The following is a 60,948-nucleotide window of genomic DNA, read 5'->3' as shown; positions in this document are numbered from 1 at the left end:
CAGAAGGAAGATACTGTGCCTTAACAAGTCCATTTGATCTGTTATTTAAGTTTTCCCGTTTCAATAACTTGCTGAGATTGACACTGAATAAGCTCCGCCCCCTGTTCTTTCCGGTCCCAGCCACCGCGTTCTCGGCTGAGAACTTCACGAAAACCCGGAGAAGAGGAATTCGAGTGGGACCGGCGCCAACCACAGAGCTGCGCATGCTCCGTCTCCAAGCTTGGGGCGCGAGTTGCCAGGACTGGCGGCTGCGGCTGCGTGGTGCTCGGCTTCAGGGGCCTGCGGGCGGCGGCGGACGGGGCGGCGCAGCCTGCGCAGGTGAGAGCGACGGGACTGCAGGTGGAAAGGTCGGCTTTCTACCCGGCCGGAGAGAGGGGTGGGGGGCTTGTGGGCGCCTCCTCCCCGCTCGGAAAGGTCATTGGTGTCACTGAAGGATATTTGGGGGCGGGGAATAGGAGGAGGCTGGCTCCTTAGAAAGCTGAAGATATACCTTTAAAACGGCTGTTGGCAGTGAATCCTTGCTGCAGGAAGGAATGTAGATGGCGAGGAGGTGTTCCAGTGGTGTAGGTAGAGTTCCAGGTATAGACCCTTCTCTCTCTCCCATCTGCGCGGCCACACCGTAAAGTAGAAGGAAAAGGTGTCCCAGTGAAAGCACCAGTTGCACCTGCGCTGCCACCTGTGTCTGTCTGGGAGGTGAGAGCCACCCTCTGACGTGGAACTGGATGTCAGAACTCTGTACAGCGTGGTAGTACCAACTCTGAAAGCAGAAGCAGGATTCAGGGCTTTGGACGTTCCGCGGATGGAAATCTTTTTGAGAGGGAGACCTCCTGAAGTCATATGCATCTTCCTCCCAAATTGGATCATGCACAAATCCTGTTGCTGTTTCAGAGGCTCTCTGTACCTGCATTTTTTCATTCATTAACGTCATCAATTTATATTCGTATTTGTCACACTGTGCTGAGTTAGCAGATACAGCAGTGACCAAGACAGGCATGGTCCCTGACCACATGGAGCTTATATTCAATGATGGAAGGGGGAACAATAAACAAGCACATTGATAAATGAACAAGATGTTTCCAGATTGTCCTAGATTGGGTTCCCTGGGAAGCAGACTCTTAAGGAGATTTGTGGGCAGGACATTTATTAGGGAGGACTTTTTGGATCTTAACAAGGAAGAAAGGAAGCAGGATTGGGTGGATAGAAAAAGTTGAGCTGTAGTGTAGTCCCAAGGAGGGTCTCCACCAGTCTCACAGGAACTCTGGTGCTGGGTTGGGCCTTCATAGTTGGCCCAAGTTGGATGAACCGCCAGGCCTTTGTACCACTACAGTGACCAGTCATTGGATACCCATTGCCCTGGAAGGAGGGCATAACTTCAACTGTCTTCATCCAGTCAGTCCTGGGACTGACATCTGTCTCAGCACTACCCGGAGCTTTAGTCAATCAGGAATTTCCAGAAGTGTCTGTTTTTATATATGATTTGTATTGAAGATATTGTACGTACAGTAATAATAATCACTACTATGCATTGAATACTTCTCACGTATTAGACACTGGACTTAGGCAATAAATACATAGATATATACTTAGGAATCCTCATTATATAGCCCCATGTTACAGACAATGAAATTGAGGCAGGAAAGAAGTAATTTGCCTAAGATCTTAACTTGTGCGGGAGGTTAGAATTTGATTTCCATCGTTACTCAAAGCTTCATCACACTGGGACTCTCATGTTTAATCACTGGCAACTTTAACTTCATTAACTGTTATCAGAGAAATAAATATGAAACTATCACCCTGTCTTTGCTATTTTGCTCTGTCCTTTAGTTTTCCGGTTTCCTTCATGATTAGCTTTCCTGGCCCTCACTTTAGGAGCCTGACTGTTATCTTTTCTATAACATCCTGCAATCTGATTACAGATCTACCCTACTCTAATCAAAATAGCCCCAAAGACCTCAGAACCTCTTTCTTGAGAATCTGGGGTTTTTATTCACATCTAGACTAACTGAAACTGCCTATAGTTTATGGATCCACTTGCCTTAGTCATTCCAGACCTCTCTTTCTACACTCAAGGTTGACACCAGTAATATTTTTTTTACCTTTTGAAATAATCAAAATAATAGCTAACAGTCACAGAGTCCAGTCTGAGTGCCAGGTATTGTGATAACTGCACAACAGCCTTGTGATGGATGTCAACATTATTCTCATTTTATGGGTGATGGGACTGAGGCATTGTGAGGTTAAGTGACTCATCCAAGGTCACAGCCAGTTGCAAAGTGGTAAGGCAGCGATGGAAAGCCCAGGCAGTAGGATTCCACAACTCATCCCCTTAATCACTACACAACAATACATCCTTACTAAAATAATTTGCTGTGCTTTCCCTTCTGGAACTAGATCCTGGTGGGCTTTTTGTGCTGTACTAAGAAATGTAGGTTTCACCTTTAGTCAAAAATGTCACTGAAGGCTTCTAAGCAAAGCAGAAACATGAATGTATTTGTTGTATTTGTTGTTGTTTTCCCCAAGATGGCTGTGTTAAGAGGGTAGAGAATGGATTAGTGGGCAATAGACTCGAACAGTGGTTCTCAGACTTAAGCTTCAGAATTACCTAAAGAATTTGTTAAAACACAGATTGCTGGATCCCAACCTAGAGTTCTGATTCAGTAGGTCAGGAGCAGCCCAAGATTTTGCATTTCTGATAAATTCCCAGATGATGCTACTGCCTGTGGTGAGGGGACCACACTTTGAGAACCATTGGACTAGAAGCGAGGAGATTGTGAGGTAAGGAGGGTCTGGACTGTAGCTTTGGGGAGAAATTACATAAAAGAAATGTCATGTCAAATGGAGGATTGAGTGACTGACTTTATGGGGAGTATAAGGAACAGGGCAGAGTCCACTACATCCAGATTTTCTAACTGAATGGCATGGTAGATAATGCTTTTTTTATTTTTATTTATTTATTTATTTATTTTATTTATTTATTTTTTTTTGATAATGCCTTTTTTAAAAAACCAAAACAGGAAGCAGAGGAGGAACAGCAGTTTGGGAAGGAAAGAGGATTCGTCTTTATATGAGATGAGTTTAGACACTTGTGGGGAATAACAGTGGGATAAGTGGGTTTAAGCAGGAGATGTAGATGTGGGAGTCATTGGTGGATGTGTTAAAACAGAAGCTTTGGATGTGAATGAGGCCACCCAGGAGACGAACACGGGGGGAAGACGGCCCAGGACAGAGCTTTGAGAAGGGGGAGTAAGTGGATGGAAACCAAGGGGTCATTAAAGGAGACTGAGAAGGATCAGACTAGTCTCAGGTACTTAAAGAGTTTTAAGAACTCATCAGAAGTGGTGCAGAGAGATCACGGAAAGGGAGAGATTGGCGATCTTTATAGTCAGGGCAGTTTCCATGGAGAGTGGGGCAAAAGCAAATTACTTGGGTTTGAAGATGGAAGTGGGCAGTGGCTCTAGAAACATGCGTTATTTGAAAGGAATCAGAGTGTGTAGTACTGGAAGGAAGGCTGGTAAAGGGCAGCTACATTGGGGAATTTGTTTTTGGTTCTTCTCAATGGAGAAAAATGGTCAGGTTTTGCATAGGAGGAAGACCAATTCCAAGTGGGAGGTGGAAGGTAGAAGAGGGGGGTTAATGGAGGTGGAACCGTGAAGACACGGCAGCAGGTGGGACTGGCTGGAGCACAGATGACAGAAGTGCCAGGCCTTCCTCTGAGATGCTGAGGAAGGAGATGAAGATGGGAGCTGAGGTGGACACGTGGGAGCAGGAAGTGGAGGGGCTCATACCCAGTAGCCACAGTTTCCTCTGGCCAGTAGGTTACCTGCAGAAACGAAGGTGGAGAGTAAAATAGAAATCTCAGAAATGATGAAGACAGAAACCAGCCCTTTCGGGATTCAGAGCTGGGAACATAAAGTCATTGCTGCAGTACTAAGGGCCCCATCAGCTGCACACTTAATCTGGAACAGTCTGCTGTCTGCATGGTACCCAGTCCCCTTCCTCCACCAATCTGGGCATCAAATGGCAGCCAGATGTAAAGACAGTGAAAGGGGATGGAAAGATTCTCAGACAACTCTGTAAACTTTATAACAACTCTCCAAACTTTTCTGATAAACCACAGCCTGCCAGTAAGCTGACTGTCTCTTCCTCATTAGTCGCTAATCAGTCACTCACTTTTCACATCTTAGGCTATTGACAGTAAAGCTCCCCTATAAAACTTGTGATGCTTTCAGTATATTATTTATTTATAAATACATTGAATTCACAGTAACAGTGGGGGATAACCGAGATCATAAAATGCTTACACATAACTTGACCTTCACCGTACTCTGTGCCTACTCCTGACCCGCTCCTGGTGAGGCTGTGCTGTCAGCAGCCCAGCTGCTGCCTGTAGGTCAAGGTAGGGGTAGGATTTTGCAGAATGGAAACTTCAGAACTCAGGTGTAGTCCATTCAGTTCATCAAGAATTGACAGTAACGTTTTTGGTACCTGTGTTTTTACAAGACTGGAAAAGCTCAGCAAAGCCGTTATTTTAGGTGATGTAGTTAGAAAAGAAAAAGAAAAAAGGAAGCTATTGTTCTCTTTAGCACGACAGTCAGTTGAATAGGCCTGAAGACAACATGCAGTCCTTTCTAATGTGTACACAAAAACTGCCAAAATGTGAACTGCTGTATTAACAATTGAGGATAAAAAGAACTATTTTCAGGGTTAGTAATTGGAACTCAGGAATGAAGAATTCACAAATCCTTAAAACCAACATTGCCATGCTAAAGGAAAAGGCATTGTACAATTCCAATAAACTTCATCGAATGTTGCAGTCACGAGAGCTGGGTTAATTAATTGTTCAACGTTCTGTTTAGCGTTCTCCATGTTTAAGTTACATTCAGTAGTTTTTTTAAAATTGTTAAACATTACTGTTTTTCCCCAAATACTTTAAGCAGAGCAGCAATGAAGACATAAAGAATTTACCTTACACTGTGTCCAAAAGACCAGCAGATGGCGTCCAGCAAGCCCAGTAGGCAAAATGAGAACCTTCCACAGAGTATTTCCTGCATCCAGGTTGTTGTAGGCCTTATCAGTAGCAAAACGTGGTGGTTTTAATTGACCTGATGCTCCATAGAAAGAGTAATCTGATAGCCAGAGCCAGGTTGTTTAGGATTTTCTAGGGAGCTTAACTGCTTTTTTGCCCTTCTTTGCCCTTCACCTTACTGACCAGTTATAGCACCAAGAAACCTTCCTTTGGCTTGGAATGTAACAAGTTGCAGTAAGCCTGTTAGAGGCCTTAATGGTAGAAATTGAAGAGCTAGTAATCTCTGTAACACAAATTGAGGGGAGGGAAAGTTGCTGTTCTAGACACATTAGTGCCTTAAATTTAAAGAGTATTTGTGGTCTGAAGCATATCTCTCAGTGTTTTCCTTTCTTGGCCTTTATATGCACTCAAAAAGATGATGATATTTTAATGAGGCAGAGATACAGCAAGCTTTTCTCCATTCTGTTCATTAATTTCTCGCTATTCATTCCATACTAAGAACTAAGCTAAAAAAACTGAACTAAAATTAGCCCCACTAATCTCAACCATTAGTAGATCATGGGTGTGTTTTTGGAGGATATAGGCTTTTTTACCCTCTCATTTTGGACCAAGTGGCACCAGACCTGTTAACCTCCAGTGTACCTGACATGAGAAGAAAAACATGCCAGGTGTAATGCACCAGGATACTTGCCTTCAGTGACCCTCACAAGTGTGCACCATGCACCCAGAATGTTCTCGTCCATCATCATGCACTGGAAATTCTGATTGACTCTTATTGCCAAAGCTGGGATACTAATTCTTGACTTTTGAAAATTGCTGTTAAGAATACCAACCACGACTTTTAGGACTCCAAAATCTAAGATGAGTGCCACAATTAACTGACAGTAATTTTGGAATCAATCATTTAGAATTTCCTCATGTATAAAGTGGTCTCATAAAATTGCTATGAAAACAAAACGAGAAAAAATATGAAACCTTTTGAATAATGCAAAGTATACATTTTTGAAAGAAGAGTATAAGAAAGCATAATCTGTGTTGATGGCCTCTAAACATTTTCTAAACAAAAGGCGTTTCAGTGGATAAAACCATAAACATTTACTTTCTGTTTTAATGTAAAATTTACTAATCTCATTTCCTTTCTCTTGGTTTCCTCCATCAAAAGAGTTCCATACCTTCTGGTTTTGTTTATTTGTTTTTTTTAGGAGTGTGTTTAAATAAGATTCAGGAAAGATAAGGGCTGTGGCAGGTAGACTAAAGGAGGGTAAGGAGAGGGAAGAAGTCTTCCTGCTGTTATTTCTGTTGCTGCTTTACTCCAAGCAAACTTGAAAGACTCAGTGAATGAACAACAAGCACTAACTTATTTTAGAAACCATCCTCTTATTGCCCAACAAATCTGATCATGTTGAGCATATTCTTGAGAAATTTTTGTTTCAGACTCAGGAATCTCTCGAGTCCATAAAATAGTTCCATACCACTTGGAATAACTTGTTGCCAAATGTTTTGGGCTCAGGACCATTTTAAGATAAGCTGTATCTAACTTCGTTTTCCATCCCCCAAGTTGGAGCTCCCTTTCTCCCTGCTGCTCAGCACTGTGAACCTTTGTAAAAGTCAAGGTTTTAAAAACCTTCGTGTGAGTTCATTTGAAAAGTGAGTTAATTGTTAGGAATTCTAGTAAGACTTTGTATCATCCTGAGAAGCAGCATGTAGCAGCTATGAGCATGGGCTCTGGAGAATTTACAAGAATACTTATTATTCTTAGCATGTTTAGCAATAAAGCACTGAAAAAAATCTCAAATTTCTATCAATCAGCGATCTGTCAAATTAGGGTATTGCCATAAATCAAAAGCTATACAGCCACTGAAAATCATAATGAAGATTTGTATTCTTGCGTGAAGAAAAGATTACAAAACAGTATGTATATTCTAATCACATTTTTGTTAAAACCAAAATGATTACAGATATTTTAGCTTTCTTTTTCTTATATCTGTATTTTCTAACTTAAAAAAGTAAGACAATATTATATATTTTAGAAAAGGGCAGTAATGCTGATTTTCATTTCGGAAAAAAACCCACAAAAAGACTTTAGAAGGAAAAAAATGGGTTAAATCAAAATTTTATCCCCAAAATATATGGATTGTATTTAAAAGCTCCACAAGAAGATATGAAGAAAATAAGGAATGCATCATTTCACTGACTACTTTGTTGTCTTCTTCTTACAACTAACAATGAGCCTTATTTAGTGAAGTCTAACTTGTCTGGCCCTAGAATATGGGTTATTTAAGCAACAGAATACATGTAAAATGCTGGAAAGCTATTAAGTGAAATGAAGCAGGTGAAGGTTACTGTGCCATTTAAAAATAGTCCATTTTGCTTGGTGGAGATGGACTATCATGCAGATGGTGTGATACTCAGTGTTTTTATGTGGATTTAAATGTGAAGACTGTAAAAGTACTTTGTAAAGTAAAAAGCCCTGTCTTCCTGATCCTAATCATTTTCCAGGCCTCTCAAAGGACAACAGGATAATCATCAGAAAATAGTTACCTGGTCTCTCACCCCCATTAGCCAAATCAATGTGTGAGATATGGAGAATTTGAGGAAATGGGGGCATGTAGGTGTTGAGCACATATTACAGCAATTAATCATTAAATCAGTCCCCATCAGTTACTAACCAGGAAGTGCTGTTACTGGGCCTCAGTGGTAATTTGGCAAATATGAGTTTTCAGCCAAAATAGATACTAATTCCCAGGTTTAAACCAAAAAGATGCATAGATCCTTAAGTTATTCTAGTGGAAAAGAATAATAGTCTGTTAAACACAACGTAAATAAAATGGAGTGCCCTCCTTTGTCCTTAACCCAGGGATGACCCAAAGATGTATTGAGTACAGGGAGCTAACTTGATCCTAATCTGAGGAAGGTTCTCAGTACATCACATTTCATCCTGTGACCTACATGGAGAGAATAGTACCACACTTTCCAGACATTGCTGTTATAGCTTGTACTTTAATCTGTTCTGAATTTTAATTATTGAGTTATTTATGTCAACTTTATTATTATATCCTTTTATCCAAATGACTCTTTTCTGTAAGCTGTTTTCCTAAAAGTTTGCAACTCAGGAAAAAGTAACAAATAATGAGTGATGATATGTTAGTGATCGTGAGAAGTAAACAGTGAAGAGCAGAGATGCCATCTGTGAAAAGTACTGTGACTTGATAAGCTCATGTTGAGAGGGACAGAGTTGGAGGTGTTAAAGTCACCTTAGGTATTGAGACTGGATGTGAAGGACAATATCTTCTAAACCTTTAATTCAAGGTATTTTGTGGACAAAAATGCCACCTATCAGTCAACACAAGCCAGTTGACTTTGGTTCACCCTCAGTCCCTCCTTCCATCTAGGGAGTAACCCTTACTGTAGTTCTTCCCTCATTACTTACTCAGAATCACCCGGTGCCTCCCCCAGTGGTTTTATTGTTTCCTCAAATCTCAAATGTCCCAAAGGCTTTTGCACAGTGGGCTTCACAAGGAAATGTAATCATGATACACTTATTTGTGATTGACTTTTTCCGAAGATAGAACATGAGTATGTCAATAAAAGGTATGGTCTCTAAAGGCTGCAAGAAGTGTATAGGATGCCAAAGCACTTTAGAAAAGAAAAAGGCATAAAATACTTGGAGTTACAAAGTAGGCCATGTTTTTTCCATCTAGTAATTTGTTTAAGCTTAGCAACAAAGTCCTTATTAAATGTGAATTTGGACCTCAAGGAGAAATGGTTTCTAATGCTGGGAGTAATATATGTACATAGGCATAACTCTAAGCTTTCTGTTTTTCTAATATGTATATACAGAACACAGAGACAATTTAGGTATTTAGCTCATTAGTCATGAATATTAATCTTGATTTAAAAGAGAAGGAATAAGTGAAAATTCTGTTCAGGCATTTTTCTGAAGGCATTCACACAAAATTACTGTAAGAAATTTTATGATACTGAAACTCATATACATGCAGTTGAACCTAATTCTTAGTATATCCCGTAGATGAAGGAGCAGTCGTTATTGTCCTGTGCCAGAAAGGAACTCGGAGAGCAGGTCCATTCATAGCATCACAAGTCTATAAGCTAATCACTAAAGCCTAGTGAGTGCCCTTAAGTGAAAAAGTATAAGGAGTCCAGTTGTACGGACTCAAGTTCCCAAACGCAGCGGATCATCAGAAACAGACTTCCTGGGCTACACTCCATGCTTTCCAAATCAAAGATAGAGCAAAAAAGACTGTTCTCAATACTACTGAGCTTTGAAACTCCAGGCAAGTTACTGGCCCCAATTTCTTCATGTAAACTGGATTGACAGTAACCCCTGCAGGGTATAGTTATTAGCGATAAGGGTAAACACTCTAAAATGCAGTGGTTCAGCACATAAATGTGGAAGTGGCATTAATTCATAGAGTCCAAACCAAAAGTCTTTTGCTACAACTGGAATCCATGCACGGCTCAGTCTCAGTTGAGACATTATCACTCACATCCTGTCAGAATGCAGAATCTGAATTCTTACTGCATATTTAAGGATTGCCATTTGATTCTTCTGTTAAAATTGTGACTAAATATATATATTTTTAAATCTAACTTCATTGTGGTTCAGAGAAAGTTAATTAATTATATAAAGAAAACCAAGGATCCCCAACCCCCGGGTCATGGACCAGTACTGGTTCCGGGCCTGTTAGGAGCCGGGCCGCCCAGCAGGAGGTGAACAGCAGGCGAGGGAGCGAAGCTTCATCTGCCCGCTCCCCGTCGCTCGCACTACCTCCTGAACCATCTACCCCCCACCCCACCCCCATCCGTGGAAAAATTGTCCTCCATGAAACCGGTCCCTGGTGCCAAGAAGGTTGGGGACCACTGAAGAAAACGATTTTGATGCATGAGTGTTTCCAAAGATTCCAATGGCTTTCCCAGCAGGTAATGTTGCTCCTTTACAGTTGCTGGCTAAATGTTTAGTATTGCTCTGTAAGTTTCCCAAGCCTGATTTCCTGCCATCCCTTTAAGTCTACAACGTCTCTTTTTGTTAATTAACATTGCAATGTATTGTAACTAAAAACTTTTAACAGGCAGCGTCTATTAGAGTGCAATATTCTGCTTGTGGTGGTATATAGATGTAATTTGAGGGATTTTTTGTTTGTTTGTTTCTTTTAACTGTTGGCCTTTTCTTAGGTGCACTAAGGCTGAAGCACTATGAGCTTTCAGAAGTTCTGGAGAGACTACAAAGTTCTGATTGTTATGATACCTCTAGTTGGGCTCATACATTTGGGGTGGCACAGGATCAAAAGCAGCCCTGTCTTCCAAATTCCTAATAAGGATGACCTTCCTGAGCCAGACAGTCTGGCACCCACAAGTCCTGAGAAGAACCACATCCCAGAGAAATAGCAGACTTGAGAGCTTCAGGTGAGTTTGATTTAATGTGGTCAACCAAATGGCATGTTCCAACAATGGGAAACATAATCTTTAAGAAAGTATAGGGCTCTGGCAATAAAAGCCTAAGTTGGTGAGTTAACCTGTTGTTTTTGTTATGAGCCACTGGCAAAATATTATCCTACAGTTGCTTCTAGAAAAGTTGGTTCCACAGAAAGCTTTGACACTTGCCTGAAAGGACAGTCAGTCCATTACTTGTCCTGCCCTTTTCACTAGCAGTGTCACCAGGATCATAACTGTGTCCAAAGGAGCAGTTTTTCCCCTGCCATAAATCCATGCCACACTTACAAATCTGTAACTTGCAAAAGGTTCCTTTCTTTATTATTGTTCTCTGATTTTTCCAAGATAAATAAAACTAATTGTATTTATTCCTTAATATCTACAGTCAGCCCTCCGTACCCATAGGTTCCAAATCCACAGATTCAGTGAACCACGGACCAAAAATATTTTTTAAAATAATTCCAGAAAGTTCCAAAAAGCAACTACTTACATAGCATTTACATTGTATTAGGTATTATAAGTATTTTAGAGATGATTTAAAGTATCTGGGAGGATATGCCTATGTTACATGCAAATACCTCCCCATTTTATATAAGGGACTTGAGCATCTGCAGATTTTGGTATCCGAGGGGGGGGTCCTGGAACGAATCCCCCATGGCTACCAAAGAATGACTAATATTTTAGCTTCAAAGTAATTTGTTACTTTTCAGAGTCACTGAAATAAGAGCATATAGTAATATAATTCAGGTCTATAGACCCCTATCAATAATTCCCAAATCCAGAAAGTTCTAAAATCTAAAAGGTTTTGTCATAACTCCTTAGCTAGTTGATCTTAACTGACATGAGGCATTAATCTTTATTCCACTTAATATGAATATTTAGTTTCACTGCAGAAATATTGTTGTATTTGATTATGAGTGTTATACTATATTATGATTATATTGATTCCGGGTGTTAAACACCATATTATTTTGATTTTGGGTCTTATACACTATATTGTATTTCTAAAATCCAAGAAATAATGAATTATGAAACTCATTTGGCCCCAGATGGAGAGCTGTGACCCTACAATTGTGGAACATTTTCTATTTTAATATACCATTTTGACCTTCAGGTGAGTAATAATGTCCTAGTGGTTGAAGTACGTCAAAAGAATGTGCTGTATCTGTCCGTTATTTTAAAAAATTTTAACTTTTATTATGGAAAGTTGCAAACAAACCCCAAATAGAGAGAGAATAGTATATTCAACTCTATAGTATCCATCCCCCAACTTTAACAAACTATTAACATTTTACCAATCTCTTTTTATCTATCCCCTCCCTTTTTATTGCTGGAATATTTTTAAGCAAGTCTCAGGTTTTGGTATGTATCTTTAACAGTGAGGATAAACACATACAACCACAAGTGTATTATGACACTGAAAAAATTAATGGTAACTCTTACTATTTAACTTTCAGTTCTAGCACAAAAGCATTCATACACAATACATGAGGGTGAGCCAATAAACTATTTACAAAATAGGCAGTGGGCTGGATATGGTCCATGGGCTATAATTTGCCAACCACTATGATGGTGTAGTCCATTACTTCATTAGGTGTTGCAAAATTATGCTGCTGAAATGCTATCATTTCTTCTCCATTTATTAGCTGGACCAACTTTGCCTCAACTATTCAGTTACCACTCAAAATGCATTTATACAGGAAAAGCAAGATATATGGTTTATTTCCCTTTATCAGTTTTTATAATAAATTTGAATTATCTCAGTCTATTACTGTCAGTATTCTTTTTAATGCTTAAATTGTCCCATCTGAGATTCCCTCCAAGTTGACTCCTGTGTCGTTTTTTTTTTTCCTGTGCCCTTTGATATGATCCAAGTGATCTTTAATAACATTATTACTTTTTGGCAGAGAAAAGTCCCCAGCTCATCTAGTTTATTTCTTGCCTCAGACCTAGAATCAGCCACTTCTCCAAAGAGCCCTGATTCCTTTTAGGAAAAAAATTTATGTGTTTATATTTCTTTAAATCATATTTTATAGCTCTGAATTTAGAATATAGTCATGTAGGTTTTAGTATTATTTAATTGTTATCCATCACTGCAAAAAGCCCATCTGCCAGGCCAGTGCATCCAGGAATAGTCAGGGCCATTCATGTGATGGTAACTTTTGGAATAATGGGTCACATTGTTAGGAAGAAAGAAATAGCTGAACTGACACTTCCAAACCTATGCTATAAGCCAGCCCTGTGTTACGTTTCTTTTTTTTTCAATTGTACCTTATTTTGTCTAGATCTAGACATAGGACCAGAAGTCAGCAAGTTTTGACATCCTAAAAATGATTTGGGAGTCACCAACACTCTTCCTTTCTCATTTTATAGAGATATTAGCCAAAAGATGTGGTTACTGGTCTCACTACCACAAGACTGTTAGAGGTGCCAATTTGGCATTCTACTTTTGAAAAGTCGCATGTCACTATTATGTATTGAAAAGTAACTAGAGAAATCACTTTATTAATCACAGTCCCTGTTATGATTTGTGGTTTGTGTGTGTGTGTGTGTTGTAACGTGCAAATTTATGTATGGAAGTCACTAAGCTTTCATTTAAATGTATTTCACAGATTTTGCCAAATCTAAAATAACCTTTGAAATAATATTTAAGTAACTTTGTTGTTCCTTGCATAAGATGAACAGAAACTTTTTTTCCTCCTCGTGCTATAAAAAGAGATGACTATAGCTTTATCATTGCAGGGAGAAAGCTGGCCATCATTGCTTTCACTTTATTTGGGCCCAGTTGCCGTGGTTACAGCCCTTTAACTAAATTGGGAGGAGTGGTAACCAAAAGAACACTTTGCATAGCATTCCCTTGTTCTCTTCACATCTTCTTTGCACATCTTCAAATCACCTTTTTGGTCTGTATCGTATTGTGCCATAGACAGCTCTGGGTAGTACTGTAGTCTGAGTAGTTCAATTAGTTTTATTTGTGCTAAACACTGTCCAGTGGTTAGCGTGGTTAGCATATTCCTGAAAATAACTAATAATTGGCTGAACCTTTACCTTCAAAGCACCAAGCCTCAACAGATAAGGTCTATGACCTGAGATTTTTATCCTTTCCACATATTATTATAGTATCAGAATTTTATGCCTCAGGCACGCTTCTTCCAACCTCATTAAGGAAACTAGTACAAGCGCTAGCACACTTGGTAAATGATAGCATTTTATATTATTTACACTCTCTGAGATCACATTGCAAATCAGATCCTATTTATCTCCTTGTCATACAGCACACTCCCTGGCTTTTGTATTTATTGTCATTAGCCAAAATTTGGGGGACGGTTAGATATAGGACATCAAAACTGAAAATCATTGATTGATTGGGTAAAACTACAGAAAACTGCTCTGAATTTAGCCAAATATTTAAAATTAAGACATGGTTTATTCTTTGGTAAATGTGTTGTGTAGATTTGTCTAGCTAGATGTAGACTGTACATTAGAGAGTGTCTGTATTAGGAATCCTAACAGTTATCTCATTTTCATAATTATTTATAAACAGGATTTGATATAAATGCACTTGTATTCACACCTAAGATTTCCAAGCAAATGAAAGTTAGTGAAGAAACAACACTAGATCTTGATGTAAGAGAATAAAAACATTTGGGACTCAGAGACCAAATTCTATGAGTTTCACATGGCATTTGTCTTTTAGAAGCATATCATATTTGAATAACTGTACTGTAAGCTTTCTAGCTGTGTTACTGTGCATTCCAAAATTATTAAAATATCAGTACTTTTTCTTGTAGGGATTCATTGAAGAATAAAGAAATGAATGTTTAGTCTCAGTTGATTTACGTTTCTCATTTTTGGGGGTTTGCGCCAGTGGGTAGTTCCTTTTTCTAAAGAAGGAGCAGAGCATTAAAAGTAATTGCTAAACTACAATCTATTAAATGTTTTGGAATTATTTCTCTAAAATGTTTTATTTTTATTTCTTATAGAAAGAAGCAGCTTTGAGTCTGAGCTTGAGTTTGAAAGAAGAAATGAAGAATAGCAATTGGATCAGAAAGAACCGGCTTCTTGTAGCTGGGATTTCCTTCACAGGCATCCATCTCGGAACATACCTTATACAGAGAGCTGCAAAACAATCTGTAAAGTCTCAGTCTGAAGGCAAACAAAAGAGTTTGAATAATGAACTAAAATAAATATTTGGAATTACTAATATGTCATTACACCATTACGTGCCGATTAGTATCGTAAGCATGGAGCTAAGTATTTCATTTTATAGCCACAACGCTGTATATTCGGACTTTCCTTCCTGAAGGATAATCTTGTTAACTGTTGAAACCCACCACAATACAATAAATAGAAAACTCTGGTTAACAAAATAAAAGCTGTCTTCACAAATTACCACCTGAAGTAAGATGTCTCGTTTAGAAGCTAAAAAGCCCTCATTCTGTAGAAGTGAACCACTGACAAGCGAACGAGTGAGGGCCACCCTCTCTGTCTTGAAAGACGTCGTCACATCGTGCTATGGCCCGGCAGGCAGGCTGAAGCAGCTGCACAACGGCCTGGGGGGCTCTGTGTGCACAACCTCCCAGTCGGCAGCCCTCCTCGCCAACCTGCCAGTCACGCATCCCATTTTAAAGATACTGACAACTTCTGTGCAGAATCACGTGTCCTGCTTCAGTGACGGCGGCTTATTCACAGCCATTCTTTGCTGCAACTTAGTTGAAAATGTTCAGAGAATAGGTTTGACACCCACCACTGTCATTAAGTTAAATAAGCAGCTTTTGAGCCTCTGCACCAGTTACCTAAAATCCGAGGCCTGTGGTTGTCGAATCCCAGTCAACTTCAGTAGCACTCAGATCCTCCTCTGTTTGGTGCGCAGTATATTAACAAGTAAACCTGCCTGTATGCTCACCACAAAGGAAATCGACCATATCAGTACTTTGATTCTGAGAGCCTTTCTGCTTATAATTCCAGAAAATGCCCAAGACCACATCATCTTAGGAAAGAGTATAATTGTCCCTTTAAAACGTCAAAGAGTTATAGATTCTACTGTGTTACCTGGAATACTTATTGAAATATCAGAAGTTCAACTGATGAAGATATTACCTATCAAAAAATCAGATTCCTTCAAGGTGGCACTCTTTTGTGTGTCTTTATCCGGAGACCTTTCTGATACTGGAGAAGGAAATGTGGTGGTGAGTTACGGAGTTTCTCTTGAAAATGCAGTCCTGGACCAGTTGCTTAACCTAGGAAGGCAGCTAGTTAGTGATCACGTAGATCTTGTCTTGTGCCAAAAAGTTATACACCCATCTTTGAAGCAGTTTCTCAGAATGCATCATGTTATTGCTGTAGACAGAGTTGGAGTGGCTGTGATGGAACCCCTGAGTAAAGTGACAGGTAAAAAGCACTCTCAGCTTTTGCCCCTTATGGTTAATAAATCACACTTCTTTTGAGCAAAGATATTCTTGGTGTGTGTCACTGTTAACATCTTGAACAATTTGAGAAGCCGCCAACCTCACTGTGTATCATTTCTGGCAGCAAAGGTTGTTTCTGAAAAAGATCCTGCATTGTTCACTTATTAAAAATTGAGTGATGATGACTATTTTCTAGGTATTTTCCAGCCCCAAAATGTACTGCAGAGTCTGTCATAATCTAAAACTATTAACCCCCAAACATTTTACAGATTATTGAGAAATCTAACATTTTCATAATCACATGAAGTCTTTCATACTTTAAACAAAATTCTTCTATTTGAGTTTTACAAACTCTTAAGTCACATTGTATTCAGAAGGTAGTTTTGCAACTAGAATATTCACTTTTATCTAACTCCAACAAAAAACTGTACTTCTGCCTAAATGGTGGTTCCTAATTAGGGGGTGGTGGTGTGTGTGTGTGTGTGCCCGCAGGCTAGCTTTAAATATCCCAATATCCCAAATATTTCCAGCTAGGCTCCTTGAGAGTTGGGATCATCTTTTACTTTCAGTGCTTACAACAAGCCTGGTCCACAGTAGGGGTTCTAAAATGTTTGTTGAATTAACAATAATATGTTTATTAACATAGAGAATTATAACAGGCAAGAAATTCACCGTATTTCACAAACTCAGCAAAAAGAAGCAAATAGAAGGTTGGTAGTCACCTGCTAGAGCCAAAGAGAAATGACAGGCTGAAAAGTTCCTGATTTGAGTCACTTTTCACTATCTCTTTAACTGCATTGACAACCTATCAGAAAGACAATCATTTCATTCGGATCAATTTCAATTCGTAAGTTATTAGACTTAAAGGTTTAAGTCTAATAAATTTTGTTAAAACTGTTAAAGTTGACTATTTTTAGTCTTATTATAAATCATCGAAAAGGAGAAGGATGAGTGCCAGTACTGAATCCCTAAGATCTCTGGGCTATTGCCCTGCCTCTGTAAGACTGTCAAATGATCGTTAGAGTGGAAATTGTTAAGAAATAACAGAAATCATTCTTTGGAACTCATTGGTAATATTGTGGGTCAGACCCATATCCTTAAATATTTACTGGCTTTTCATGAGTCAGGTGATTACCAGTTGGGAATATTGAGTATTACAGATTATGTAGTCAGTTTTTAAACTGAAGCATTTTTCCATAGAAACAATATTATAAGTGGGCACTGGGTTTCCACACCAGCCCACAATTGATATTTGTCCCACTTGTAACTAGAACATGGTAGAACATGAACTGACCTATTTTGTTTGAAAATGGATATGAAAAGTTATGTGTTTTCCAAGTATTTGCAGTTGATTCTTTGGAGTGTTATCAAGTGTTATCAAGGAGTGTTATCAAGGAGTGTTATCAAGAGATTGCAGAGCTGCCAGTGGGATTGGGGAGAGTGCAAATGTTTTTTATAGACATGCCCTGCCCTGCTTCCCCAAATTATGTGTGTAACATTACGCAAAGCCAGGGCTGCAGTCTTGGATCTCGGGAGCAGAAACTTTTTGAGACACAAGGGAAAAGGGGGGAAAAAACTATACCAGGCCGATGGTTCCGGTAAACTAATAACAGGTGAAGTATCTTTGGGACCTAATCCATCTTCTCTGGTGTATCTAGGTTAACATTACCTCCTTTCTCCCCCTTCAAACAAAATTCCTCTTTACTGATGATCTAGGTTAAGTAATGGGGTTATTGTGCCTGGTTGACTGGTGGGTATGAAGCTTGTCATAGCTTACAGAGCATTTTTAACATTTGGTTTGATTTATTTGTGAAATAGACATGATTATCCCCATTTTACTCTCCTGTGGGAAAGCCCACCCAGAAGAGTTAAATGACTTGCTCCACATCAGAGGATAATCAGTAGGAAAGGGGATCCTCTCCTTACAAATTCTGTTGGTTCCACCCTTGAAATTATACAAGATGTAGAGTTTTGGTTTTTTTCCCTTAAATTTTAGATCCCTCAAGTATTCCTTATTCTTTGAGACTTCAGAAGTAGAGAAGAAAGGGTATTCAAAGAAGTGAAATTGTTCATGATTGTTTTCTTGGTTTTTACAAAATTTTTGAGCTGCAAGTATTTTTAGACATAATTATTTTAATCCCATTAGTTTCAAAGAGGAAACTGGCCCAAGAAGGTACATTGCTAAGAGTTACAGTTTTAATCTTAAGACTTTAGTATTGTTACTCCTTATAGAAGGTTTGTGCCGTTTCTTACATAACTACTACATTTAGAGATTTTTAGAAACCTTCAAGTCATCCTAACTTCTCATTTATTCATATTTTTATTAATTTATGTTTTGTAAAATTTTACTATTTTACCTGTACAGGAAGGAGGGCAAATATAATCAAAGAATAACAAAATGAAATAAGAATGTCACATACTTTATTTTGGCATAATTTAGGTAGTTGTTTACATGCAAACAGTTGTTAGGCAAAAAGAAAAAAAAAAAATTCCTGTATGTTCACTAAATGGAGCCCCAAAAGAATTCAACTACACAGCTATTTGCATAGCTTAATTTGTGTGTTTTAAGGTAAAAATCATAACACCTTTAAAAAATGGCCTGTCTCCTCACTTCATCCTCATTCCAGATTAGTGGGGTTGTTAATTTGGGGTCTCTGATCCCTGCACGGGCTTCCAGGGTTCCTGGACTTCCTGAAAATGTATGCAAAATTGTGTGCGTCTTTTTCTGGAGAGTACAAAATAGCTTCTCACATGTTCAAAGAAGTCTGTAAACCAAAAGAACCTCTGCTTTATTTGCATATGATTTTAATGACAGAATACTACTTATTTCGTAGGTTTAAGAAGATGCATCTTATTTATCCTATATTTCATATCTTAAATGATATGCTTGTGGGACTTTTATATTGGCTAGGAATAAATATTATAATTGTAAATGATTGTATGCTCCATCTTTACTCATCCATTTTGTGTTTTCTAAACTTTTTTTAAAAAATAGGAACAAGGCCTATTGGTTCCTTGGACTCAATCTCTCCCAGTAGTTATGGAAGTGTGAAAGATTTGTGCACTGCAAAATTTGGCTTCAAACATTTTTTTCATATTATTCCTAATGAAGCAACTGTCTGCAGCTTGCTTCTCTGCAACAGAAATGACACAGCCTGGGATGAACTGAAGGTAAGTAATAAACTTTGAATTCCACGTCTAGGGGCTGAGGCAGGGATTAAATAATCACTCAGACAGTGCTATAATTTTTTTTCACATCGGTGAGCTATGCTTTTTTTTTCTTCATAACTTCCCTAGGTTGTATAGAAAGCAAAAACAACAAAAATGTGAGAATTAAAATGACAAGTAAGCTGATTGAATTGCCTGTGATACTACAGAAACTTGGCATGTTGCCTCTTATTATTTCTAGTATTTTACAAGCAATCTGAAAGTCCTTGATGGGGACTTTTCTTAAGAAATTAACTTGAATTGTGTACTTGTTGATGCTAATGTGTATGAATAATTCACTTAGCAATAGGTTCCCCAGTTATACCCATCATCCACCTCTTAACAGCATGTTGTCCAGGAACAGCAATAACACATGCAGCTTTTATACAATGGAAGCGATGCCCTACGGCATTGGTCACAGACTTGAAGAATGCATGCTCAAGGATCTATCCTTGGTGAATATTCAAGGTCTGTGTGTTTTTATTACTGCTTGGTTGGATCATTTCCATAGCAACTTGAAATAAATTCTGTAGCATTTATACAGCTAAGTTATTTAGACTGAAATATTTTTTTGGTAGAAATATTTGCATACCTTGCTGATCCAGTTATTGTGTTTGTGAATCTCAATTTGAAGAGCTAAATGTATATGAAAGAGGATATTAATCCAGACCATGAAAACAAACATCTGGCTAAAGTATTTTCTTTCATCTCTTTATTATTTCATCTTTATTATTCCAAAATGTATTCATCACATGACAACCTTAGTGACACCAGTTTTGTTCTTCTGCAATTAAAATCAGGCTCTTTGAGACCACTCTCTAAGTTGCCTTGAAAATGTGGTTATATTTCTTTGTGTTTCTGATGTCAATGTCAGATACTGGTGATTCGTTTCTTTTTTAGCTCACATGTCAAACAGCACTGCATGCTTTGCAGTTAACAATCAAGGAACCATGTGTTTTATTAGGAGGTGGCTGTACTGAAACTCATTTGGCGGCATATATCAGACACAAGGTAGGTTAGACAGTCCTTAAATTATCTGAATTCTCAGCAACATTCATTTTATGAGATAATAAGCTAAATCATAATACTCTGGAGCCTTTAATGCTTAATTTCTCAGTAGTCTTGAAATCAAATATTGTATTTGAAAACACTTGAGGAAAATAACACTTGCAAATATAAGGTAATATCTTTATCACAGTGATTATTAATCCAGCCTTTTAGCAGGTGATCACATTCTTTGAGTATTGTCTCTACTGCCTGTTGAAATGAGCATTCTGTGAATGGGAGCTGTCATCTTAGAGAGCTCAACTGCTGTGGTACAGTAATAATTGATATTCATGATGAAAGTGTTGAGATTCTATAGAATACTTCAGTACCTTCTGGATCTTCAAGAAAAAAACTTAATTTCATTTATTAAAGTGTGCTAATTATTAGACTCTATTATAATTTTTAAATTGGTATTCATTTATGATATATTGATTCTATTAAATAGAATTGTTTTATTAATCTATGAAACTCCATTTCCTGACAGTAAATTTAGTGCATTGTAGTTCTTATTAATTATTTCATTAACACTGATCTACTCTATTTGAAAATGGATACAAAAATGTATGTGTTTTCCAAGTATTTGCAGTTGGCTCTTCGGTTAGTCAGGAGTGCAGAGCTCCCAGGGATGCCTGGGATTGGGTGTAAACGTTTTTCATAGACATGCCTTGCCCTGCTTCCCCAAATAATTTAAAATCTGTTTCAGGATAAAGCCCATTCATGAAAAGTTATTGGAATTTACATTATGAAAAACAAAACCATTGCCAATCTATTGATGCTGAATGGACAATAACATGGTCTGCAAATGGGACTGAGTAAACTAGAATAAGTCTTTTGGAGAAGGAAGGTGTTTTGAGTAGGATTTTAAAGAAACAGTGTAGCACTGAAAATATGGGGAAAGAATATGCCATAGAGATGATCTCATCTGGTTCCAACCTCCTGGGCAAAAGAAAAAAGTGGTCACTGTTTTTAAGTAGTTAGGATATGGGTTTTTAACTATCATTCAAGTATGAGTTTGCTAATATATTACTTTTTCTATCATGAAATTTCTAGGATAAACTTTTTAGAATGGTGGAAAAGAAGCAGTTCAAAGTTGTATAACCATGTCATTAATTTAAAGAGAAGAATAGTTATTTTTTAAACATCAATGTGAAAATGACACATGCTTAAATGGTTTTTGTCTTAATAATGATACATGTATTCGCATTTTAAACAAATCTCAAACATTTGCCAAGCATAAATAAGTACTTCATCTGGGGCATTAGTCTTCCGGAGGTTCCTCCCGGATGTACAGAAGCCTGTGATTCACATATTATACCTTGTCCTTCATGTATTAAGGAGGCAGTACTGGGCAGTCCTTCAGAATAAGTTGATGGTGGGGTTTATTCTGAGTCGTTCATTCTGATAACATGACTGGCAGCGAGCATTTTTACTACAACAACCAGGTTAAGGGATTAGCCTGACCAGCTGGCCCATCCATGCCCTTTAGCCTTGTGCCAAACCCCTAAGTACTGTATGAATAAGGGTTTGATCAAGTATTTTTCAGAAACATTTTTGTCATATTAATTGCTTTCAATGGTTTTGTTACTCTTTAGACACGTAGCGAGCCAGAAGGCATTCTTAGAGATGACGGATGTACCCAGACAGAACTCCAGCTGATCACTGAAGCATTCTGCAGCGCACTCGAATCTCTCGCTGGCTCTTTAGAACACGACGGAGGAGAAGTTCTCACTGACGGGAAGTATGGACACTTTTGGTCAGTTCAGGCTGATTCTCCCTCTGTTGTGAACTGGCCAGATTTGCTTTCAAGATGTGGCTGTGGACTGTACAGCAGCCAGGAAGAACTTAGCTGGTCCTTCTTAAGGAGTGCTCGTCTTCCTTTTGTGCCTCAAACCTGCCTTCCGTGTGAAGCCACGGACTCAGCCGGCAACCTGACCTTGGACTGTTTCACTGCAAAGCTTAGTGGCCTGCAGGTGGCTGTGGAGACTGCCAATTTGATTTTGGATCTTTCATATGTCATTGAAGATAAAAACTGATGTAAGGGAATAGTATGTTTATATTACAAAAAGAAAAACTAGTGACGTGTCAATAAAGAAAAATATGGAGTGTATGTGTTCTCTCTCAAAGACCTGTTCTGCATATTGGGATTGATGATTCATAAATTTATAGATTTACTTATTTAAGGAAAAAAGAATTGATTCTTGAATACCACATTATTCTACCACAGAATAATAAAAATATGAAGCATTGTTAAAGATATGGTAATTATCTAGCAGTTTCCACAGATACCACTGTACATTGTTCTACATTTCTGTTCTCGTTATTTTGACATCATTCTAAGAGCATAACAGAAATTTTTTTTAAATCCTATGTTCTTGTTTGGATATACTTATTACAGATATTTTTTAGTTCGTAGTAATTCCATATGTTTAAAACTAGATTCCAAAGTATTACAAAGCATCTAGTACCTACTGCTCATTCAAAAGAAGTGTTCAAACTACACATTCAGTAAGATTTCTGGGTTCTTTAACTGAGACTATATCATTCACTGGTTGGGTTATTGATGTAGGAGCTGGTCTACCTGCAATTGCTAGTTTGTATCACAGTTCTTCATTTTTGTTATTTTGATGAAATGTGTAATCAAGGAAAAAAATAGATTTATATAGTAACTAAGCAGCATAGAGAAAAGAAGTGGAAAAACTATTTCTCTAATTTAATCAAGAGTGCCAAAAAGAAACTGGCACAGCTCTCATATTCAAAGTAAAGACATGTCATATCAAGGAATATAATTTGAATTTTATGCAAATGCAAGATGTATTGATAAATTGAAGAAGAAATACAGAATGTAGCTAGAAGAATCAGTATAGAGCTGTAACATGTTACATTAAACTTCAGGAAAACATCTTGAACAGTTTGGGAAAATTAAACAACCTAAGAGTCAATGATCAGATCTATAGCCGTGATAGAGGGAGATAGAATGTTTAAGCAATTTCCTCCAGTATTCTTGTAATCTAAAAGAATTTTTATCCTGAGCCAAAGAAAAAATTGCAGTACAAACACAGCAGTGCAATATGTATTGAAAAATCAGCTACACTACGAGCTTCATAAAATATTTCTCTAAAATTTCATGTCTTTTATTATTAGGGTCAGTCAGGCAGAGTGGTAGGCAGCCTCTGAGATGGCCCCCAGTTACCCCCTGCCTCCTAGTTTTCAGGCCCTTGTCTAATCCCCTCCGTTGAGTGTGGGCTGGATGTAGTGACTCCTTTGAGTTTTCCAGTTCTCACTTGGTGAACAGGAGTGTCTTAGGGCAGTTATCCTGTGCCTGATCTATCACTGTATATTGGGACATAACTTGTCTTCGTGGGTCTACAGGTGGAGAGGAACTGTGCTCCAGGAGCTGCACCTAAAGAATCACACACAGGGAGCCTCACCCACCCTGACCTGACTTCAGTAATGAGATTCTGGACTTTGAGCTGATGTTGTAACGCCATGAGAATTTGGGGGATCTGGGAAGGGTGTGAATGTATCTTGCATGTCTTGGGCAGCCTCCAAGATGGTCCTGCCTCTTGGCGTACACACTTCGGGTGTGGCTGGGACCAAATGACTAGCTCTTAATGAGTAGAATACAGCAGAAGTGATGGGCTGTCACTTCCGATATTGGGTTGTCAAAACACAGGCTTCTCTCCTTATCTGTCACTCGCTCACTGTGACGGAAACAAGCTGCCAGGTTGGGAGCTACCCTCAGGAGAGGCCCACGTGGCAAGGGACTGAGGGAGGCTCCAGCCAGCAGCCCACAAGGAACTGAATCCTACCAACAAACACAAGAGTGAATTTGGAAGTAGTTCCTCCCTAATGGGCCTCAAGATGAGTTTAGCCTCTATATCATTGCAGCTTCATGAGACGCCCTAAAGCAGAGGATCTAGATAAGCCACTCCTAGATTGATTCCTGACCCACAAAATCTGTGAGATAATAAACTTTAAGTCAAGTTTTGGGTGTTACTTGTTATGCAGCAGTTAACACCTAATAAAGGCAAGAGTAACGCTTATTTATAATTACATACTGAAAATTTGATCACACAAGTGGAAAAGAGCATTCTTGATGCCATGCCTTTGCATTTTCACCATCACTCCAAACATAAAGGCAGGGTTCATCACACATGTTTACAGTGGGGTTTTTATATTCACTTAAGAAAGGGTGTCACATAGAAATATGGGAATTATCCTGGGTCTCCTTGACCCTCCACTGCATTTCCAAGTTGCTCCAAGAAGGGAGGCTACAGCAAACCTCTCAAATTGACCTTATAAGTTAAGGGTCTCCACTTCTCAGGATAGCCATTTTTAGCTCTGTCATTTTTAACTTTGCCTTAAAATTCAATTATATTCCTTGGTGAAACATCAGTGCTCTCATTTTGAGTACGTCATAAATTTGTTGAAATATTTTTATAAATTCATGTTTCCTGAAGTTGTATACAATCCTTAGTAGAAAACACTGGAAATTTAAAAAACAAAACAAAACAAAACACTGTCTTAATAGTTCAAGAAAATCATCATTCAAACTCAGATGGTAAAACACAAGATGAAAATTCTTGATGAAAATCATTTCCGAGGAGCTCATTTTGACAGAAATAAACAACAACAACAAAATAGCAACTAAGTTAAGCCTTGGGTATTGTTTGCTGACAAAGTAAGACTGAAGGCTGAATATTGCATTATGTTTCCTCGGGCAACAGAACAGGAAGCCCTGATAGCTACAAAAAAAGGAAAAGGAGAATCATGCAGAAAAGAATGAAGTCAGCACTGCTCAATACTTTTGTGGGACTCACAGGACACGTCTCATGTTTTATTATTATTATTATTTATTAGTAAAGTTTCTTGAACCATAGGATTAGCATCTTTTTAATCAAAAGAGGTTAGGGTTTTGGCAGCATAGAAAAAAAAATTGGAAAACTAACACAAATTAAAAGACATTTTAAGTCAAAATACTCATTTAATCTTATAAATACCCAATTCCTTAATTCTTCCATTTATACTTATATTAGAGAATCTTTATATGTTAGATATTTAAATCAACTGTTAGAGTGGAGTATTTTCCACAGGATATTTAAATTATTAGTAGTAATTTTTTTTTGTTATCATAGGTATTCTTGAACTCAGTTTGTATAATCAAAACTTTTGGGGCGTTCACGTGATAGAAGAGGACTTTTAAGTACCCTCATAAGACCCATCGTATTCTGTATTCTTACACTGTTGAACAGTTTTTTGGATAACTTTAAAATAAAACAATATTGTTTATAGTCACATAAATTATATAGGTTACTATTTAAGAGTATCGTGTACAAAAATCACTCTTATAATCAATGCAGGGCCTGTCAAAACATCCAATTAGGTTATTCATTTCTGATGATCTTTGGGGAATAGTCAAGGAGACTAAACATGTCTTATAGGTCCCTGTTTCAGCTGTATAAATAAATCTATCTCTTAATCTGAAGGAAAAGGCAAGTTTGAACATCTGATATCTTTATAATTTTTTTTCATTAGTTAAGTGTTTCCACTTAGTAACTATAGTATCCCATAATCCTTGGAAATATTTGCCATTCACCTACAAAACTTGAGTTTAGATGCATCTAAACCCAATGTTAGCCTGTATTTTTGGATTACAAGTAGATTTATATGTTTCTTTATTAAGAATATAGTAATACTCGTATAAAAGAGAATGCAATCTCTGAAAACTATTTGTATATGTAGATCAACCCGTTTGTTGGAGAGAGAATTAGTAGACTAGATGTATTAAAAGCAGTGGAATACCATTATCTGTAATAAATTGTGACTTAAGAGGGAAATGAAGCAACTTGACAATGTCCTATTAAGAATTCACATTGGGGAAACCTTTATAATAAACATCCTATTTTATTTAGCCCTGTAGCTTTTGTTTGAAACATTGTGACTTCATTTTGAGAAATGTCAATTGATTTCTTTCTGTTTGCCAGACACAAAAGTCAATGGTGTTGAAGATTTAAAAAAAAAGATTTGTTCACAATCCCTGACTTCAAGGAGTTGATCATCTGGCCAGCAAGACATATTTTTTAAGTATTATTTTCCTTTCTTCTTTCATAAAATTTTGTAACAGTAGAAAATTCGGAAAATATGAATCTGACATACACACACAAAACAAAAACAAAGTCAAGCGTAGTCCTACTACCCAGAGATGACCACTGTTTACATTTTACGTGCATCTTTTTGGTTTGTTCTCTGTGTACAGTTTTCCAAAACTGTGATCATATAGGATGTTGTTTTATAATCTGTTCTTTTTACTTAATATGTCATGAACATCATAATCATGTATAATAATTATACATTCTTCCACTACATCAGTTTTAATACCTGAAGAAATTTCAGTAGTAGAGATTACAGGCATACCTTGTTTGATTGTCCTTCACTTTAGTGCACTTCACAGATATTATGTTTTTTCATAAATTGAAAGTCTGTGGCAACTCTGCATCGAGCAATTCTATTGGCCCCGCTTTTCCAACCACATCTGCTCACTTTGTATGTGTCACATTTTGGTAATTCTCGCAGTATTTCTAGCTTTTTCATTATTATTATATTTGCTGTGGTGATCTGTGATCAGTGATCTTTGATGTCACTATTGCAAAAAGATTACAACTCACGGAAGGCTCAGATAATGGCTGGCATTTTTTAGCAATAAAGTATTTTTTAATTAAGGTATATGCAATGTTTCTTTAGACATAATGCTATTGCACCCTTAATAGACTACAGTATACTGTAAACATAATTTTCATACACACTGGGAAACCAAAAAAACTGTGTAATTTACTTTATTGCAGTTCTTGTTTTATTGTGGTGGTCTGGAATCAAACACTCAATATCTTTGAGGTATACCATACCTGTGTATCATAATTTAGTCAATGAGCTTTTATTAATATACCTTTAGATTGTTTTCAATTTTTGTGTTAATATAAGCGACAACGCAGCAAACATCTTGCATATATCCTTTTCCCAGATCCCTGATTATTTTCTCAGAGTGAATAAATAGAATTAAGATTCCTGGGTCCAGCTGTATTTGAAATGGAAAGGCTATTAATACATATTGTCTAATTGTCTTCTAGAAATGTGGCATCAATAAACTTCAACTATACTGTGTGAAAGCTCTCATTTTTCTGAAATTTGGTCAACATTAGTTATTATCTTTGCCAATTTAGTAGCTGAAAATAAAATCCTTTTTATAATCTGCATTTTCAAAATTATTAATAAGGAAGATACTGTTTCATACATCATTGGCCATGTCTTCCTTTTTTTAGTCAAATGTTAAAACAGGCCTTCCAAGCCTTACTTTCTATCAGTAAGTTTATCTTTCTCTTACACATTTTTATTTTTATATTTGTTTTCTCATATGGATTATTAAAGATATCTATGTAGTAGAGAGAGAAAATTTTAAAGCAAATGCATAGCCTCTCTTAGGGTCTCAATTTTCTAAACAGTTTCACTTGCCTAAGCTAAACATGGTGATTTCTTAATGGCCCAGCTTTGTACATTTCTATTGATTTGTCACTTATAAGCAGCCACTAAACACCTATGTAGTATGGTGAATTTTAAATAGTAGCCTCTGACTTTTTACTATCATCTAACTCTTTGAGCATCTATGAAATGGGATGGTGTAGTGGTTTCCTAGGGCTGCCATAACAAACACTGCAAACTTGGTGGCTTCACAGAAATTTATTTTCTCACAGTTTTGGAAGCTAGAAGTCTGCAATCAAGGTGCTGGCAGGGCTATGCTGCCTACAGAGGCTCTAGGGAACAGTCATTCCTTGCCTCTCCCAGTTTCTGGTGGCTGTCAGCAATCCTTGGCATTCCTTGGCTTGTAGACACATCATTCCCATCTCTGCCTCTATCTTCACAGGGCCTTCCCACCTCTGTCTCTCAAATCTCCCTCTCCTTTCTCTCATAAGGACACCAGTCTTTGGATTCAGGACCCACCCTAAATTCAGAATGATCTCATCTCAACATCCTTAATTACATCTGCCAAGACCCTATTTCCAAATAAGATCATATTCACAGGATGGGGCATAGGACTTAGACATATGCTTTGGGGGATACACCATACAACTCACTACAGACAGTAAAAAGCTGCCAAGATGTAAATCCTTCTTCCCCAGGGCTACAGCTGCACAGAGAGTAAAGTTTGTCCACCTTGGACAGAGAGCACCAATGCCAGGTTTTACCACCAAACATTTCAAATCGTTTCTCCATTTATTGTTGTCCTTTAATTAACAATCATCTTTTTTGTAGGGTACTATCTCCTTGTCCCCTTTTGTCCCCTTAAATCACCCTACACCTGACATTCTCTGTTACTCCCCTTCTCTATCTGCACCATCATCATGCTTCCTCTCCTGCCCCAGGTGTCACAGATAAACTACCCATCAGGTGTTGAAAGGCAGACATGATGTACTGTGTAAAAGGGACCGTGATAAATAGGCCTTTAGTGATGCAGTGGTAAGTTCTGGGGAGAAAGGTGGCATTCTATAGTCCTATGATTAGGTCTTGGTCATTTGGTGAGCCTCTGCTCCTGGACTGTGAACTTCACCAGTGCTTCTCAGGGTTTTCTCCCCTTAGGCGAAACGATGGCTAGAACAAGAAGCAACCTTGTAGGATTAAGCCTTGAACCTGTGGAATCTGACGCTGTCTCTCCAGGTAGAAAGTGCAAGAATTGAGTTGAATTGTAGGACCCTGCTGATATCTGGAGAACTGCTTGTTGGTGTGGGGAAAGCTACCTCTCCCACCCCCAACACACACACACACACACACACACACACACACACACACACACACACACATGCTCACACAAATTTGGTGATCAGAGTGACCTATCACAGATCTAAGAGGAGTTTGTTCAGCTTTTTACTTGTTTGGATGTAGTGGTGACTCCTAAGTTCCTTACATACTGGATGAGAAACTAGAAGTCACAATATATATTTTAAATGCTCAAATTCACTAGTAATCAAACTTTAAAATAAAATAACTTCAGACGCCTATCACAAGCCCAGGATATCACCTGTACTTTTGACCAACTGGCTATAGATCCTATAGATTGGAGATCCCAACGACCCCATCCTTGGGTTTGATTAATTTGCTAGTGTGACTCACAGAACTCAGCAAAATATGTTGCTTACTAGATCACCAGTTTATTACAAAAGCATATAACTCAGCAACAGCCAGATGGAAGAGATACATATGACAAGTCATGGGGACAGGACACAGGGGTTTCATGCTCTCTCGGAGAGGGCTATTCTCCCCAGATGCCACATGTTCACCAACCAGGAAGCTCTTAGAATCCTGGCCATTTGGGTTTTTATGGAGGCTTTGCTACATAGGCATGATTGATTAAATCATTGGCCATTGGCAACTGATTGGACCTCCAGCTCTTTTGCTCTCTTTGGAGGTCAGAGGATGGGATTTATATGGATTTTTAAGTATTTCACTGTTCTGTTGCTAGTTTGAATAGAATGATTTTCCATTACTAAATGCCCAATATTTTATTTCTATATTTTTGGAATACCATGAATACTGTTCACTGCTAATAAATCATAGATACTTTTTTGATCTATGGGTTTTTCTTTTTCACATATAACTTCTAAAATTGGAATGTGTCTTAAAATCAAAGTATACATTATTTGGGTGTCTTTTCCTCCCCACAAAATAGTTACTATTAAGTTGATGATGTGCTTTATAGACTTTCACGGATTTGAGGAAATAAATATATCTATGCAATCTATATAGATGGAAGGAGGCATGGCGTAGGCTTTTGAGAATTCTGGTGTTTTGAAGGAGAGACCTTGGTTTAAATACTTGAGTAAACTCTTACTTTTTGTGAGCTTTTAACCTCATGTGATTGTTGTGAAGAGTAAATTAAATAATTAATTAAAAGCACAGAACCTGGCATATAAGCAGCACTCAATAAACAGGAGCTAGGAAAAATCTTCCAATAGATTTCAACAGGCTGATAATTCCACATTATTTTAGAAGCTCGAAAAAAAAAATTTTTTTTAATTTAATTGTGATAAAGCAAAACTACACATTTATAAAGTTTGGTGGAGTGGTCACAAGGATATTCAATCACCTGCTTAACTTTCAAGTACTCCTGTAGACTTAGTAACTTTCTATAATTTTTAATTCTCTTAGGTTATGTCAGGGACTACACACAATGGGCATATTTATTAAATCTCTCTGACAGTCTTGGTTCACTAAAAACGTAGATAAATGTGCTACATATTATTTTTATCAGTACCTCAGACACATCTATGAATATTGACTAGGTGGTTTTATTGCAAAAGAATTTAATATTCCCTGAGTTCAAGAAAAATGGATTGAATTTTTGTCAACAAATTACTAACATTTGTTATCAATGGTGCTTAAGATATTTTCAAAACTACTATTCTGCATCTCTTTACTTTTATTTATATATGTTTTGACTGTAAGAAATGAATAAATATATGTGAAGTATGTTTGAATCTATTTTACAATTATATAAGCAACTTGAAAATTCTTAGATTACTCATGAAAATTAAAGGAACTATTAAAACTAAAACAGAAATTTCTATCAACTTCTCAAGGGAAAGTATCAGCCATTCTTATTTATTTCACTTATGAATTTCCTATACATGAATATTTTATCATATTAGGTTACACTTGATGATGAAGTATAACAGAAATTTTTATCTTTATGGCACATGAAACCAAGGTCTTTAAAACACAGATAATTTCTAGTTCTTGTTTAAATACAATTTTTCCTTTTTTTATTGAGCATTACAAGAAATATCGTCATCATTTTCTATTATAAATTAAATCCTGATTATCTGCATGGATGAATCTCTCTTCTCATATTTGAATCCTTTCTGGTTTTATTTTAATCTTAATGAATGAATTGATGTAAATATTGGGACTCTGCTGTGGGAACAACTTCAAAATGTGAAATTAAATATAGAGCATTTGCAGTTTGTTTTTTGACCCATGATTCTTACTTACTTAAAACCAAATTAAGTTTCTCCTCATTCATTCAATGAAGACCTACTGATTGTCTGACCATATCAAGTTACTGTGCACACACATGTTTTTCCTATCTAGCTTCATTTTTCCACCCATTTTTTCATTACCTAGCACCATAGCTAGGGATACCATAATAAATATGAAAAGACATTGTCTCTGTTCTGATTAAGCCTAAAGCCTGAAAATCATTCACATAAGAGTAAACTTAATCTGATCTATGAAGGAGGGAGATATAAGAGAGTATAGTGGGAATTAGGAGGTTCTTACATAAGGACAAGATGATTGAAATGAGATTTTAAGGAAGATTAAAGTTAATTTGGATAAGGAAGAATGAGATGATTCCAGGCAGAAAGAATAACATATACAAAGGCCCTGTGGCAGGAGGGAACAAAACATATTTGAAGAATTGAAAGGTCATCGTGACCAAAGCTTATAGAGTGAGGGCAAATGTCATGGAAGATGACTCAGAAGACATAGGTGGAGGCCAGACCAGGCCAAACTTTGTAAGTCATTACAAAGAGTTTGGAATTAATCCTAAAAGCAATGCAAATTCTGACACTGCTTTAAGTTGAGGTGGGAGGGAGAAGTAGTGAGTTCAAGGAGGGGAAATTAGTTAGGAAGTCATTCACTAGAATAGGGAAGAAATTATGGCAGGTGATGGTGGCAGTATAGGTGAGAGACACAGAAGAATTCAAGAAATATTCAGCAGATAAACTCAACAGAATTGTGATGATTTGGATAACCACAAATGGAAACTTGGATGGTTAAATATAACTCCCTGCTTTTAGTTTACTCATCTTGATGACTGGTATAAGATAGGATTTGCAAGAGACAGTAGTTTTGTTTTGAACATAATGAGGCTAAATTGCTTTCTTGCTAATCAAGTGAAGAGATTAAAAAGGCAGATGTACAAGTCTGAAGCTCAGAGGATGAATCTAGGGTAGAAATCTAAATATGTGAGTAATTTGCATATAGGTAGTTATAAAAGCTGTTCATTCACTGATTATTCAATCACCACACATTTGTCACACTACCACTATATGCCAGGTACTGTTCTAGATTCTGGGGATTCAGATAAATTTTAGAATCAGCTTGACAAGGCCCATGACAGTTCTTTGGGATTTTAATTGCAATTTCATTATTTGCATGTAATTGATGCCTATGTAATATTTAGGTTGGTTATCCTGAAAAATGGTATATCTCCCAACTTAACTTTGATTTAGTTCTTTCATACTTTTATAGTTTTTTGTTTCATTATGTGTCTTTCATTTTTCTACAGTTGAGTTTATTCCTAGATATTTTATAAGTTTTTTATTACAGGGAATGACATCTGTACATCACATTTCTCAATTGGTTAAAACAAACCTGCAGGAAGGGCATTGGTTTTTGTATGTTACACTTTAATTCAATTTCCTTACTGAACTCCCTTACTAGTTCTAAAAAGTTAGTTGACCCTCTTGGTCTTTGGAGATAAACAGTTATATTATCAGCAAACAATAACAGTTTTATCCCTTTTTTTTTCTTTTTTCCGGTCTCATTGCATTGGCTTGGACTGTCATTACTATTTGAATAGTAAGAGGGATAGTTAGAACTTTTTAAAGTTAAAGAACTTTTCTTTTGTGATGTTCCAAGTTTTACAAGTTTATACCCTTGTATAAATGAGAAACATATCTTTTGGGATATTGAAACAGGGAAGGTTATATCATTCAACAGTGTCCCCAAATGCTTGAATTAACATTGAAAATGAGTAATATATAAAATAATTTAATTTATAGGCTTTATCATCATTATTATTCTATCTCAAAAGATTAAGTTTTACTGTTTAAATTGATTTTCAAAAAAACTATTAAAATAACATGGACCTGGCAATTCCAAACAAGATCTTTTTGGTTTTCCTGTTGGAGATCTACATCCTAAAATATATCAAGCAAACATAGAAAACAATAGGGACAGCCAAGCCAAACTAAAGTGGATGTATGTCTAAAAGGCTACAAAAATGACAGCCTTGCACAGTTAATGATGACCCTGTAGCATGTGTTGCGAATAGCATTTTGCTTCCTGTTAACAACAGCTTGCAATCTAAATAGAATAATGTAAAGTTTAATGAGCACTATACTTAAAATAAATATTGCTTTTATTTACAGTGAAGTGGAAAGCACTGCCTTTGTCTTTCTTTTGTATTTCCAGTTGCTACAAAAGTAAATCTACCTAAGGTACATTAAACAGCCATTGTGCAGCTGTGAATTCAGGATATAGTCGACCAGGCTGATCAATGAAGAGGATATATATCATTATTAATCTGCAAAACAGTTGATTGACCTAGGATTGTCAGACACATCTGCAAAACTGTGTAATATTTTAGACGTTTAATATCAAAATGAATAAAACTATGATGATTTTCACATGCCCACTCTATAGATAATGACAAATTATTAGGGGGAGTGGCCAAGATGGCAGAGTAGAAAGACCCCGAGCTCACCTCCTCCCGTGGACACACCAAAATTACAACTATTTACAGAGCAACTACTAATGAGAATGACCTGAAGACCAGCAGAAAAGGTTTTCTACAGCCAAAGATATAAAGAAGGAGCCACAACAAGACAGGCAGGAGGGGTGGAAACATCTTATAGTCAAGACCCATACCTCTCGGTGGGTGACCCACAAACAGGAGAATAATTACAGTCACAGAAGTTCTCTCCAAGGAGCAAGGGGTCTGAACCCCCCATCAGGCTCCCCAGCCTAGGTGTCCTTTGCCAGGAAGACAAGGCCCCAGAACATTTGGCTTTGAAGGCCAGCAGGCCATACTTTTGGGAAGACCAGAGGGCTGTAGGAAATAGAGACTCCACTATTAAAGGGCACACACAAAATCTCACATACTCCAAGACCCATGGCAGAAGCAGTAATCTGAAAGCAGTCTGGGTCAGACCCACCTACTGATCTTGAAGAGACAGGAGGCAACTGGAACTCACCCTGGAGACACAGACACTGGTGGCAGCCATTTTGGGGAGCTCATTCTACCACAAAGACATTGGTGCTGGCAAGTGCTATTTCTAGCTTATTAACCCTGGGACTTGGACCCACTCACCAGCCTGTGAGCATTAGTACTAGGAACCCCTCAGGCCAAGCAGCTAGCTGGGTGGGGACACAGTCCCACCCACCAGCAGGATAGCTGCCGTAGGGCTCCCTGAGCCACCAGCCACCCCGGGACCAGCTCCCATCCACCAGAGGGCCCAAAATGCAGACCCACCCATTAGAGGGCTGACAATAGCTCTGGGACCCCTTGGTCCCACAGCCAGAGACTCTAGCACTCAGTTCTTACTATCTGTGGGATGGCACCAGCCTCAAGACAAGCTTCACCCACCAGTGGGAGAGCACCAGCCCTGGGACCACCTGGGTTCCAGCACTGTCCACCAGCAGGCCAACAGCAACTGCAGGACCTCCAGGGCGCTGCAGCCAGAGACCCCAGGGCACAGCTCTGCCCACTAGTGGGCTGGCAATAGCTGCAGGACCTGGCCTCACTCACCACTGGGCACCTAAGTGCCCATGAATAGATGAATGGATAAATAAGATATGGTGTGTGTATATACCATATATATGTATGGTATATACATAATATATATATTTATACCATAAATATATACCATACACATATATATACTTTTTGCTATCACAAGAAGAGCAGTAACAGTTTATATAAGTCCTAACAATTTCAAACCTTTTTTCTTTTAAATTACTGAATGCCAGGTTAATTCTCCCACATTTCTGATAATATATTTGACGTGAAAATACTTACAGAGCATACATTTAAACTTCTGCCTCTAAGTGCTTTTATAATTTATGAAGTTTAAAAGAATATTTCTGGCCATACTGGCCCAATGCAGGTGGAAATAAACATTAAAAAGTGGAGTCATGATTGAGAAATCTTCAAAAGGTCTTAATATGATTAGGTTCCCAAGTGAACAAAATTTAATTTTATTTTTGCACCTATTGATTGGAGAATTAAATATGAAAAGGGATTTTAGAAAAGTCTCACTCAGAGAACATTTGAACTCTGAAATGCCACCAACCATAATTATTCATGTTACCAAAGGATTCGCCTCAGCCTTCTTTAGGAGAGCTGCTTCCACTTGAGCACTTAAAATAAATAATCCAATTAACGCTATTATTTTTAAGAACACAACCATCAGATAGAATAACTATAATTACATTCTGAGGTGCAGTTTTCTAAAAGATTGGAGAGTGTTTTTGTTGTTTTGTTTTATTCTTTATTGAACTGCAACATACATAGAGAAACATGCACATAAATATACAACTGATGAACATTCACAAGCTGAACATCCATATGTCACCAGCACCCAGATCAAGAAACAGGACACTTCTCCTTTACGTCCCCTTCAGTCACTACCTCCTCCCAAGAGAAACCACTATCCTGACTTCTAACACATAAATTAGTTTCATCTGTTTTTTGTACTTTACATAAACGGGATCATACTTTTTTTTTTAAATAAATTTATTTATTTTATTATTTATTTATTTTTGGCTGTGTTGGGTCTTCGTTGCTGTGCGCGGGCTTTCTCTAGTTGCAGTGAGCAGGGGCTACTCTTCATAGCGGTGCGCGGGCTTCTCATTGTTGTGGCTTCTCTTGTTGCGGAGCACAGGCTCTAGGCACGCAGTCTTCAGTGGTTGTGGCACGTGGGCTCAGTAGTTGTGGCTTGCGGGCTCTAGAGCTCAGGCTCAGTAGTTGTGGCACAGGGGCTTAGTTGCTCCGCGGCATGTGGGATCTTCCCAGGCCAGGGCACGAACCCGTGTCCCTTGCATTGGCAGGCGGATTCTTAACCACTGTGCCACCAGGGAAGCCCCCGGGATCATACTTTTTTACTAGGAGAAAAGCATACAAATTTTATTTAATAATTTTATGTGCACACAGGAATCTTCAGAAGAAAAATGAAGACACAAAGAAGCAGTTAGGACCAAGAGCTTAAACACTTTTTTAAAACAAAGAAATGATAAATTTTTGGAGAAGTAACAAGACAAAGGGGGTTGGGCTGGGGCAGTAAATTATGGGAAAGGGACTAGGAAATATATGGGGGAAACTAATGGGAGATAAGGGTTATTTTAGTAGGGTTGTCTTATACAGATCCATTTTGGCATCAAATCTGTCTCCAGTGATAAGAAAGTTCTTCTCTTCCTGGTACAGGGAGGGAACCTTTCTTGTGGGAAATGTTATGAAGTGTGTTTAAGTAGAAAGGGAATTCAGAGAGCCCTTCCTGCACCTGTTTCTCAAATGCCTTTAGCTCAAAATAATCAATATGCCATAGCGGCATATTTTGGGTTGGCATATTCTGATTCCCTTCATGGGTAATAGGTAAATACCTTAGTGATTATCTCTAAATTTGCTTCAATGGACAGCATACTGTCAATAAGCAGTATTCATGCCTATCCTCTTTCACCCACCATTGTGTTTGTGGGATTCATCCATGTTGTTTTGTGAATTTATAGATATATCATTTTTGTTGCTATTTTTGTATTGTGTTGTCTAAATAGATCACAATTTATTTATTATTCATTCTTCTGTTGATGGACATTTGAGTTGTTTCCAGGTTTGGGCTATTATGAATAGTGCTGCTAAGAACATTCTTGTACATGTCATTTGGTGAACATATGTATGAATTTCTTTGGGGTATATAACTAGGAGTGGAACTGCTGAAACATGTATGCTCATAGTCAGCATTAGCAGATAAAGCCAGGGCGACTCACAACTAACCATGTGAAAGTTCCAGTTACTCCACATCCTACCCAACATTTGATATTTTCTGCCTTTTAATTAGCTATTCTGGTGGATTTTAATTTGTGTGTGGTTTTAATTTGCATTTCACTAATGAATAATAAAGTTGAGCACATTTTCAAATGTGTATTGGCCCTTTAGATATTCTCTTTTGTAAGATATCTGTTCAAGTCTTTTGCCTATTTCTATCACATTGCCGGTTTTTGTCTTGTTGATTTGTAGGAGTTCTTTACATATTCTGGATAAAAGTCTTTGTTGGATATATGTATTGCAAATGTTCTTTCTGTGGGTTGTGTTTTAATTCCCTTTTTGGTGGCTTTTGATGAACAGAAGTTTGTGATTTTAATATAGTCCAATTTAATCACTTCTTTCCATTATGGTATTTTGTATTCTGTTGTCTTTTTTTTTTTTTTTTTTTTAATTTGCCTACCCAAAGTCATGAAGATGTTCTATGGTTTTTTTAGAGCTTTATTAATTTACTCTTCATACTTAGATCTACAATCCATTTGGAACTGATTTTTGTGTAAGGTGTGTAGGGGTCAAATTACATATAGAGGAGCATAAAAAGCCAAAAGTACAGAAATTTATTTAGCTTCGTAACTTTGAAAGCTTAGGCTTAGAAACTACAGAGCTTGATTTAAATCATCCTCAGCCTCAGAAAGGTAGAGGGGAAATCATTAGTGACAGGTAATTGTCCAAAGCAGAACATTTAAAAAAGGATTGACAACACGCTTTCTGAGTGAAACTTGGCTGGACAGTACCCTCTAGTTGTCCACATCAGCCCCATGCTTTACCAGATGAAAAACCGGAAGCCAAAGACATGTCAGGGTTTGTCCAAGGTCCTGCAGGGAGTTAATGAGAGAGCTCCATTAGGAATGGAGTCCAGGCCTGCAATTCTCCTTTGACATGTTCATTTTGTTGCCTACATTTATCTAGGTTTTATTCCCAAGATAAAAAAATAGCGAATTGCTGATATCACGCAGCAAAATTTCATTCATGGGAAATCTCTGTGTATCAATTACCTATTGCTTCAAAACCAGCCACCACATACTTGTGGTGTAAAACAGCGACAGTCATTTGTTATTGTTATTATTATCTCTTGTGGTTTGGGGGTTCACTGGGCTCAGCTACATAGTTCTCAGTCAGGAGTCTCTTGTGCAGTTGCAGGCAGATGGCAGCTAGGGCCAGAGTCCTCTTGAACTCTTCCTACTCACATGTCTCCCTCACATGTGTTTCCCTCACAGGGAGGGAAAATAGTTTTCATGTCCCATTGGGAGGACAGTAAGAAGAGCATGTGAGATGGGAGATAGTATTGCAGCCATTTTGGAAAATATAATGGTCCACACTGTGGTATAATGGAGAATATATCTCATCTTTGTCCCCAGTTCCTCACACAGAGCCTCAAAAACCCTTAGAATTTTCTATAATAAGAATGTCTTGGTTATGCCAATGAGGTGACTTTTAGTGAGACCCTAGTTAGCTTTAGGATGGAGGCTGGTCACCAGAAAGACCAACCATATGATTTGAATGTTGGAACTTTGCACCAGCCTAACCTCCTGGAAGGAGAAGGGGCTGGAGATTGAGTTCAATCACGTGCCAATAATTTAATCAATCATGCTCAAGTAATGAAACCACAAAAACTCTGGACACTGAGCGTATTAGTCTGGGTTCTCCAGAACTAATAGGATATACAGTTGACCCTTGAACAACGTGGGAGTTAGGGGTGCTGACCCACTGAGCGGTAGAAAATCTGCATATAACTGTATAGTCAATCCACCATATCTGCCGTTTTGCATCTGCAGATTCAACCAACTGCAGATCGTGTAGTATTGCAGTATTTATTGAAAAAATCCACGTATAAGTGGACTGTGCAGTTCAAACCCATGTTGTTCAAGGGTCAACTGAGAGTGAGAGAGGGAGAGAGACAGAGAGAGACACACACAGAGAGAGATCTCCTGTTTCTATATATAGATAGATTTTTCTATGAGGAATTGGCTCACATTATTATGGAGGCTGAGAAGTCCAAGATCTGCAGTTGGCAAGCTGGGGACCCGAGAGAGTCAATAATATAGTTCCAGTCCAAACCCTAGTCCAAGGGAAGGAGAAGACCAGTGTTCCAGCTCAAAGACAGTCAGGCAGAGAAAAGGAATTCTTTCTTACGCAGGCTTTTTCAGGCCTTCAATGGATTAGGTGGGGCCCACCCCACTGGTGGGGGATAATCTGCTTTACTCAGTCTACTGATTCAAATGTTAATCTCATTCAGAAACACCTCACACACACACACCCAGAAATAACGTTTATCCAAATTTCTAGGCAGCTAGTGGCCCAGTCAAGTTGACACATAAAATTAACTATTGCACAGAGGCTCACTGGAGCTTCCCAGTTGGTGAGTGAATACATTGATGTGCTGGGAGGGTGACATGCCTGAATTCCATGAGGAGACGGCAATAAGTTCTGCCTTATCTTCCGAGCTTGCCCTATGCCTCTCTCCGTTTGTCAGATCTTTACTCTTAAGAGAAAACTGTAATTATTAAGTATAGTACTTTCCTGAGTTCTGCAAATTATTCTAGCAAATTATAAAGCCTGAGAGGTTCATGGGACTCCTGAATTTGTAACCAACTGTTTAGAAGTCCAGATGTCCCAGGGACCCCACTTGTGGCTAGTGTCTGAAGCGGGGTCAGTCTTGTGGAGGACTAGTCTGCGGGGTCTGCACTAATGTTGCATAGTTAGTATCAGAATTTAATTGTTGGACACCCAGTTGGTGTCACAGAATTGGTGTCAGACAGTCACACTTTGTGACATTGATTCTTCTTCAGTTACCAAATTGTTTTTTATATTTGTCTTATTCTCACTTATCTTAAAGGGGAATTTAATGTATGTGGTACCTACTCCACATGCTGTAGATAGCTTACAGGTATCACAGAATGCTCACAGAGCTCTCTATTTTTATCTCCGAAGTTCACTCTTCCATTTTCTCCTTAATGCCAAAGATACCCAGTGAACATTTGTAATTTCCACTCCAGAGGATTTCCTATCCTATCTTAAGATTTAAGGATCATGAAGGTTTGGGCAGCACTCCTTTCTGATAGGTCAGAGTGTTCTGCTCTGATGGAGATAATTACAGCAACATCTCCAGAGCTCAGTCCTTGGATCTTTTCTCTTTTCTACTTACATTCTCTCCTTAGTTGTTTTCATCCTGTAGCATGACTTTAAATACCATCTATATACTCCAAACTGGATGTCTCCTCTGAACCTCAGGTTTCTACATTCAATTTCCCAGTCAACATCTCCATTTACATGTCTAATCCTCTTCTCAAATTTAACATGTACAAAACTGAGTTCACAGTATTGTCCCCAAATCCTGCACCTCCCACAATCTTCCCAATTTCAGTTAATGGCAGCTTCATCCTTCTAGTTGTCCAAGTGTGATCCTTTATTCTCTATCTTTCACATCCCACATCTGATCCATCAGCAAATCCTAACAGCTCTTTCTAACTATATTCCAAATTCAACTACTTTTCTCTACCTCGCTGCCACCACTGGGTCCTACCATAATTATTTCTTGATTAAGTTATTACAGTAGCCTCCTAATTGGTCTCCTTGCATCTACCCTTCCCCCCCACCTTCATATTCTATTCTCAACTCAGAAGGTAAAGAGATTCCGTTAAAAATAAGTTAAGAAAAAATAAATAAGTTAGATCGTGTCACTTCTCATCTTATACCCTCCAATGGCACCCCATCCCAGTCAGAGTAAAAGCCAAAGTTCTTAGCAAACCTACAGGCCCTTCATGACCTGTTTCCATGTCCTCTCTGACTTCATTTCCCAATCTCACCCCCTTGTTGACTTCATTGCAACCACAATGGTCTCCTTCTTGTTCCTCCAACATACTAGGCACACTCCCACCTCAGGGCTGTTGTACTAATTATTCTCTTTGCTTGGAGTGACATTCTCCCAAATACCCACATGGCTCACCCCTCACTTCATTCAGGTCACTACTCAGAATTCTGCTTTTGTGTAAGACTTTGACTGGCCATTTTATTTAATATTTCAGCCCAACTCCTCCCCAGATATTCATATTCCCCCTTCCCACTTGATTTTTCTTCTTAGCTCATATAACTATCTAACACACTATATATTTTACTCATGCAATGCCCAATTAGCAGCCAAGTTAAGTACTTTAATTAACTTAGGAGTCTGAGAAAAGCCAAGATTTGTAATAGCCAGGAAAGACTTCATAGAATAGGAGGATTTGAGATGCCTTTGAAGAAATGGGTGGGATTTAAATAGGCAGTAAAGAGAAAGGATGAGAATTCCATGTGAAAGAAGACATGAACTATTTTCCAGAGATTTGAGATGCAAAAAGTATGAGTATCTCTTAATAAGTAGGGCATTGCAGTACATTTTCGGGCCTTTCCTTGAACACAAGGACATTTTCCATATCTGTTTCCTTTATAGGGTATCCCAGTACCTGGCATAGAACAGAAATTCAATAAATGTCAGGTGGATTATTAGATGAGTGGATGGATGAATGGATCAAAGGATGGATGAGTGCATAGGTGATACAGACTCATGGATCCAGATACTTTCTGTTTAGACGACATTGGATTCTGATGTGTTATAATCATAAAGATAATTCTTCACCTAGGGGATCAAAAACTGACTTAGTTTTGACCTACACAGGAAAGAACCTTTTTAAAAAGACTATAAGAATTTTTTCATTGTACTAAAACATACACATTAAATTTACCGTCTTAACGATTTGTAAGTGGTTAAGTAGTGTTAAAGATATTCACATTTCTGAGCAATAGATCTCTAAAACTTTTTCATCTTGTAACACTGAAACTCTATACCCAGTAAATAGTAATTACCCCACCTCCTTCCCTCTACCAGCTCACCTTTGTACTTTCTGTTTCTATGATTTTGACTATTTTAGATAATTCATATGAGTGGACTTATACAGTATTTGTCCTAAAAAGACTATAACAAATTTAAACCTCCTCTTATGCTACTTTGAAAGGAGCAGTCATTGGAAAACATTCTATCAATACCTTGGAAGCTAAAGTTCCCTGCTGAGCAGTTCAAAACTAGATTGAGAAACAAGAGCCGATTATTAATTTTTCGGTCTGATCTTTACGTTTATTCAGTAGGAAAAATGATAATTATTCTTATTATATAAATGAGGCAAGTCAAAATATCATATTTTATCAATTCTAAGATACTCATTTTCCCCCACATTTTAATATTTCTGAAACAAAGATGTGTCTTATAATCAGTGGTGTTTTCACATTGCATCGTAGTTTAATTGGCAGCATTTTTTCTTTCCTGATGTCATTTTTTATTGGTGTATTTTACAAGCATTTGTATCATAGAGCTATGAAATAAGATAAATGATTAGCTCAGAATCTCACACCCCATCCATGGTAGGACTGGGATTGGAACTAAGGTTTCCTCAGATTTAAAGTAATGTTTTAACGGCTAGTAACATTTCCACTAGAAAATGGAGCCTTTCCCAGATTATTTTTATGCCCTACCACATAAATTTAAGGAAACTATCATTCACCTCTAGATGGCTCCCATTTGATGTTAAAAGGGAAGAAATAATGAGTTTCAGAGACAGTCTCTTAGGACAAGTTTCTTGCAGCTGGGACCTTATCTAATGATGTGAGACATAGCAAAAAACAATACAAGAATGTCTCAAACATTGCACTGGACATCCTTCCACTAAAAAATAATTTATCAGAAATTCAAATTTAACTGGGCATCCTGAATATAATCTTGCAACCCTAACCTCACCTAATCTTTGAAAGAAGGGAGATCAATGGACTGGCTTTGACTTTCCACAAGATTCTCAGCAAGAGGAGCTGGGTGGGGAGATGTGAGATGATCCAGTTCATCAGGAATAGAAGCTCTCTGGACAGCGTCTGATCCAGGATCTTGGGAGCTCCCTTGATTCAGCTCCTAAGATTCATGTTGGAAGTGTACCAAACCCTCAATTTGGCTGAATGCCAAATGGCCTAGTGTTAAAATAAATAATAGACTGAAGCCAAATATTGTCAACTTACAATGAAGTTCTATGGCAGGTTGTTTTCTTTAAAAACTCGAAGCCTAAATGGAATTAAATAGCAAAATAAAAATAAATATAGGTTTTGAAGGGTATTTTGTTTAATGCCATGAATGATAATAACCTAAAAATTATGCAAAGACTACAAATATGATTTATATATAGTCTCTATTATTCTGCTTTCCATTCTTATTTAAAATTGTACAAACATTTGTTGGCTCAAGAAGGATAATGTGTTCTTCCTAAAGTTATCTAGCAGAGGCATTCTTGCTTAATATTCCTATTAAGCTGATTTTTTTCTTTAATGATTTAACTATTGGAAAGTTTTTAATCATTAATATTTTACATAAAATTAACACCACAGTGGTTAATTATAATAGCATTTTATTCTTTCAATAATAAATACAAATTTCAACTGAGTGATAGAAATTTAGCACATAAAGCTCACATTATATCTAGATGCTTATAGATACTTATATAGATACTTCAATTTGAAAATATTCAGATGTTAACAACAAATTCAAAAGAATAACATGTCTGTTTTATTTAATTGATTTTTAAAACTTAAAGTGTGGCCCTGCATCAGCAGCATCACCTGGGAGGAATGTGCAGGATTTCAGGTCCACACTAGACTTACTTACAAAATCAGGATCTGAGGGTGGGGTTGCATTTAACAAGCCCTCCACGTGATTCCAATGCACAGTGAAGTTTGAAATACTCTGGCTTTGAAAACCAATCTCTTGGCCACTGCCGGTATCTCAAACTCACCTCAGACCTAGGGAATTAGAATCTGCATCTCAACAAGATGCTGAAGTGATTTGTATGCACATTAAAGCCTGAGCCATACTCTTTTAGAGTTTTAGTTTTAAAATATACCAAAACAGGACTTCCCTGGTTAAGAATCTGCCTGCCAATGCGGGGGACATGGGTTCGAGCCCTGGTCCGGGAAGATCCCGCATGCCGCGGAGCAACTAAGCCCATGCACCACAACTACTGAGCCTGTGCTCTAGAGCCCGTGAGCCACAACTACTGAGCCCAAGTGCCACAACTAATGAAACACGCGCACCTAGGCCCATGCTCCACAACAAGAGAAGCCCCTGCTCGCTGCAGCTAGAGAAAGCCTGTGCGCAGCAACAAAGACCCAACGCAGCCAAAAATAAATAAATTAAAATTTAAAAATAAAATAAAATATACCAAAACTGAATGTTGTGTTTCATCATGTCTCTAACCAGCTGATGCTGATGAAAAACCAGTGACTTTGAGTGGTCCATGTGCCCAGATTGACAACTGGACTGGATTCAAGACTTTCCTTATCAATGAAATGTGGGGATTATTTCAGCCAATGGTGAGCATATGTCAATCTCGTTCCATTCTTTTGTTCTGTCCACAGTGTTCCTTTTCAATCCTTAATTAGCATAACCACCTCAAAAACCCTCTTACCTCCTGTCTAGTCCTTAGCCCTGGTTTTGTTACACAGTGATAACTAACCTATACAGTGTCCCTTAAAATAGCTTTATCAAAGTCATTATAAAGGCATACCCCAAAAATATCTTGGGAGATGGTATATAAAGGTCTTCCAATTTGTTAAGAGGCTTCTTTTAAGCAGGATTCCCAGTTCTGGCTTGTAGTCAAATCACCCAGTAGCTTTAAAAATTCTGATATCCAAGGAGCCCTCCAGGCAAATCTGAATCTCCGGGGGTGAGATGCAGGCATTAACCTTTTTCTAAAAGCTGCCCCAAGTAGAGAACCAGCCATCTAAAGTTTGATTGAAAAACAAAATTTTTTTAAAAATAAAGTTTGGTTGAATTACCGTACCTCCTCTATGCAACATGGCCTGTGCAGCTAAGCTTGATGTTCACGGTTTTGGAAGTTCAAGAAAATGAAACACAGAGGTTTCTCAGTTTGGGAAGTCTCATAATCTCTTTATTATCACACAGAGGAGCCTTTTAAGTGGGAGGCAAGTAGGCTCTACCAAGACCATCACTCTAAAAAACCCTCTCAATTGGGAAATCCACTAAATGCATTTGCAGAACTGAGTTTTTATCCCCTGCTTCAGACACATTAAAATGGGCACATCAAAAGTTTGCCATAGGGCTTCCCTGGTGGCGCAGTGGTTGAGAATCTGCCTGCCAATGCACGGGACACAGGTTCGAGCCCTGGTCTGGGAAGATCCCACATGCCGCGGAGCAACTAGGCCCGTGAGCCACAACTACTGAGCCTGCGCGTCTGGAGCCTGTGCTCCACAACAAGAGGCCGCGATAGTGAGAGGCCCGCGCACCGCGATGAAGAGTGGTCCCCGCTTGCCGCACTACAGAAAGCCCTCACACAGAAACGAAAACCCAACACAGCCAAAAATAAATAAATAAATTAATAAATTAAAAAACAAAACAAAAAAGTTTGCCATAATAATCATATTTTATTCTCCCTTCTTCCTAATCGTGTGACTCTCTCCAAATGTGTTGAGTTGCATCCCGTATCCACTTCCTTATCTTATCAGTAGAAAAAAGATCTGAAATGTAAGGGTCAGAGTCCTGTAGTCAGTCCAGAATTAACATTTAAGTTTGAATTCCAAGTTAAATATTGGTTCTGATCTCTCAACTTAATATAGTCTTTTGGGAGAAAATATCAATTTTTAACAACTCTTCTGGCCATAAGACTATTGTTTAAATTTAACCTAAATCCCTCTAGTAACTGAACAAATTCATTTCTACTCTTGGACAGGAATTCTTGTTTACAGCTCCACAATCCCAGATACGCTTTGGAATTGAAAATTTTTTGAGTGTAGAAAGGTAATGCAGAGCATATATGGTATACTGTATTACATCTCCAGGGAGGTCTAAAGCAGCATCCTGTAACAAACATATTTAAATCTCTGCAATGAAACATACAAATTCACAGTAAGAGAGATAAATAGACATTATAAACAGTTTTATGTGAGTTCTGGTTTTGTCATTAAATTTAAAAGAAACTTTTAGTTTTCAGAGCTTTCTCTATTTGGGCACTATGAATAAAAGATTATAGATTGAAAGTTGCTATAAAAAAACTTAAAAAGAGCGAACTTAATTGGGAACGCTGAAGGGAAACAAATGAACAACAACAGTGATGTACACTGGAAAAGCTCATCTAACAGATTTCTTTCCACAAACAAGCTGGATTTGGAATGAAAATTGTCTGGTTCCTCAGGGGCCAGGTTCAGATCCCCAGCCAGGAGACCTTGCAATAAAAAAGAGACTTATTTGGATTGGGAGATGGGTTTTAGGGAGAGATGGAAGGAGGGGAATATTAAAAAGCCTTGTGAGCACCTAGAAATGGCATCTTGTATGTGGGCTAATTATTTTCAATGATGATTCATCCCCCCAAGCAGTTTACAGCTTTTATTTCTTCCTTTTAAAATTCATCTACATCAATGTGGTTAACGGTGGGTGGTTCAGGACAGATCCATTGTTCTTGTAGCTTTTGAGAAATCTCAGGGTCTCTTTTCAGGTCTTTTGACCAAAATCGTCTGGTTCTCTTTGCTCCTTGACTGTTTTTCTTGGCCCTTGGGTCTTATTTAACTGGCTTTTGCTCAAGGAACATAACAAGTTAGTGAAGAGAAGATAGAAATTGGGAAGCTCTAGCTCTCCTTTAAGAAACATATGCTGCTTTTTTTTCTAAACACATTTCTGAAGATTTTTCTTTTGGCATCATCTTTTAAAGAATGGATCTAAGCTAAGATGTGTCAGATCAAAGACAGATTAAAAATTCAAAAGCAAATCATTTCTTTTTCTCAAATACTTTACTGAATAAAATAATCAAGCACTTCAGAAGTGTAAGTCACTTTTCGGACAGTCTCAGGGTTTTTTGTAATGTAAATTTTATCAATATATAGTGTACATACAGAAAATTGCACAAATCATAAGTGAGCAGATAGATGACTTATCACAAAGCTTACATGCTTTGTAGCCAGTGCCCAGACCAAGAAATAGAACATGACCAGCAAGCACTACAGAAGCCTGTCCTATGGTCCCCACCTCAAGAGGTGCCAGCATCCAAACTTCTAAGACAATAGATTAATTTTGTTTGATTTTAATTTCACTTTTTTTAACTTTACTTTTTTATTGAAGTATAGTTGATTTACAATGTTTGTACACTTCTATATTGTAAAATGATTACCATCAATGTGTTACTAACACCTGCATCACATCACTTACAGTTTCATTTTTGTAGCGAACATTTAAGATCTACTCTCATTCTCTCAGCGACTTTCAAGTATATATACATATATATATATATATATAAAAAGATCCTCTGCCTATTTTTTTAATCAGATTTTTTTGTTTTGTTTTGCTATTGAGTTGTATGAGTTCTTTATATATTTTGGATGTCAACTCCTTATTAGAATATGATTTGCAAGTATTTTCTTCCATTCTGTAAGTTGCCTTTTCATTTTGTTGATGGTTTCCTCTGCTTGTGCAGAAGCTTTTTAGTTTGATGTAGTCCCATTTTATTTCTGCTTTGTTGTTATCTTTGCTTTTGGCGTCAAATCCAAAAAAATCATTACCAAGACCACTGTCAAGGATCTTACCTCCTATATTTTCTTCTAGGAGTTTTATGGTTTGGGGACTGAAATAAAGTGAATTTCCTTACTTTTTCGGTTTTTTTCTTGGACAGAGCTCATGCTTTCATATCTTTAATGACTAAGTGTTGGTGGTTAAACTGGCAAAGATGAATCTTTCTTTATTACATCTGAGTATGGTAACATCAGGGGGAAGAAATGACTGTTCTTTTAAAGCCTGCAAGAATATCTCTTCCCCAATTTACTGCCTTCCTGCCCCTGGTTTGGTAGCTCTAATAAACTACTATTTTCTCAAAGATTCTCTGAGGCCCAGGACATCACGTGGGCATCAGCATCAGTCTATATTAAGTCCATCCTTAGCACGCTCAGCAGCCTCTGAGTTTCTGCTAAGGTGCTGAAAATTTTTGAAAAGTGTGAGAATGTTTAAAGTGGAAATTCTCTAAATGCCTAAGTGTGTATGAATGAGGTTGCAGAATTGATCTGACAAGCATTGGACGGCTTTAAAGTAAGACATATAATACAGATGCTCTTTCAAGATTTGCATTTTATTTAGCAGTATCATTTTGCCCCTCTAGAAGCCTGCTTAACTTTTGAGCACAAAAGGTATTATGGAAAAAAGTATGTATTTATTCAATTTCATTTGTCACAAGGAAGAAAAAGCAACCACTTTCCCATACTTTACTAAAACACATGCTTTCTACAAAATAGAATTCTAGAAATAGCAGGGGACAGAAACTTTTACTTACTCTATTTTCCACTTTTGCCATTATAGAAGCAATCCTGAGATTAATAATTTAAAAAATCTGAGCATCCTTCTTTGCATTGCATCTGTGTTGTGGGTTCAGTATTAAGTGATTAGAGAATAAAGAATAAATAAACAAAAAGACCTTATTAACCCTTATTAACAAAATGGCTTTTGGCTTGAGGTTTTTTGGTTTTTGGTTTTGGTTTTTTTTTAAGCTTGAGGTTTTGTTTTTTTTTTTTTAATGTTTTTAGTTCTTTTATCTATTTATTTATTTATTTTTGGCTGCGTTGGGTCTTCGTTTCTGTGCACAGGCTTTCTCTAGTTGTGGCGAGTGGGGGCTACTCTTCGTTGTGGTGTGCAGACTTCTCATTGCGGTGGCTTCTCTTGTTGCAGAGCACAAACTCTAGGCACACAGGCTTCAGTAGTTGTGGCACACGGGCTCAGTAGTTGTGGCTCATGGGCTCTAGAGCACAGGCTCAGTAGTTGTGGCACACAGACTTAGTTGCTCTGCGGCATGTGGGATCTTCCCAGACCAGGGCTCGAACCCGTGTCCCCTGCATTGGCAGGCAGATTCTTAACCACTGTGCCACCAGGGAAGCCCTAACTTGAATTTTTAAATCCTGGCGATTGAATGTACTATTTGATGGACTTTTCATAGAAAATGTAGAATGTATTTAATGAATTCAAATTAGAAACTTTGGTGGGGGGTCTCTCTTAAAATCTGGACTAAGGCATCAGCAGAAACTGAAATATAAAAATCTATTAATTGCTCTTTGTGTAAAACTTTACAAAGCTATTATTAGAACTGTTATAATCAAAGGTGTCAATACAGAAAAGTTTATGGCTGTAGAAATTTTTATTCTGCATATAGGCTATGCAGAAATACCACCTACTTACTTCTCAGGAATTTTCACTGCCCACCAGCAACCTGTTTTCATTGAGATACCAAGCTTTATTTTCATGTCTGCATTTTTTGGTTTGCCTCTAGAGAATAATTAGGCAGAACCAACAACACTGAAGATAATTAAAAGGTTGCAATAGATTTCAGAGGTAGCAAGAAATAACACCGAGCAAAGTATAGAGCTTTATGCACTATAGCAAAAAAGTGGCTGGATTTTGAACCTATAAACCAACCAGATTATTTTTGTAGTATGAATATACAGTTAGGTTATCACGAAGTTGTCTTAGTGTTTTCCCCAAATAATCTTTTTACCTTGAGTCAATGCATAGGACCTCAAGACCACTGTTCCTTATTCTTTCTAAATTAATTACAGACTGAGGTAATCTAAGGTCAAAATAGCAGTACCTATTTTCTGGAGATTTAATTGACATATACATTGTATAAGTTTAAGATGTACAAGGTGATGATTTCATAAACGTATATATTGTGAAGTGATTACCACAATAAGGTTAGTTAACACCTCCATAAGTTAATATACTTATCTTGTGGGGGGGGGGATAAGAATATTTAAGATTTAGTCCCTTAGCAACTTTCAAATATATAACACACTATTGTTAACTATAGTCACTATGCTGTACATTAGATCCCCAGTATTTATTCACCTTAAAACTAGAAGTTTGTACTCTTTGTCTAACATCTCCCCATTTTCCCCATCCCCCAGCCCCTGGCAACCACCAGTCTAGAGTCTGTCTGTATGAAACATGTCTATTCAGGTCCTCTGAACTGGATTAATTGTATTATTTAACTTATTTATTTATGTTTTTTGCTATCGAGTTGTATGAGTTCCTTATATATTTTGAATATTAGCCCCTTATCAGATAGATAATTTGCAAATATTCCTTAGATTGCCTTTTTATGTTGTTGGTTCTTTCTTTTGCTGTAAAGCAGCTGTTAGTTTGATGTAGTCACACTTGTTTATTTCTATTTTTATTGCTTGTGCTTTTGGTGTCATATCTAAAATATCATTGCAAAACCAATGTCAAGAAGTTTTTCCCATATGTTTTCTTCTAATAGTTTTACAGTTTCAGGTTTTAAATTTAAGTCTTTAATCCATTTGGAGCTGGAGTGAGTGGTGTAAGATAGGGGTCAGATTTCATTATTTTCCAGGTGATTATTCATAAACTTCTCTCTTAGAACTGCATTTACTGCATCCCATAAGTTTGGGTATGATGTGTTTCCATTTTCATTTGTTTCAAGATATTTTTTATTTCTCTTTGATTTCTTCTTTGACCTATTGTTTGTTTAGGAGTGTGTTGTATAATTTCCACATATTTGTGAATTTTTCAGTTGCTCTCCTGTTATTATTTCTAGTGTTACACCATTTTGATCAGAAGAGATCCTTGGTATGATTTCACTCTTCTTAAATTTTCTAAGACTTGTTTTGTGACATGATCTGCCCTGGAGAATGTCCCATGTGTACTTGAGATGAATGTGTATTCTGCTGCTATTGGATGAAATGTTCTGTGTATGTCTGTTAGGTTCATACGGTCTAAAGTACAGTTCAAGTCCAATGTTTCCTTACTGATTTTCTGTTTGAATAATCTATCCATTGTTGAAAGTGGGCTATTGAAGTCCTCTAATATTATGGGTTGTTGTCTATTTCTCCCTTCAGATCTGTTACTATTTGTGTAATATACTTAGGTCCTCTGATGTTGGGTGCATATATTGGGTTGGTCAAAAAGTTCATTCGGGTTTTTCTGTAACATCTTACGAAAAACCTGAATGAACTTTTTGGCCAACCCAGCCTACTTACAATTGTTGTATCCTCTTGATGAAATGACCCTTTTATCATCATATAACAACCTTCTTTGTTTCTTATTACTGTTTTTGAGTCTATTTTGTTTGATATGAGTATAGCTACCTCTGTTCCCTTTTGATTTCCATTTGCTTGGAAAATATCTTTCAATCCCTCCACCTTGAACTTCTGTGTGTCCTTAAAGCTGAAGAGAGTCTCTTATAAGCAGCATATATTTGGGCATTGTTTTTTTAATCCATTCAGCCACTCTATGCCTTCTGATTGGAGAATTTAATCCTTTTACATTTAAAATAATTAATAGGTAAGGACTTATAATGTGATTTTTCTGAATCGTTTTCTGGATCTTTTGTAGTTTTCTTGTTCCTTTCTTCCTTTGATGTCTTCCTTTGTGAACTGATGATTTTCCACAGTGGTATTTTTTGATTCCCTTCTCTTTATCTTTTGTGTATCTACTGTAGGTTTTTGCTTTGTGGTCGCAATAAGACTTATAAAAAGCATCTTATAGATTTAACAGCCTATTTTACTCTAATAACACCTTAACTTCAATTGCATACAAAAATTCTACCCTTTTATTTACCACTCCCTCCACACACACATTTTGTTTTGGATGTCACAATTTACCTCTTTTTGTATTGTGTATTCATTGACAAATTTTGTAGCTACACTTAATACTTTTGTCCTTTAGGCTTTATACTAGAGTTAAGTCCATAGCACACAACCATAATACAGTATTAAGAGTTTTCTGGATTTGACTATATACTTATCTTTATAAGTGTGCTTTATATTTTCATATGTTTTCATGTTACCAATTAGCATCCCTTTATTTCAGCTTGAAAAGTTCCTTTCAGCATTTCTTGAAGGCAGGTCTAGTAGTGATGAACTTCCTCAGCTTTTGTTTGTTTGGGAAAGTCTTTACCACTTCTCCATTTCTGAAGGACAGCTTTGCCAGGGAAAGTGTTCTTGGTTAGCAGTTTTTTTCTTTTAGTATTTTGAATATATCACCCTACTGTTTCCTGGCCTGTAAGTTGCCCGCTGAGAAATCTGCTGATACGACTTACAATGGTTCTCTCGTATATGATGATTTTTTTTCTCTTGCTGCTTTTGAAATTCTCTCTCTGTCTTTGATTTTGGACAGTTTTATCATAATATGTCTCGGAAAAGATCTTTTGGGTTGAAATTTTAGAGGGGAACTTTGTGCTTCATGAACTTGGATGTCCAAATTTCTCCCCAGATTTGGGAATTTCTCAGCCATTATTTCTTAAAATAAGTACGCTGCCACTTTCTCCCTTTCTTCTCCGGGACTCTGGTTATGATAATGGTAACTCAGTGGAGATTGTGATGTCATATTTGGCATAATTTTATCAATATCCCAAAGGATAAGTATTATTATTTTTTAAAATTTATTTATTTTATTTATTTTTATTTTTGGCTGTGTGGTGTCTTCGTTGCTGCGCACAGGCTTTCTCTAGTTGTGACAAGCTGGGGCTACTCTTCGTTGTGGTGCGCAGGCTCTAAGCACGTGGGCTTCAGTAGTTGTGGCATGCGGGCTCTAGGGTGCAGGATCAGTTGTGGTGCACGTGCTTAGTTGCTCCACGGCATGTGGGATCTTCCCGAACCAGGGCTCGAACCCATGTCCCCTGCATTGGCAGGCGAATTCTTAACCACTGTGCCACCAGGGAAGCCCCAGGATAAGTATTATTATCCTCATTTTATTGAAGATGAAACTAAGGTCCAGTGTCCCACCCAACAACTTATGATTAGAAGCTGTAGAGACAAGACTCCAATGAAAATCTTCCATTTCAATTATTAGTAGACTATATGATTTATGGCAATACACCTTGTATTGGCTTTTTTTGTTTTTTCAGATTCCCAGAATGTTATAAAATTCCCCACATAGCAATTTCATACTCTGTATCCCTTTACAGAATCTCTGCTCATAAAAATTATTGATTCAGGCTTCCCATTGTTTGGGAAGAAGAGTTATGTTTTATTAAGTTAGAAATGAGAAATGAATTATTTATTAAACAAAGCAAAATGAAACATTGACTAGAGGGAGCAAAAAGTATATTGAGCTTCCTGAGAGATGATCTGGGCCTCACTGTTCAAGTTCTAAACATACTAAATACAGAAAACAGAGTCAGCAAGCGTATCGTGGAAACTATTCATGGACTAGACAGAAAAATATTAACTCATAGAAAGCTCACAGCGTTGATTCTTATAGTCAGAGCACCTGTGTGCTTTAGTTTCTATAGGCGATATCACTATTAACATTGTTTAATCTTTCTGGAGCTCAATTTTCTCATCTGTAGAATAGGAATAATAAAGCCTATTCTTCTCTTGGGGTTGTGAAGCTCAAATGAAACAATAGCCATTACTATTGACTTTTGTGCTCTTCCTAGGACCCTCTGTGGGCAGGCTATATCTTCTTGAGTGAGAGCAAGGGGCACATGTTGCTCCAGTTACTGTGAGCCTACAATTCTTCACCCAGTTCCAACATGTAAGTTCTTCCCCCACGCCACCAAGCTGGGTGTCCTATAATTCAACTCAGTTCTGACACTGTTTACTTGGAGATAGATAGCGTCAGATTGCACAGGTTAAAGGCTCAGTCCCCAGGACTAACCTCCGCTGCAGATACCAATCATAGTCCGGCTGTCAGCCACGCTGCTGACCAACTGGCTATAAATTAGAGCATCCCACAACCCAATCCTTGGGTTTGATTAATTTGCTAGAGTGGCTCACAGAACTCAGGAAAACAGTTTACTCACTGGATTACTGATTTATTACAAATGATTTTAAATGCAAATCAACAGCCAGATGAAGAGATTCATAGGGCAAGTGTGTGGGGAGGGGCACGAGGCACCCATGCTCTCTGAGCATGCCATTCTCCCCAAATCTCTACTTGTTCACCAACCTAGAAGCTCTCCCTCCGAACCTCCTTCCTTCCTTTTTTTTTCTTTTCTTTTCTTTTTTAATGCAGGCTTCATTACATATGCATGGTAGATTAAATCCTGGGCCATAGGCGATTAAACTCAATTTCCATCCCTTTTCCCCTCCCACAAGGTCGGGAGTGGTGGGTGGAGGGTGGAGGTGGCGGGAAATGAAAGTTCTGACCCTCCTACAGGCAAGCAGCCCCCATTCTTAGGTGACCTAAGGGCTTTCTGAAATTCACCTCATTAGCATAACAAAAGACACCCTATGGCTCTCCACACTTAAGAAATTCCAAGCCTTTTAGGAGCTCTGTGCCAGGAAAGGGAAAAGAAGACCAAATGCACATTTCTTATTATAAATCACAATATCACATATCCTAAGCCAGCCTTCTCAGGAGAGAAGAATAAGCCCATCATTTTTCAGCTTAAGGTTCCTTCCATGTAGCAATGCCAGTTGGAAAATAGTCAAGACCATGTGGATATGTCCTTACTTGATTTATTATAGACTGACAATGACCAAGGCCAGGGAAAGAAATATCACTTGTGCCCAGAAGCTCTCACACAAATAGGTTCAATTTAACCCCTTTATAAATAACTTAAGAGTGTTTCCCTCTCGACTTCATCCTTTGTAACCTAAATCCCAAGGTGGACCTAGAGGCCACTGCTAGCTCCACCTCTAATTACTATTTACTTCATTTGGGTTTGTGTTGTTCTCATTAGCAGTTGGGAGAAGGCAGGTCCTCACCAAGGCAACCCCAAGTGAGTATGTGTTCAGGCTCTGTGGGATTCCCTGCCCCACTGGGTCACATTCCACCTGTGTTCTTTGCTCAAATGACTGACATGATTTCAAGAATGTAAATAATTCACACTTTTCTCCTCCTTGTGCTATTTGTTTCTTCACAAAGTCTTGGTGACCTGAATACATTTCCCTGAATTCATTGTTTTCATACATTCCATTTTTACAACTGACCTCAACATCTTTCCCTCCTTTGATACAATAAACTCCCCAACAGATCCTCACAGGCTCCTCATAGTGAAAAGGCCATGGATAATCATGAGACCCTTCACAAACCTGACATTGCTATTGTTAGACTCGTGTTGCTCATTTGAAACATAAACCATTAGCAAGGGTGAACTAGTTATCCAGACAATAATTAGGACTACATTTTGTCTTTCTTGTTTCCGCATTTTTGCTCCTGCCCTTCTACCTCTTTCAATGTCCTCTCCTCTTCCTCCGGAAGGTTTAAATAAACATTATAAACACTTCCTTAATTGTTATAAATTGTCTCTGGCATCTATTGTTTGTAGAATACATTTATTAATTTGCTCAAGAACTGCTTTGCAATATTACTTTGCTTGCTCTCTTTAGCACATATTTATTTTTCATACTCTTCAGTTTTATGTTAATCTCACTTCTCCCTGTCTAGAATTTTTTAAAAATATTCATTTATTTATTTATTTTGGCTGCACTGGGTCTTAGTTGCGGCACTCAGGATCTTCGTTGTGGCATGTGGGCTTCTTAGTTGCGGCATGAATGGGGGATCTAGTTCCCCAACCAGGGAACGAACCCAGGCCCCCTGCATTGGGAGCACAGAGTCTTACCCACTGGACCACCAGGGAAGTCCCTCCCTGTCTATTTTAACCTTGAAAACAGGTGTTGATTATACTCTAGGTAATACCACCTTACTCCATCTAATGCCTTCATTTCGGAGGTCTTTTAGGAATTATTGCTTGTATTTTTGTTTTAAACATATGCTTCCTGTATTTTGTCAAAGGAAATAAAATTGAGCTGGTACTTTAACCATTTCCAACTCTTTCACTCTGTGTGTGTGTGTGCGTATAAAATTTATACGTATATATAATTGTGTATATAGAATTTAAGATTTACTTTTTCATTGAAAAGTTAACAAAGCCAAGTTGTCATGGGGGTGGTGGTGATGACGGTGGTATCTGGCAGAGCTTCCACAAGTTAAGAATAATTATCGTCCATGTTCAGTGAAAGCTACCTACGTATCATGCTGTAGTATAATTTAAAAAAATACATTTGATTTTTGTCCCTAGTTCCTGGCACAGAGATCCAAAAACCATTGGAATTTCCTCAGGAGTATCTTTTGCTATTCATTTGAGCCCCTTTCCACCATACTTGAGTTTATGCTAATGAGGTGACTTAAGATGGGGTCCTTATATAACTTCAAGGTGGGAGCTTGTGACCAGAAAAACCAACCACCTGATTGGAAGGTTGACTTTCAGCCCCATCTCCCAACCACTGAGGAGGGGAGAGCAGCTGAAGATGGAGTTTAATCATGTGGCTAATTATTTAATCAAGCATGCCTACACAATAAAACCTCAATTAAAAAAATCAACAACGAGGCTCGGGGAGCTTTGTAGTTTGTGAACATGACGTGCTGGCAGTGTGGTGGACCCACTCCATGGGAATAGAAGCTCCTGTGCTCAGGACCCTGCCAGACCTTGCATCCTATGTGTCTCTTCATCTAGCTATTCATTTGTATACTTTCTAATAAAATAATTGTAAGTATAGTGTTTTGCTGAGTTCTTTGAGTTGTTTTAGTGAATTATCAAACTTGAGCAGATATAGGAAGCCCTGAATTTGTAGCTTGCCAGCATAAGTGTGGGCATGGGGACCCCTGGGACTTGCAGCTGGCATCTGAAGTGGGGGGGGGGGGCAGTCTCATGGGACTGAGCCATTAACCTGTGAGGTCTGTGCTAACTCCAGGTAATTTGTGTCAGAATTGAATTGAATTATTGGACACCAGCTGGTATCAGAAAGTTAGTGTCAGAACGTACATGTACTGGGCTAAACACTTTCTATATATTATCTCATCTCATCTTCATAGTAAACCCATGAGGTAAGTGTGGCTATGGTTATCCTCTTATGCAAATTAGGAGGTTAATGCATGCAGACAGTGACTTCTCCAAGACCAGAGGCCTGGTTTCTTGTTGTCAAAGTCCAATGAGGTAACATCGTACTGCTCCCAAGGTTACAGTCTCATAAGCTGAGGATAACCCAGTTGACAGTGGGGAAATAAAAGAATGCTGGACACCTCTTTTGCTCATCAGCAAATCCTTTGGGCTCTACGTCTTATTCCACCTATTGCCGCAGTGACCAGTTCAGGACATGCCTTGCCCAGCTTTGGGGGGAATGTATCTCATTCAGACCAGCTACTCCCCTTTTATGCAAATACCTTTGGGAACAGCTCAGCAATTACACCCGTGCACCCAAATGAGAAGGGGTGTGGACTCTTAACCAATGAGGAATGGAAGCCAATGGATGGGTAAGTGCTTCCCTACTTTGTCCCTGTGATATGTTTTATAAGACTCTTCAAAAGTCTTACGGGGTCAAACATCAGTTGGTTGCCACATAGGGGTGTCTTACTTTACAACGTATTCCTGTTTTGTTTCTCTTTCCTGCCCTGATATCCTCTCCCTATCCCACATTCCTGTTCCCTGAGATTATTTTACAAATATACTATCTACATTTTTGCAGGCTCTGCTTTCCAAAGAAACCAGCTGAAGACAAAATACTGTTAACTTCAGCCAGAGAAATATTGATGATATTTTAATGACACAAAGGCACAGAGGTAAATGGGCTCTCACTGAATTTAATGCTCCTGCACAAATTCTGATCTGTGGTGAAACAAAATATGTTGAAACTAATTAAAAGTGTCTCACATCATGGAATTTTTTGAAAGGGATTACCCTGAACTAATAACATCTGACATGATGAATGGTATGGCAATTGAAAAATTAACAGCAATGAAGCATGCTCATTAGAACTCATGGAAAAATTAACTTGAAAGGATTTCAGAGTAGATAAGACATTCTTTTATGTGAGTTTAAATTGTGTTCTATTTTAAATAAAATTTCAATTTTATTTCATTCTAAATCTGAGGGATTTAGAATAAAAATCTTTGAAAAGTTATTATCTGGCTGGAGAAGGCCAGTGGCTATATCATACTGATGTTTGCATCCTCACTTCATTTGGTGTCTGACACATATTAGACACTTAACAAAATGTGTATTGAATGAACAGAATTTTAAAATTGATGATCAGAGGTTGTAGTGGTTTGAGTTGGCCCACCAAAAACATATGTCCACATTCTAACCCCTGGGCACCTGTAAATGTGACCTTATTTTGAAAAGGGGTCTTTGTAGTAATTAAATGAAGGATCGCAAGATGAGATCATCCTGGATTAATAGGGTAGACCCTAAATCCGATGACAAATGTCCCTAGAGGAAGGAGAAGAAGCAGCAGAGGGGAAGGCCATGTGAAGTTGGAGGAAGAGATTGGAGTTATGCAGCCACAAACCAAGGAAGACTTGGAGCCACCAGAAACTGAAAGAGGCAAGAAAGGGATTCCCCTCTAGATCCTCTGGAGGGAGTGTGACCCTGTCAGCAGCTTGATTTCAGACTTCTGGCCTCCAGAGCTGTGAGAGAACACATTTCTCTTGTTTCAAGCCACTAAGTTTGTGGTAATTTGGTATGGAAGCCCTAGGAAAGTAATATAGAGGTATCAAAATAAAATAAAACATGTGACAAAAGTTAATGGAACCTAAAAGATGGTTTCAACCATAAAATCGTTCAACAAATATTTGTTGAGCATGTACTATGCACCAGGCATTTTTCTAGGAAAGCTTCAGTGAGCAAAATAGATGGAGACCACTGCAGTCATGGCACTTACATTTTTGCAATATTCTTTCTGATCAGAGAAGCCAATTTATTTAAAACTCCTTTACCCTTAACCAAGATGTGTTTGTGTCCATACCTACATATCAGAACCAATTATTAAACACAGCTAGTGGTAAAGACATCACTCAGCGAATAGAGATAACACAACAACTTGGGAAGAACTTGTTTTCCATGGAGAATGCAAGCTCTAGATTTTTTAACAATGATAATAAAAGGAAGACATTCAGGATTTTATGACCTCTAGATTTCTATTCAGCTGATGGGATAGACTGGGTTTGTCCACTCAGTTGCAGTGGAATGTTGACCTCCTGTGAACAAGGACAAGGGTTTCTGCTATAAAGAAACAGTATTCCAGTTTTGGGGGAAGAAATCAAGAAAATTTTTCTCAAATTTGTTTTTCTACAGTGCTTTTAAAAATATAATGTTTCTTAAACTTTTGACGGGTGCCAATGATTATCTGCCAAGGAGGAGCAGCCAACTACTAGAGCAATGAGCATAACAAACCAATACCAAGGGATAGGCTTGGTTCAAAAGCCTTTGTGTGTCTATTTGGATTTTATACTTGTGATTGTGATATACTATTGTCTTTCATACTGTATAAATTTAATTAAATTAATTTACAAATTAATTTAATTTTAATTTAAATTAATGATTTCAATCAAAATAAATGTAAAATAATCAAGCATATAATTTTGGGCTAAATTATTATCTATATGATTGGAATAAAACATACCAGTAGTTCATCATATTCTGGGGAAAGCACTTTGATTTCCAAGTACTTTAATACTAGAACAATTGAAGAGGAAGCAGAGCAAAGCTCTAAAATACTGGAAAGAAAACACATAAAATAAGATATCAAATCCTAGAAAACTAATAATTCAGTGCTTACAGATGAATCGAAAACTTCTTTACATTTCAACATTCAGTATTGAACATAAATGTATTTAACTTCTATGAATTCAACTTGGCAAACACACACACCCTTTTCAATTAGCACTTGCCATTTCATTGATCGAGGGTAGACCCACAGTCAGCGTGAAATGGGAATCTGTTCCCTCAGCTTCCTAAGCCCCTGAATTCCATGTGTGTGTGTGTGTGTGTGTGTAGCTGAGTTGAATATAATTCTTGTGTTTAAAGGTACATCATTTTTCATACAGCCTGTCCCCTGATGCCAAGCCAACAATTGTCACCAGCCTTTATCCAGGCCTTTAACTGTATTAAATTCTTTGAAGAGGATATAGACTGTCTTTAGGGGTAATTTGAGGGTTTTTTTAAAAAGTAAATTGATGCTGGAATTTCTGTCTCATACAGAATCTAAACTCAAAAAGAAAAAGAAAGAAAGAGAATCTGTTTAACATGATATTGAACAAAGCCAAAAATATAAAAAATGATGACTGTAGCCCTAGCAAACAGCTTGACTGCAATCTTATGAGAGAACCCGAGCCAGAATCACCCAGCTAAGCTACTTCTGGAGAAACACTGAGAAAATAAGTGTTTGCTGTTTTAGGCTGCTAAATTTTGGAGCAATATTTTTGTGCAGCAATAGATAACTAATAAGGTATATATTTAGATTTGAAGAAAATGTAGCTTTTGAATATTTTGAAATCCAGCAGGAAAAGATATGTGCAAAAAGCAACTATAAAACAATGTGAGAAATGCCGTAATTGGGCAGGTCACTAGTGGGCCAAATAATATTCAGGAGCAAAAACTCCATTCCATTCCAGAGCACTAGAGGAGGACTACATATACTCTACTAGGCAAAGAATTATCTGCTCCCAACAAAAAAGTTCCCTACTTTAAGTCCAAGGCAAAAAAAGGAATAATTAGAAGAAGGAGCTGGGAAGCACAAGGAAGGGCCACTGACTTTTATCAGTTACTTACTATGTCCTGTGTGCTTTATGTACATGACCTTAGGCAGTCTTCATACAAGTTGTATTAGGTAGGTATAGTTTTTTAGTCTTATAGATGGGCAGTAAGTGGTGGAGCTAAGATCTGAGTATGTGGGCTGCTGGCTCCAAAAGCTTATTTTTGTTCTACTGCACCAAACTACCCTCTTCCTTACCCCTCAGGTTTTCATGATGCTCAGTGGAATATCAAGACATGCAAAGCCTTTCCTTTTGGAGTATTCCACAGCATTTGGCAAAGGTAATCACTAAAACTACGCTGAAAGTCAGACTCTCTGGCCTGTAGTAGACAGTGGCTTGAATTTTCTTACAAGTGAATTGCCATCAGACACGTGTTAAAATTTCATAG

At 37.8% G+C, this 60,948-nt stretch overlaps 3 protein-coding genes across 3 annotated transcripts; all 3 read left to right on the top strand.

The window, feature by feature from the left end:
• Positions 1-220: 220 nt before the first annotated feature.
• Positions 221-10,450, top strand: LOC133103088 (uncharacterized). Its single transcript, XM_061208337.1, has 2 exons — positions 221-318; positions 10,220-10,450. The coding sequence occupies exon 2, from the start codon at positions 10,241-10,243 to the stop codon at positions 10,430-10,432; it is 192 nt and encodes a 63-aa protein (XP_061064320.1). The 5' UTR covers positions 221-318; positions 10,220-10,240; the 3' UTR covers positions 10,433-10,450.
• Positions 10,451-14,502: 4,052 nt separating this feature from the next.
• Positions 14,503-14,665, top strand: LOC133103089 (uncharacterized). The gene has a single exon (XM_061208338.1). The coding sequence runs from the start codon at positions 14,503-14,505 to the stop codon at positions 14,662-14,664; it is 162 nt and encodes a 53-aa protein (XP_061064321.1). The 3' UTR covers position 14,665.
• Positions 14,666-14,878: 213 nt separating this feature from the next.
• MKKS (MKKS centrosomal shuttling protein) lies at positions 14,879-22,234 on the top strand. The gene is made up of 4 exons (XM_061208336.1): positions 14,879-15,868; positions 18,881-19,056; positions 19,993-20,103; positions 21,732-22,234. The coding sequence occupies exons 1-4, from the start codon at positions 14,884-14,886 to the stop codon at positions 22,170-22,172; spliced, it is 1,713 nt and encodes a 570-aa protein (XP_061064319.1). The 5' UTR covers positions 14,879-14,883; the 3' UTR covers positions 22,173-22,234.
• The last annotated feature ends 38,714 nt before the right edge of the window (positions 22,235-60,948 follow it).

The sequence above is a fragment of the Eubalaena glacialis genome, chromosome 13 (genome assembly GCF_028564815.1).
Source record: "Eubalaena glacialis isolate mEubGla1 chromosome 13, mEubGla1.1.hap2.+ XY, whole genome shotgun sequence".
NCBI lineage: Eukaryota > Metazoa > Chordata > Mammalia > Artiodactyla > Balaenidae > Eubalaena > Eubalaena glacialis.
Note: the sequence above shows the minus strand (reverse complement) of the source record. Positions and strands in the feature narration are given on the sequence as shown.

Excerpts from the sequence above, each read along its gene's own strand:
- LOC133103088 (XM_061208337.1), top strand. The coding sequence starts at position 10,241 with ATGAGCTTTCAGAAGTTCTGGAGAGACTACAAAGTTCTGATTGTTATG.
- LOC133103089 (XM_061208338.1), top strand. The coding sequence starts at position 14,503 with ATGAAGAATAGCAATTGGATCAGAAAGAACCGGCTTCTTGTAGCTGGG.
- MKKS (XM_061208336.1), top strand. The coding sequence starts at position 14,884 with ATGTCTCGTTTAGAAGCTAAAAAGCCCTCATTCTGTAGAAGTGAACCA. Across the intron at positions 19,057-19,992 it reads CAGCCTGGGATGAACTGAAG|CTCACATGTCAAACAGCACT; the intron begins GTAAGTAATAAA and ends TTTCTTTTTTAG. Across the intron at positions 20,104-21,731 it reads CGGCATATATCAGACACAAG|ACACGTAGCGAGCCAGAAGG; the intron begins GTAGGTTAGACA and ends GTTACTCTTTAG.